This window comes from Telmatherina bonti (assembly GCF_933228915.1).
Source record: "Telmatherina bonti genome assembly, chromosome: 5".
In the NCBI taxonomy this organism is placed as follows: Eukaryota; Metazoa; Chordata; class Actinopteri; order Atheriniformes; family Telmatherinidae; genus Telmatherina; species Telmatherina bonti.
In genome coordinates this window covers 15,682,793-15,743,740 of record NC_136623.1, presented here as the reverse complement: position 1 = coordinate 15,743,740, position 60,948 = coordinate 15,682,793, and the positions used below count along the sequence as shown (strand labels likewise).

The 60,948-nt window shown below is 38.5% G+C and overlaps 4 protein-coding genes across 4 annotated transcripts; 1 reads left to right on the top strand and 3 right to left on the bottom strand.

Moving 5' to 3' along the window:
• Window positions 1-11,576: 11,576 nt before the first annotated feature.
• LOC306756216 (mitogen-activated protein kinase kinase kinase 5) lies at window positions 11,577-27,717 on the bottom strand. Its single transcript, XM_079240907.1, has 28 exons — window positions 27,372-27,717; window positions 27,122-27,261; window positions 26,650-26,837; window positions 26,308-26,476; window positions 26,107-26,213; window positions 25,793-25,963; window positions 25,475-25,587; window positions 24,190-24,349; window positions 23,887-24,037; window positions 23,636-23,740; window positions 23,254-23,303; window positions 22,724-22,819; window positions 20,611-20,695; window positions 20,226-20,359; window positions 19,561-19,688; window positions 17,659-17,795; window positions 17,473-17,578; window positions 17,215-17,372; window positions 16,717-16,918; window positions 16,352-16,520; window positions 15,863-16,028; window positions 15,509-15,694; window positions 15,305-15,410; window positions 14,235-14,466; window positions 13,960-14,072; window positions 12,443-12,540; window positions 12,259-12,335; window positions 11,577-12,071 (listed from the first exon to the last, which is right to left on the bottom strand). Exons 1-28 carry the CDS (start codon window positions 27,709-27,711, stop codon window positions 11,975-11,977), a joined length of 3,984 nt encoding a protein of 1,327 aa, XP_079097033.1. The 5' UTR covers window positions 27,712-27,717; the 3' UTR covers window positions 11,577-11,974.
• A 2,084-nt stretch (window positions 27,718-29,801) lies between these two features.
• Window positions 29,802-33,833, bottom strand: snip1 (Smad nuclear interacting protein). The gene is made up of 4 exons (XM_079240617.1): window positions 33,561-33,833; window positions 32,784-32,913; window positions 31,969-32,510; window positions 29,802-30,582 (listed from the first exon to the last, which is right to left on the bottom strand). The coding sequence occupies exons 1-4, from the start codon at window positions 33,719-33,721 to the stop codon at window positions 30,330-30,332; spliced, it is 1,086 nt and encodes a 361-aa protein (XP_079096743.1). The 5' UTR covers window positions 33,722-33,833; the 3' UTR covers window positions 29,802-30,329.
• A 374-nt stretch (window positions 33,834-34,207) lies between these two features.
• Window positions 34,208-36,455, top strand: dnali1 (dynein, axonemal, light intermediate chain 1; the record flags this gene model as incomplete). Its single annotated transcript, XM_079241030.1, has 6 exons — window positions 34,208-34,288; window positions 35,238-35,368; window positions 35,436-35,605; window positions 35,750-35,928; window positions 36,143-36,307; window positions 36,420-36,455. The coding sequence occupies 6 exons, from the start codon at window positions 34,208-34,210 to the stop codon at window positions 36,453-36,455; spliced, it is 762 nt and encodes a 253-aa protein (XP_079097156.1).
• Window positions 36,436-46,662, bottom strand: gnl2 (G protein nucleolar 2). The gene is made up of 16 exons (XM_079241221.1): window positions 46,470-46,662; window positions 45,827-45,911; window positions 45,574-45,668; window positions 43,733-43,872; window positions 42,309-42,493; window positions 42,097-42,163; window positions 41,762-41,920; window positions 41,511-41,624; window positions 40,325-40,453; window positions 39,443-39,547; window positions 38,947-39,105; window positions 38,467-38,574; window positions 37,889-38,358; window positions 37,395-37,489; window positions 37,142-37,221; window positions 36,436-37,023 (listed from the first exon to the last, which is right to left on the bottom strand). Exons 1-16 carry the CDS (start codon window positions 46,531-46,533, stop codon window positions 36,880-36,882), a joined length of 2,199 nt encoding a protein of 732 aa, XP_079097347.1. The 5' UTR covers window positions 46,534-46,662; the 3' UTR covers window positions 36,436-36,879.
• Between the last annotated feature and the right edge of the window lie 14,286 nt (window positions 46,663-60,948).

The following is a 60,948-nucleotide window of genomic DNA, read 5'->3' as shown; positions in this document are numbered from 1 at the left end:
TTGAAATTAATTATATGGAAGATTTTTTCAAAGTTTATCCTTGATTTTGTTGTTACCAATTATCAACCTCTCTGTGAATGATCCATTGTTGAAAGCTGGATGACAGAAGTTGTGCTTTTGTACAATGACTTAAAAGAAATACTTGTATTTCACCATCAGCAGGTTAAAAATCAGTCTGCCAGAACAATGGCAGATTGTTTATAGGATCAGATTAGATAATTCCCTGGAAGACTGAAAATGCAAAAGCAGTAGACATTTCACAATTACTTTTATTTTTGAGCAGTCACCATTTAATACGTTTAAACAAAGTGTTTTGAGGAAAAATAGGTTAATGTTGTTACTGATTTATTTTAATACATAATGTTTTTATATTGCAGGCTGCATTGTGGTAAGTTGGTTGACATCATCGGGCAGAAAAGAGGTTCCTGGCTCAAACATTCAATCAAAAGTTTGCACTGGACTGACTCGCAGGCTATTCAGAGTGTATCTTGTCACTTACCTTATAGCACCCCCCCACCCTACCACAAAAGTTAAGAACACATAAAATGTCATGACTCAGTTCTGCAGACCAGAGTCAACCTGATGTATCCACCAGCAATCAGATAGGAAAATTAAAGGGCTGGGAATGAAAGCATGCCTCAGTGTCCGGAGGCCTGTGTATAATTTATAACACGTGAGTGTTCTTTACTGTGTTAATGGGCCATCCAAAGTTAAAAGGATGCAAAACAGCAAATATGGCTTTGCTGTCCACTAGCTGGACTTCAGATGTGTCGAAATGTTTTATAACTTCAACAAGTTTTACTAAATTAAATTGTTTGTCCTATAGATCTGCCCTTACACAGCATAGTTTTTTTTTCTGTTGTGTCCTTTTTTGTTGTTCTCAACACATAGTCTCCAGGAAACATATCAATTGTCATTGTCTTCTGTCTCTTGAGGCTCAAGACAAGATTCTGTTTTTAGAGTTTCAGCTACATTCTTACTTACCGCCATGCCACACACACAAACACACATACATGTCATCAAACTGCCTTAGATCACCGTAAGCACTTCTTTCATTGACAGTGGACCGTTAACACTAAGGAAAATAAACAAAAATCTTCACCACAGAGGTAAGATGATTGCATCAGCATACACACTTCCTGAAATTAAAAGGAACAACTTAAGAGACATAGAAAGGAAAAAAGGTGAAAGAGATCAAAAGAACTGAAGGAGTGTTCCAGACCTACTAACAGAGGATGTAGAACAACAGACACTAAAGGAAAAGAGAGCTTCTGATGAAAGAGGAGATACAACATATCTCCTCTTTGATGGTACTGAGTACTAGGCATTTAAAATGGTATCTGAAGCAAGTCTTGCACTTGAAAAAGGGCAGATTACAGCCAAACAGAAGACCAAAATGTTTTGAGCAAATTACTCCCTGCAGAAGTTGCTGTTTTAAACACCACAATAGCAAGCTTATCTCTGTTGAAAACAGCTCAGCAGATGGACAAAGGTAGCTCTTTCCATAACTCAATTTTCAAAGATCCAGTTAGCATTTAGTCAATATGAATGTACAAATGGCATCAAGCGCCATGATTTTTAAATTGTTGTTAAAAGATGTGATCATCTTATTTTCCTTTGCTGTTTTAAACTTTGGATAAGATATGGCCCTGAGAAGATCAGTTCAAACTGTATGAAAACACTATGACTGGCAGCCATTCTGCACACAGTAACAGCACTTTTGCAGCTTGATGAGAAAGTGTCCAGGCATAGTTTATGTGCTTACAATGACAATGTTAGAGGGATATCGTGTAAGTTTTGTCCACTAGTAACTTGTAACTTTCCACTGGAAACATGACACTGTCGCAAAATTAAACAAATCCCCACTGACTATCACAATGATTTATAAAATAATTGGGAAAAAATTGTAATAACAAATAGAAATTTACTTTAAAAGGAAGCTTTTAAATTTTTCTCCTTAAAAACTGACTAAGCTCTTCTGTTTCATATTTTGGGCATAGTCATTGTGGCCATCCGTATTCTGTCTGAAGGTCAGCCACTGTGAATGGCAAGGGTAACCCTGAGTCTAATAATGAAATAACAATAGCAAGAATGTTCAGAATGTCCCCAGAGAGCACTGACTTAGCCTGTGGTAAAGACTATTGGATGCACAATTTCGGCCATTTGTAAATGTAGCAATTTAAGCATCAAGGGTAGCATAAGGAAAGGGTATCCATGACAATACTTAAGTCTGATCAATTCACTGTTTGCACTTCCTTAATGTGCAGTAGCTAAGACTGATCACTTTTTAGTGATGCCATTAGATTTAGAGCCACACAAAGAAGAGTTGTTGGGTCAGTTTTTTGTCAAAGTTTCTCTACTTTTGAAACCACACTATTGTTTCGGCTCAGCAAAAGGAAGGATCACCAGCACCTGTAAGAGGGCTGAATGATTTGCATCAGTAATGTGTTTTCATTGTTGTGCCGGGATTTAATAATATGTTGTGTTTAAAAGTATGGTAGCAATTTCCACACAAATATATCGGCTCTACATAACATGATGTTTCTTATTTAATGTCAACTCCACATAGACTATGTCATCAGGAAGTCCCATGTGTGGGCGTTTTTTTAGAGAGGAAAAAAGCAACATAAGCTCATGAGGTTAAGTCCCATAACTGGAATTTTGCCAGATCATAATTGCCATATTCCCATACTATAAAAGTCTCCTTGTGGCAGACACTAAACTGTATGTATTCTTCACTTGTAAGAGTCTTTTAAAAAGAAAAAAAAACTTCTGAATAAATGAAATGAAACAGCTCTTATTCTAGTACTCCACCCATTTAATGATACCACAATGGAAGACTTTCTGAAAGGCGTCTATGCATACCACAGAACCACCCAGTAATACCACAACTCCAGTTAAGCCGGGGGTTCCACAAAAGACAATTTTCAGTCAAAACAGCAGCAGATACTGAAAGATATTTATGTTTGGCCTTTAATCTCTGATAATGGTAAATATGTTAAAAACACAGCATTTTTTCAAACTCTAGAGAGCTTCCTTTCACCAGCTCAAAACAAGATGCTTAGATTTTTTTTTGCAGGCTCAGTTGCTTTTTGCAAATAAACACATAAAGGCCCCAAATTGAAACCACTGACTGGTGATGTGGTCTACCAGTGTTCATCTGTCTAAATGTTATGTTCAATTGGGAAAACCAGTATCTTGGAGTTCACGTGACTGATAGTTTAACACTTAAACATTTTCACCCCACAACCTCAAATGGCAAAAGCACTTTACTTACTGGTCTTCTTCAGCTGGTCAGTAGTGAGTTCCCTAAAACCTAAGCCTTTAGAAGGCCACAAAAAGCACAATAGAGTCTGAGGTTTTCACTCAGCCTCCAAATTCCACAGATGCCAATCTGACAGGATCCGGTGGCATCAGTTAAAACCAAGTCCAAACTTTTAAGAACCAGCTCCACAGCATTCAAAGGAAGTATAATAATTTTTCTTGTGCTAGGACAACTTCAGATGTGCTTTAAGAATATAATGACAAGTCAGAGATGTTGTCCTCAAAAGCAAACAAACACCTAAAATGTTAGAGATCATCATCCTAATTGGGGTAAAGTAACGAAATTTGACATTTAACAGACATTTAGGGTACATTACTTTCAAGCTGTTGTTTGTTCTGCAGCTTAGCACTGCTCAGAAATGTGTCTTGCACTGTTCTCTGAGCAGTTTTCATGGCATCAGCGACAACAGGTGGCATAACCGGGGGCTGACTCTGCTGTTTCTCTATAAGGAGTGAGATTCTATTGCAACATGTCTCAAACACCAGAGAGCCTCACAGACCATGACGTAATGGTCTAAAACGTGCTATCAGTTAGAAACGGGGCCAAAACACGTGGAGTTGGCTCCTGTCTCCGCTCACCCCTGGGGCCCCTTGCCATTCTCCTTTTACTCGTCCCTTTCTCCCCTCCACCTCCCTTCTGCTCCACCGCACTCTCTGTTTATGAGTGCATGAATCGCTCCATTTCACGACTCCCAGCCCACTACCAATCCCACAACTGCTTCAATAATAGAGGCTTTCCCCCCCTCCCTGAGCTTTCATTTCCATGACAACCCACAATGAAGAGAGAGGGGAAATAGCAGAGGCAGGAAAAAAAAATGAGAATGAGAGGGTGGGAGTGTCTTCTCTTGACCTCTCGTTGCATTTGCAAGAAGGGAAACTTTCATTACATCACGTTCAGTTTTTGAAAGGCTAAACTGACTAGTCAAGAAACAGCACCACCTGCACAAATGCCTGGTTAGCACACAAAAAGTATTTTGTGTCACTAAAAAGAAAATGTACTTAACTTTTAAGAAATAAATGAACCAACAATGCGCTGAAGCTGTGGAGAAAATAGTTACAACATATTTATAATGAATCTAGCAACTCTACAACATATGGTAGCTTAGCATATTAGCATGCTAATATTTGCTAAATAGCATCAAAACAAAACACCTGAGATTCAGTTCAGTTCACATTTACTTAAATAGCTCTGATTCACAACAAAGTAATCTCAATTTTACAATTTAATACAAATAACTGTATTCCAATTATAATACATTAGAAAAATTCATTTTTATGATTGACAGTCAGCTGATAACTAAATTTTAAAAAGGCAATTCATTAAAATGAGTTATTGTTTTATATATATTTTTTTTTTTTCACAGTTCCCTTACCCAAACATGCACAGGGTGTGATTAAAAAAAAAAAATATCACCCTTTTGACAAGAAGTAAAAACTTCCAGCAGAACCATATTCAGGAATCAAGGCCATGTGCATAAAATATGGTTAAAGGAATGTTAACTTATAGGTTCTATTCTACAGCCATTTGACAGATGCTTTTCTCCAAAGCTTACATGTGATCAATTAACTACAGCAATTAATCTAACATGCATGTCTGGTGGGTGGAAGCCACCTGGAGAGCATACACAAGGGGAACATACAAACTCCACACAGGAAGGCCACTGTTCAAACACCCCATCTGAGCCAAGGCTTAAACCAGGGACCTTATTGCTGTGAGGTCGTAGTGGTAACCACTACACCACCGTAGTGGTTACATCAAAGTAATAGAATTTGTCCATATTTAAAAAGAAGCATATTGGCACCAGTTGTGAGACTATGAAGAGTTATTTCCCAAAATTAAAGATTTTGTTTTTTTTCTAAGAATTTAGTTTTCCCCATGTTAAATTTTACCAGCAATTTAACAATGCCAGTTAACTATGTACAGGAAATGTACTTAAAATAAAACTTCTTCATACTGCAAAGGTTGTAAAGTCACTGGCTCTCCCATTGTTCTTAACTGATCATTGATTCGGTGTCATATGAGTGAGTAGCTTTCAGGATGACACAAACACAACAGAGATTAACAGAGGATGAAAGGTCTGGAGGTCAAGCCCCAGTAGAGCTTTGCATTACACACATACATGCACATGAACATGCACATTCTTACACATGCAACCTTACGTAGGATTAACTTTAAATTCAAGTCCCTAGATTAGAGACAGGATTAATTCTACACATAAGTGGGGAAGGAACACTTACATCCAGCTGCGACAATGACACTGACACATAAAAAGAGGACAGCTGTTACTCTCTTCCTTTTGTGTGTCAGTATTGTGTTTGTTTGGCTCTGTACAGTAGCTTCTCCCTACGGTCTATTCTGTTTTACTTAAAGTGGAACAAGGAAGACAAAAGCATTAACTTCTCGTTAATTGCTTGTAAAATGAGGCCTTCCTTCTTCCAAAGGATGGTGTTAGATATAAATATAGCAAAACATGTCAAATGCCCCTGAGGAATCCAAATAACGCAGCAGCACAGAACAGTTTCATGTTTGCGTGGCAAAATCTTTTGCATCTAATACAGGAATGAAAAACGAAACTATCCAAACTACTCATGAAGACGTCAGGTAGTGTCAACAGCACTGACTGTCATGTAAGCAGTGTTATAGCACTAAAAAAAAAACTGGTGACAACACCCGATCTGCTGCGATGGACTGGTGAGCTGTCCAGGGTGTATCCTGCCTTTCGCCCCGAGACTGCTGGGATAGGCTCCAGCTTCCCTGCAACCCTGAATTGGATGAAGCGGTTATGAAAACGAATGAATCAATGAATGAACACCCGATCTGCAAACTTTTGTTGTATAGGTGCATGAACACTTGCAGGTGAAGGCTTTTCATTGTGCAATGAGAGCACTGCAGTGTGCTACTGAGCTTTCTTATCAAACTTATATAACAAATGCAGTACTGTTTAAGTGTTGCTGCCCTTTCAGACACAATTTACATTTTAGGGCAGCTGCAAGAGTTGGACTTGAGCACCAACCCCCTCTGATGGTCCAACAGCTTTTATGCTGCAATATACTGATCCCAGGACAGTGGGGGTCACCTGTCCTATGGGAGCTTGGAAAACAAGAGGGTGAGTTGAATAATCCCTTGGGCTCTGGGCCTTTCTGTGTGGCGCCCTCAATCCCCCTACCAAAATCCCCCTGATAGCAGCTCTCATTATTTCCCTATCTGTGGTTTAGCTCCACCTCCAGACAGAACAGAAAAGGGAGGATTTAGGTTCGACAACGAAGAACAGAATGATGCAGTAAAAAGCCAGATCTCCTTTAATTGCTTCCAACTGATGAATAGGAAAAAAAGGATGCTTTTTTCATTCATATGCTTGCATACATAAATACATACCCATACACACATACACTCACACATACACATGTGTGCTGACAACAAAATCACACAAAAATTATCAATGAAAATTAAATGTTTCAACCCATGGAGGTCTGGATTTGGAGTTCTACTCAAAATTAAAATGGTTAAACACACTACAGGCTGATCCAACTTTGATATAATGTCCTTTAAACAAGTCCAAATGAGGCTCAGTAGTGTGTGTGGCCTCCGCGTGCCTGTATGACCTCCCTACAACACTTGGGCATGCTCCTGATGAGGCAGCAGATGTTCCCCTGTGGGATCTCCTTCCAGGCCTGGACTAAAGCATCCGCCAACTGCTGGACAGTCATTGGTGCAACTTGGCATTGGTGGATGGAGCGAGACACAATGTCCCAGATGTGCTCAATTGGATTCAGGTCTGGGGAACGGGCAGGCCAGTCCAATGCCTTCATGTTGCAGGAACTGCTGACACACTCCAGCCACATGAGGTCTAGCACTGTCTTGCATTAGGAGGAACCCAGGGCCAACCGCACCAGCATATGGTCTCACACGGGGTCTGAGGATCTCATCTCGGTACCTAACGGCAGTCAGGCAACCTCTGACGAGCACATGGAGGGCTGTGTGGCCCTCCAAAGAAATGCCACTCCACACCATCATTGACCCACTGCCAAACCAGTCATGCTGGAGGATGTTCCAGGCAGCAGAACGTTCTCCACGGCGTCTCCAGACTCTGTCACGTCTGTCACACGTGCTCAGTGTGAACCTGCTTTCATCTGTGAAGAGCACAGGGCGCCAGTAGCGAATTTGCCAATCTTGGTGTTCTCTGGCAAATGCCAAACATCCTGCATGGTGTTGGGCTGTAAGCACAACCCCCACTTGTGGACATCAGGCCCTCATACCACCCTCATGGAGTCTGTTTCTGACTGTTTAGCAGACACATGCACATTTGTGGCCAACTGGAGCTCATCTGGCAGTGCTCCTCCTGTTCCTCCTTGTACAAAAAAGGAGGTAGCAGTCCTGCTGGTGGGTTGTTGCCCTCCCACGGCCTCCTCCACATCTCCTGGTGTACTGGCTTGTCTCCTGGTAGTGCCTTCATGCTCTGGACACAACGCTGACAGACACAGCAAACCTTGCCACAGCTCGCATTGATGTGCCATCCTGGATGAGCTGCACTACCTGAGCCACTTTTGTGGGTTGTAGACTCCGTCTCATGCTACCACTAGACTGAAAGCACCATCAGCATTCAAACATGACCAAAACATCAGCCAGAAAGCATCGGAACTGAGAAGTGGTCTGTGGTCACCATCTGCAGAACCACTCCTTTATATATATATGTATGTATTAGAGAGGCTTAATACAAGCTCAAGCTGATGTTAGGTCAACAGTGAGAACAGCAAAAAACACTGCAACCTTGAATGTGCCCATGCTCCGCTGTAATTAGATCAGTACACACTCTGTGCCAGACCAATGCATGTCACCTCAGCTGACAGTTTGCATCATCCTAGCTTGACAATCTTAATGCTACTTGTAAAGCTTATTAAAATAAGCGAGACTTAGGAGGGTGCACTCATTACATGCAACTATCTGTGTTAAGAAATACATTAAAGTTGACAGTTAAGCTGTAGCAATAAGGCTCACACAGCTTAAATTGCAAATTAACATTAGCAGTCACTTCTTGTCAGTTTACCTGCTCTGAGTACAATGCATAAAATAAAAAAACACAAATGCCAATGTTTTTTATTGTGCTCTTCTTTGCAATGTAGAAGTCCTTGATTTAAAAGTATTCTCTATGGTTTGTATGTTGTTGTCAATTAAATATGTAACAAAAGTGTTTGCGCTGCTTTGACATTAAATTTATCATCCAATTATTGGGAAACAGGGGACTGGTGGGGGGGGGGGGGGGGGGGGGGGGGAATATGAGGACAGTAGTTTGAAGTTTTTTTTTTTAGTTTTTTTTTAGGGCAATTTTTTATTTGTTTTCTTCCAACATTGTGAAGTAGATAGATTTGCGTTATGTAATAAAATTTGCCATCTTGCAGGCAGATTTACAGATTCTCACCAATGTTCTAGTTAATTCTACTTTAGGGTTACTCTAGGTTGCATCTTATTACCATGAAGTATGTTCGATTTTTGAGTGCAAGAGTTGCACCGTTATCATTCCAGCTTAATTTTAATTTATCCACTCTACTCTGTCCTCCAAAATGTATTCATAGTTTACGACTTAACTATCATGAATATGGTTATTTATTTTTATATAATCTTGAAATCATTTCTTCCACCATCTACCAATATCTTATTACATCACATATGTGGTGATTTTATCGTTAACATGTGTAACAAAATGTAGGCTTTTTGTTTCCTTTAATACGTTATTTTGTTTGTGTATAAAAGGCATAAAAATGTATGCACTGGGACATACAAATAACTTTTTAATTAGAAAGTCTTGCTACACATTTTTTTGTTTTCTTAAAGTGATTTTTAAGACTAGCCATTCTTATGAGCCATTTAGTATCATAAATAATAAATTAAATAAATTCAGTAAAGAGGATTAAACAGCCATAAATGCAGTTCTTGACCCTCTTCATAAGTCCAAAATTGCTCATGGAGTAATGCTAAAAGTAGAAGGGTAACTAAACCTTTGCATATGACATCATTAGTTTTTGAATACAAAGGCAAACTAATCTTTTAATAAAGTCATGTTTCCATAACAATGTATTCTACTCATTGTTATACTCTATCGATCTATCTATATATCTATCATATATACACTATTCACAAAAAGTTAGGGATATTCAGCTTTTGGGTGAAATTTCACAACAAGCCTAAAATGCATTCAAACCTGTACAGGTGAACTTAATGTGATCTTCTCTAAGCTTTTAAATGCACATGTCCAACTGTTAAATGTTTCAATAAATTTTGCACAAGTTGCTGTTCCCTAACAAGGAGCTTAACAGCAAAAATCACGGCAGGTGTGTGATCCTTGAATTGACCAATAAATGTCCTGGTTCAATTAGAGCTGGTGTTTAAACAGTTGTCCTCATCATGCTGTTCACATTTTGACATCATGAGACCAAGACGACACCTAACAATGGAACAACAGTCCCTTGCCATTGCGATGCTTCAAACAGGACGTTCTCAGACAGAAGTGGCCACTGAGCTTGGAGTGTCACAGAGTGTCATCAGCAGGTTGCAACAGAGATATGGAGAGACTGGAAGAGTCACAGAAAGGCCTAGAAGTGGACGTCCTTTGGCCACATCCCGTGCTGATGACCGCTACATTGTGAACACTGCCCTGAGAAACCGGATGATGAATGCCACTCAACTCCAGGCACGTTTAAGAGAGGTGAGAGGCACCCAAGTGTCACGTCAGACCATTCGAAACTGTTTACATCAGCGTGGTCTGCGTACTAGACGACCTGCACGGGTACCTGACCAAACCACCAGGCACAGGCATCATCGTCTTGCATGGGCCAGGAACCAGTGGGCCTCAGTGCTGTTCTCTGATGGAAGTCGATTCACACTGAGCAGAAATGATGGCCGGCAACGATGTTGGAGACGTCAGGGAGAGCGCTATGCATCAGCCACTGTTGTCACCAGGCCAGTTTTTGGTGGTGGCGGTGTTACAGTGTGGGCAGGGGTGTCCACTTGGTACAGAACTGCCCTACACTTTGTGAATGGTACAGTGACAAGCCCATACTACCTGAATAACATCATTAATCCAGTGATTGTGCCCCTACATGAACAGCACAGGCCTAATTTCATCTTCATGGACGACAATGCTCCTGCTCATCGAGGCCGCATCATCAGGGAACGGCTGTTGGAGACTGGTGTACCTCAAATGGAATGGCCTGCACACTCTCCAGACCTGAATCCCATTGAAAACCTGTGGGATCAGCTGAGCCGTTGTGTAGAGGCTCGAGACCCTGCACCCCAGAACCTCAATGACCTGAGGGCTGCCCTTCAAGAAGAGTGGGATGCCATGCCTCAGCAGGCAATAAGTTGCCTTGTGAACAGCATGAGACGTCGTTGACAAGCTGTAATTGATGCTCAAGGGCACATGACGAGATATTGAGACGTTCAAATTTTTTGTTGTGGTGTAACTACCATTGTTGTTACCTTTTGTGTTGAATGAATTTTTTGAGATGAGGAAATCAGTAGTGCATCCTTCTACTTAAATGTCTTACTTTTATGATATATCACTGTAGCATGAACATTTCACCTGAAAGCCAAATATCCCTAACTTTTTGTGTGTATATATATATATATATATATATGCATATATGTATATATATATATATATATATATATATATACATATATATATATTTCCATATACATATACACATATATATATATATATATACATATATATATATATATACATATATATATTTCCATATACATTATATATATATATATATATATATATTTCCATATATATATATATATATATATATATATATATATATATATATAAATATATAGTAATATATATATATATTTGGAAAGAGGAACTCTTTTTCCTCTTCTTAATGTCACTGCCACCCAATATTTGAAATCCAGTGCTTAATTTTATAATTCATGTGTTGAACTGCAGGGGGATTTGAAAATGATTCATCAGAAAACACTCCCACAGACATACTGTACTCAGCCCTCACACACTTTACACACAAAAGTTCATGTCACTGTTTCTAAGGAAATGTCAACATTACGAAAACAGATGAAGAAGCTCATGTGGAATTTAAAGACTGCTCACTACCTCATCACTTCTTCCATTCGTCACTCCCTCAAAAAAAAAACCTCCCTGTTGAAAACAAATGGCCTCATACAGATCACGAATCAACCCGAGATAAAATGTTTTTTATTTAAAAGACTTTTGACATGGTGTATAGGAAGGCAAAGAAAAAACTTTTTTTTCCAGACAAACAGAAAGTTATTTATCTTAAAACATCCATAATAACTTTCTATAAAGAACAGTAAACATCATCACTGGAAGTTATTTATCAACTAATAAATACTCCTCTAGGCACATTTTTAAGAATTAAATCCCATTTTCCAAAGTCCTGAGAAAAGTGAAAAATAAAACTGCTTGTGAGACATGAAATACATGTTTAGATTACTGGATTCTACCTTAAAAGGCACATAAACTGGAAGTTGTTGTCAGTAGAAAAGAAGTTATTCACAGTTAAAACAAAAACTTATCCTGCTTAAAATCAGCTCCTCCATCCCTCCAGATCACACAGGACCAGCCTGTCAATAAACATGTCCTTTCATGCATGTTATCAGCAGTCGTTAGAGAAGAGTGTCCTCACAGTCCTCACTGTGTGTCATGAGATGCGTTTTCCTGCGAGCTGTGATGGCTGACCAGACTCGACACAGCATGCCGCCTCTGAAACAGCAGATTGTGAAAATGTTTGAACATCTAAACAAGATGTTATAAACAAATAATCTTAAAGAGCAATGGGACTTTTTGATGCAACATAGACTAAAGATGTAGACTGTCCCCTTCACAGGGTTATGCGTTCCTGCTTCTGCATGGACAGACATCGTTAAGGTGATGTGCAGCGGCAGCTCACCTTAATCCACAGTACATCAAGTCGTCCCTAGAGGCCATGGAGAGGAGGGAGTCCAAGGTGAACTCATGAGAAAGCAACTACAAATCAGGATTACACAGGTATGGGTTAACAGAAAGAACATGGCTAACTCTAAGCAACCTCAGAAGAAAAAAAAATGACAAGGTTGAGCTTAAGTTGAGTTTACTTTATCTATCGTGTCTTGATCCACAGGGATGGACTTCAGCCAGCGAACCAAAGCTCTCGTCTCCGGATTAGAGTTGTTCTTAGAGGTCAACTCGCCATCTATAATACAGATGTCAAACAACCAATAGGTTCCATCTGGCCTTGACACAAATTACAATCATGCACTATTAAATTATGCCAGTGTTGCACACAATGAAAACATCTGCCATGTTTCCGCTACCAGGCTATATAATCATTACTCAAAGACACAAAGCAAGTTTGAGCATAGAAACTGCTGAGCTCACAGCCAACGCCTCAAACCAGTCGAGCAGAAATAAGTCTGAAAGTGAGGCGTGGTAAGGGCTGATTGACTGACTTGTGTGATGAAACGCTTATCATAATCACTTGGCCCTTTGATGTAATACTGTTCTTGCTGCAGCTTGTGTTGCTTGTTGAGACTCCACACTGAGGTCTTGGAGAATGCCTTGCTCCCAAGAATACTGGAAAACATTTTCAGTTCTACTCAACAGAACTATTCTTTAATAAAAAAAAAAAAAAGCATTTGGTGGAATTGTATTATAATGACTTATATTTCCTGACATTTGACAAATCCCTGCATGGGTCGAAATTAAACAAAAATTATTTCAGGTCTGATTAGTCCAGTTTAACCAGTCATGAGATACTTGGTGGGCATTTAACAATATATTATCATCAAATGTTTTTTTTGTTTTTTTGTTACTGTATGACTACAAACAAATATATATATATATATATATATATATATATATATATATATATATATATATATATATATATATATATATATATATATATATATACATACATATATATATATACATATATATATATATATATACACACATACACACACACACACACACACACACACACACACACATTTTATTTATATTTTTTTTCCCCCAAAAAATCAACTTGGCACTAAAACTAAGGAAATTTGTATTTGGTCAAGCACTTCTTGTGGAACAATGGTTCTTAACAAATTTCATACAAAGTATTTATTTTCCTTTTAAATGGTGTGATGGGTGAACAAAATGCATTTGTAGTATGAGCAGCAGCATTAAAAATGTGGATTATGGCCATGAAAATTTGCCAAATCCTCTGTGCTAGTGCCTAACGGCTTATTTATCTATAGACTCCTGCTTTAAGGCCCTGGTATCCCAGGTGTTGAGACCTTTTTTAAGCTTCCAATTTGCCTTGTGTCTTCAGACTTTAATCATCCAATCCAATAAACAACACAAGAGTTTTTATTTTAATTTTCATAACCTAGGATGGGATATTCCCAGGCATTCCTACTGAATGCAGCTCTACTTTCCATGAAAACATTAGACAAGGATTGTCATGACTTGCCTCAGTTAATACCACAAATCCTATAATAAGACTTAAGTACAGGTGGACATTGCACAGCTTTTATTGACATAAAACAAAATAAGTTCAGCTACTAAAATCCAGATTAGACATGTTTTTGTGGTTTAAAAGAAGAAAAAAAAAGCACTTTACCTTCATCAGCAGTTGTTTTCCTCAGTGCGTCTATCTGTTCCTGTTTTCTCTGGACAGAGTTCTTCAACAGCTCCTGGTATTCTTGCTCCTTCTCACACAGCTGACTCAGCAGTCTGAGACAACAGACATCACCACTCAGCAGAAAATAAGGAAACTTATGTAGAAATACTCATTTTCTGCCAAAGAGGACTACTACTTGACAATGTCAGGTTAGATAGCTGCAAAAATAAAACTTCTTTACATGAATGGAAAGTAGACAACTAAAGACAACTTACCTCCTTGTTTCTTTTTGCAGGTCGCTCAGCTTCTCATTAAGAGGACAGCTGGTGTTATGGTTATCAGCTGGAGGGTTAAGCGTGACTGTAGGTACAATCCCATTCGTGAATGAGTCTGCTGGCGCCTCTGGCTGGCCAGGGACAAGAACTACAGGAGAGTCTGGATCCGCAGGATGCTTCTCTGGGGTGCTGTCTTCAATCTCAAAAGAGGACTGTAGCTGGAGTTTCAGCTCTGAGACAGCATGAGAGGTGACAGCGGGATCAGAGGAACACCCAATAAACAAGCAAACAACAACAAAAAAAAAGTAAATGAAAGGCTGGAGGCTGGAGAGCCTATTGGCTTCAGAACTGCTGTAATTCTTTATCGTACCAAAAACATTGAGATATTTTAGTCCATGTTGACACCATGGTAACACAATCATGTATTTCTCTTGCTCTGCCATAAATAGTTATAGTTTTCTGCTTGGTGGAGATCTCCTGGCTGGTGAAAACCACTTGAACATGGAAAACCTTTTCTGAAAATCCCCCAGTTTATGACAATTCATAACAAGACGGACAGGCAGACTGAGAAGATGTTCAGTGATGCCAAAGGGCTAAAAGTTGTGCTGAAAAATATCCAGCACATTGTTTCACCACAAGCGACCTCTGTTGTAAAGACAGTGTAAGAAGGAACCAAACTACCATGTCATTCACACAAGACTGCGCCCCTAACGTTTGAATAATACAGGAGAAGTCTGTCAGAACAACTTATTTCAGCCCATCTGAGTTTTGCTTGGTTCATATCTTGCTTGTATCAAGGGATTGTTTAAGTTTCAATCCGGCCACTAGCAAGGCATTTTTATCCAAGACTGTTGCACACTGTGTGCTTTTTCTTTTTTGAATGAAAATCCTAGATTATTTGTAGTTTCTGTAATAAACTCAAATTAGCTCATCTGTTGCCAACCTCCATGTCAGACCAAAGTCACCAAAATCATCTTTCCTCCTCATTCTGATTCCCGATGTCAACTTCATCCAATCCTGACTTTATGTGTCTAAATGTACACGTATGAATGAGTAAATGGCAGCTCCACCTGGTAGGAGGACAGTTATGGCCTCCTGTACAGCTTGTCTTAGCAGGTTATCCAGAGCAAACATCCAGTGAGGCTTCACCTGTTGTTGCCTCAGCACCTTATTCACCTACGTAGAGGAATAAATGGTTGAATGAGAATGTAAGGAAGTGGGTTCACATGCAGACGTTTAATCACAATAAAACTCCTCATTCTTAAGTGACTTACAGCATCTTGAAAGTTAAAGAGCACAGTGTGTAGGCTGGTCAAAGGTATTCTGAATGCAAAGAGGGTCGAACGAAGCTCCAGCAGGTTGTCGGTCAGCTGCTTTCTGTCTGGAGAGCGAATGTTGTCCCTCAGGCAGGTAATGAGTGTGGTGATGTGCTCTGCACTAAGCAATGACCCCTCATCATTCTTTAAAAGGAGAAGAGACATTCATTGAGATGCAATATTGTTGTTCTAATTCACAGGCTTTTGAAAAGGAATGGAAGGTCTAAAATGTGCCTTACAGGAAACTACTCAGTTAACAGTTTTCAGTTCTGTGTTGTGACCTGCTGGTGCAACTTATCCTTCCTCACCCACCTGGGGCAAAGAGGTCTGTAAATTGGAAACAACATGACTGATGTAGTCAGTGAGAACTCGGTGCAGTGTTGCCCTCCTTTCACTATCCTTTCGCAGCATAAAGAGACCCATATTCTCCTCTGTTGAAGCTGGACTGCTCATGTCTGACGCGGAGTCATCTGGTATTCTACACAGCAGGAGGTGATAAAGACACAGTTCAATCAGAAACTCCAAATTCAGATGCAAAAGCAAGCAGGAAATGTTCCGGAAAAAAAAAAAAAAGAAAAAAAAAACATATGATGAGGAAATGAACACATAAGTTATCAGTTAATGTGGGTTCTGCAGTTATTTCTAATGCAAGTTAGTTACTAATATCAGCTGTGGTATTTGGTGTAGTAACATTGCACCCTTTCTTTACAAGGACTGGTTACAACTTCACTCATCTGTCAAAGTAAAAACCGTGTGGAACGACACTGATGTGGCTCAACACTGAACACTAATCTCACTCACGACAGGAAGCTACTGGTGGTGGATGGGCTTTCTGAGATTTCATCTGCCCTCAGTGCAGACTGGCAACTTCTCAGGTCCAGAGAATAAGACAGGTCAACTGAGCTTGAGTATGAATTGGTGTCCTCCACAAGGATGGAGATAGGCACAGACATACTACGATGATAGTCAGCTGAAAAAGCGCGGAGAGACATTGTGTTTTAGAGGCATTCTTCCATTTCCGGCACGCACACAGCTGTCACAGCAAGCATGTTAACAAGTTTACACGAAATATTTATGACAACAGACTGGGTGAACAAAGCAGATGTGGTAAAGACAATGTGATCATGATGCAAAGAAGGGAGAAGCGTAAACTGAAAAATCATTACCAGAATTAGCTGAATCTCTAGGTTCTGATTCCCGTGGGGCTTTAGCCTTCTTTTTGGGGGAAGACCTGAGGAAGGCGTCCATCAGTAGCTTTGCAGCTGTGGCTCGGTCGTCTGGGTTTGGAACGAAACATTTCATGATGAAGCCCTTGGCCTCATCGGACATACACTCTGGAACCATGGGGTGGATTTTAAACATGCCCACCTTGAAGGGAAAAAAAACGTGACAGATCTTTAATAGTTTTTCCATGCAGTTGGTGATTCTGACTGTGGCTGTGCTGATGATTTATGTGAGTACTATTAAAAGATTCTAAGTTGTATATAGTATTATCTAGGTTCTAACGATAGCTACTTGTTGCATGACACTAAAAGAAATATTGTTACAGTCTAACCATGGCCAGATTTTCGGTTGTTTTCTGGTGCAATTTATCAATAACCATGAGAATTTTTTGCAATCATAGCCATATATGAACAGAGACATCATTACCAGCAACTTAGTACCTTGAACATGGCAGCCTGAGGACTTCCCAGCTCATGAAATGGTGTCTTGCCTGTTGCCATTTCTATGATAGTGCACCCCAGGGACCAGATATCTGCCGGCTTCCCATAACCTCGAGGTCCTTGGTCTATAATCTCTGGAGCCATGTACTGAAGAGTTCCTAATGGAAATGTGTTGCAACAATCACTAAATGCAACAGTTTGATCCATTTTAAATAGTAAAATGTATCCTTATAATGTAAGCACAGTAGGGAGTCTCACCGGTGAATGTCTCAGTACAGGGGTTAATCCCAGCTAACCTCTTAGATGTTCCAAAGTCAGAGATCTTCAACACTCCACTGTAGGTGTTGATCAGCACATTGTCACCCTGAAGCAGAGATGAAACACACACTACTACCATATATCACAAACGTGGTTTAAAAAAGTAGCAAAGACGGCTCTGCTCACCTTTATGTCTCTGTGAACTATTTGATTATCATGAAGGTATTTTAGCCCTTCGAGGATCTGTTTGGTGTAGAAAGTTATTGTGGCTTCATTGTCTTTCAGAGGACCCCATTTGGAGCGCAGCAACGATGACAAACTTCCTAAGAAGCAAGAATGTAGACTTTCCTAAGTTGATTCATTCCTACAAAAATAGTTTTTTTTCCCCTTCCAATAAAAACTCTTCTGGGTAGAATCCAGAAGGCAGAGACACAAATAGACTTGCTTAATGTATTTTCCTTTTCTGGAAAAGATATCATTTTCTTTGACTGTTTCATTGGAACCACCCAATGCTTAAAAGCTCATCCCTGAAGATGTTGCGTAATCACATGTGCACTAGCTCATCTGAACACATGACTTCCTCACAGCGTTATTTGAAGCTAATAATTGCATGAACTGAAACACATAGTTGAGATGGCAATTCACTTCATTATTACATGAAATCCAGTGTTATTATGCTGTAAAGAACCACAATGAGGTTTAGTCTTTTTTTTCCAGGATGACAAAAATGTTCTAAAACCCATCTTAAAAACAACAACATTACTACTAAACTAAAATACAAGCAAAATCCTCATAATCACTGAGTTAAATGATGTTAGAAATAATCAAATTATTGTGGTAGTGTGACTAAATCCAGACTTTAAAGTAATACTGCACAAGATTTTGACCTAAAAACAACATACTTCTGACTCATTTTGATCCTGCAGCCATCATTGCCCTGCAGCATTCCAAAACTAAGAAACTGTCTCTTGCTTTTTTTTTTTTTCCAACCCTGAGTCTCATGTTTCAGCTTGATTTCCCTGTACTGCACAGTATCACATGGCAACAGCCAGAACACAAGACATTAACACCCTCACAGCAACAAACATAACAATGTGACAGAGCAACATATAAGGCAAGAGTCAATGTGAGACTGACTTTTACTGGCTGGTGAGAGCTCAGAGAAGACAGAGGATGCAAGACGGATGGCAAATTAGCCTTCGTTAGAGGGCGCCAAAGTGTGAAAATCTGGCCAAGTTCAATACTGGTGCTTTAATGGAAACTTAGTGTCCAATTTAACCAGCCTACCCCGTTTCATTTACTTTAATTTTAGTCATTAAAAATGTGAAATGAACGTTTGAGTTTGAATAGGACAGACCATCTGCTTCACATATTAAATTTTCACAAACCAAAACAGATTAATCTGATCCAACATGAATGCCTTTCCCATAACATCAAGCCACTAAAACCATCATCCATTTTTCTGCCTAATGCTCATCTCAAATGCTTGAAAAAACACAATGGTGAAAAAGATTGTAATCAGTGAATGCTCTTTGAAACTAAAAATGCCAGTTGGTGTAAAAAGTCATTTTATCTCCCTGAACAAACAGTGCAAAAATGGCACAAGATAGCAGGGAGGCAAATCTGGAAGTTATTCTACTGACTACGACTCCACCACACCAACACAGAAACAGCTCTGTTGCTGGAAGCAAAACAATCAGCTTCTATGCCGTTTCTTCATGTGAACAAAAAACTATAGAATTTATCAAGAAAGCATTCCAATTAGTTTAAAGTGATCCAAATACTGCATATCAAATTCAAACACTTCTCAGTCCTTGGAGACCCTATAATAACAGTCTAATATAAATTAAGGATTTCTAGCACGCATAAGAACATTGTTCTCAAGGCTTATGAAAGCAATCATCCTGTTACAAAGCCACACAGTAAGAAAGGGAAATGTGGAGCTGAAAGCAGTGGCAGGGCTTTGTTATGCCCTGGAATTTCCAAAAAAACAAGGTGTGGCTTCTTTCTCAAGCAACAGAATTCCATATGGGACCTGCTGTTACTGCCAACAAAGAGTGTCAAAAGATGAAATTTTAGGGGTGGTACCTCCTGGCACTTCTTCCATGAAAATTTTGATGAAGCCATCTTGGCTGACGGAGCCCAGATACTGAACAATGTTCCGGTGTTTAAGTCTCTTGTGCAGCGCTATCTCCTCATGAAGCGGCTGGGAGTACCTGGGAGACGATAAGAAAAACTTCAACTACTGTAACAGTTATGTGCAACATATGAAGAGTGTTGGGGAAAAAAAAAAAAAAGAATAGACATAAAATACAGTGAATATAACAAATTACATTCAAGAGTATTTAAAATTTGATTAATCTGACATTTATTTATTTGAGTCCTTGTATGTATTTTTAACTGTTCTTTTTTTTATGTATCTCTTCATTATGTATCTCTTTATTTTACCATTTTATTATTATTTTATTTTCTTATGCTGTTTTTATTCACTGGCTGTTTCTGTACAGCACTTTGGTCAGCTGTTTGTTGTTTATACAGTGCTTTAGAAATGAAAACGGTATGGTAAAAATGTATTAGAAAACTTCAAAAACAAGTTGGGAAAAAAGAAAAAGTCACAACACCCCTCCATCTACCCTAGGATTTGTAGACAGCGATGTGTATCTGACCATACTGGTGACTGTCACTGCTGCCAAGTCCTTACCCACTAGGGATAATGCAGGTTAAAGACTTTTAATTGTGAGTGTTTCTCGTACGTGCTGTCCTTCTCGGGGATCTCCTTGATGGCAATACGAACTTGGTTGCTCAGGTCCCTTCCAGCATACACAACACCATACGTCCCTTTCCCAAGAACCACCTTGTCGCCATTCTCATTGGTCTCATAGATGTACTGCAGGATGAGATAAGGACAGCTTAAATAAAGCTGCAGTGACAAGAACATTTAAAATGAAGAGGAATTTTATATGCAATCCTGACATGAAAATGTGAGTTATGTATTTATCAAAATAGTAAATTATTTGGAAAAGGCTGCACTCTGTTTTGGGAAGGACTCTGTTTCCCAAGGGACTGGGATTTTTTCTGACTTTTAAGGCAAAAGAAGCCTAAAATTAGGGCACACAGGAATGAAGGCCCATGACTGACCTCTAGTATTCCCTCAGTTGGATGTTCTGGGTCCTGAGTGGGGCCTTCAGACTGCTGCAGCAGAGAGTTCACCAGCTCGCAGAAACTGGTGAGAAAACATTGACAGATAATTTCAAGCTGGTCAGGATTTCTCTTAATACAACCACAGAAAACATCAGCCATAAATGACAGATATTGAATTGATACCAATATTTCTTTTAAGGATGCACCAATATCAATGCCAGCGTGTGTACTGGTGTGTACTCGTACTTGGTATTAATCAAAGTGTACCAATACCACAACCGATACCACACTAGTCAAGCTAGTGTAGATGTGTTTGATGACATGCTTTGGACATGTTTTAAAAGAAATAAATGCCTTGAATGTTAAAATGTAACATTTGTTGTTTCATTAAAAGCTAGATCTTTGTTTCAAGACCACACATTTATAGTTGTATTTAGATAAAATGTGTCAAATCAAAATAAAACTTGTTGAAATTGTTAGATCTGTAATGTAAATATATTTTTATTGGTGAGGTAACTTCAGAAAGGATGGGTAATTTTTTTACAACCTAATGAAATCTTACACAGTTATAACAGCATTAATAACCATAGTCACAATAATGTTCACATAAACAGATTTGGTATTGGTAAATGTCGGTGTCTGCAGATATTCAAATGTCAGATATCTGTATTGGATCAGAACTCTCAAAAAGTGGATCGGCAGATGAGCAGGCATCTCACATACGGAGGCTATAGTACAGCTACCGGTTTGGGTTTGAATCCCAGCATGGACTCCTGTGCTGGATGTCATTGCTTTCCTGTCAAGCAGTCAGGTAAAACCCACTAGAGCCCAAAAAAATTATTCGAAAAGAGCATATATATGAAAAACAGAAAGACAAAAATAAAACTAGGAAAGGCTTCAGCTTCTGCAAAAACAAACTTGTTTGTAAAGAGTTTGAGAAAATGACCCAACTTCTGATCTAATTTATTACCTAACTACCTAACATAACTAATTTCCTAATGGCCTTATGGTTTCTGCCTTTTTTTCAGTCCTATCCAAAGATTATTCAAACATTTTCCTTTTTGTAAACAAAAAAAGCACAGTATGCCTTCTCACCTATCTGCTGGCACCGATGAGGTGCAGTTGTACAAGCACACACAGCCTACATGGTTCTTGGTATCCATCTGTTTTATACTTGTAGTCTTTAAAAGCCTCTTTTATGTTCATTTAGGGCTTTTATATTTAATTTAGGTACTGTAACTGGAGCAGGATAATGTGACTTGATGTTCCCCAGTTCACATCGAAGCCACTGTGCTCTGATCTCTGTTCTTCCAGTTTAGGAAGTGGTGCTCAGGAAACTTTTAAAATATATGAATTGGAGATTGTGCTGCTGATTTTTTTTTTTTCTTCATCTCCCCTCCTATTCTGCTCCAAATGTTTTGCCTGATAAAATAGCAGTTAAATAAAAGCAAGCAAATAAAAATAAGCATCTGTATGCATAACAGTGATGAGTTCTACTTTTCTCTTGGGGAGAATAATGCTTGGTGTATTCTTTGGACGTTGCAACTCTACAGATGTAGAAACTACATTAAAAAACCACCCACAGTACGGCCTTTTAAAAACCAGCAGATGCAACTTCCAACAATAGTTTTAGTTTCTCAGTTTGCAACTGCAAGAAATCTCAGTTTTACAGATTTTTTTAAGGAGGAAGTTCAAATTCAACTTTGCTTAGTAGATGGTATGATGTATTTATAAGAACTAAACCTTACTGTGGCGATAGACTGCTTTGAAGAAACAAAGGATCTGTTTTAAGGGGATTTTTCTGGAGGGCATGAAAGGAAGTATGACTTAAAATTTCATAACTATTCTCTTTATATCATTGACAACACTCAGTCTGAAAACTGTCTAACTTCAACCACTTGTAAACTGACAGCTTATTTTTATCCACCCAGTCAATCAGTTGATCAGCACGCAACTCATTGACCTTGCTTTACACTCAATCACACACACACACACACACACACACACACACACACACACACACACACACACACACACACACACACACACACACACACACACACACACACACGCTGCCTGTTGTATTTCTGCACATCTGTTAGTCACTTACCCCTTACAGTGGATCTCAGAGGGGAAGCAAAGCTGGAAGTCGTCCGAGTTGTAGTGGACATACAGGAAGCAGCTCCTCTCTTCAATCTTCGTAGCACTTTGGGGAAAATAAATGAAACACAGACAGATCCAGGTCATTTGTTGAAATGAAAAATATGCAAACTGATTTCTGAAGTACACAAAAGACTACAAAAAGCTAAAGTTTGATCTGAATGCTGATACTAAAAATCAGTATTTAGCGTTTCTGAGCAGCTTAGTAGGTGGCAGTTTTACTTATTTTCTACAAAAGGCCAAAATGGCAGACAAGACACGGTTAAAGTACACGGAATTGCTGATCAATAACTCCAGGGGAGTAAACAAACAAAAGAAAAAAAAGAAAAAACCTAAACTAACAAAGAAGAAAAAGCTGAAACTGTTTTGACAGAACAGAAATCCGAAGGGTTTGAAGATAACCCTCATGTTTTGGGTCTTTTGGCTTTCCTATGGGCTGAAACACACCCACAGCTGAGAGAAGTTTGCACTCCTCTTTACCTCACACCCCGAATTGCAGAAGCCGGAAAAGTCCACTGGTTTAAGCCTTTCTGCAGAATCAGATAAAAAGCAACAATCCTGAGTTTAAGACATTTAACTGCATTTAACTTTAATATGCACTGCAACACATGTAACAAACCAGTTTCTATTTGCATACGAGCACATTTGTGGCAGAGGAAAGCCATTTTTACACACACACACACACCTACTCCAAAAGAGCACGCCCACGCACTGACCTGTTCAAACATTTACTAAGCCATAAACGAGTTCCTATTGATTATGTAATATATTGCTATATATACATGGTATATCAGAAGGGTTCAAATACAATAGGAGTGCAACTCCTGCAGCGGGTGAGAAGGAAGGAAAAGGGCTGACATACCTTTAAAGGTGTGACATGTCTCAACTCAACAGTGCGACTTTCATCCTCTTCACTCACGCTCACAATAGCTGGTTGGAAGACTTTACTGGGCTCAAGAATGAGCACCTGAAACACAAATCCAAAATGTAAAGCTCCTTCACTGGCAGGATTATACATGCCAGGACAAACTACATGTCTGCAGTTTCTAGAGAAAATTAAACTCTTGCGTTTATGTTGTCATGGTTACTCTTAAGTGATCTGTGTCCTCTTACTGGGCAGTAGTCTGTTGAGACGCTGGGTTTGCAGGTCTGCAGAAGAAGCTCCATCCAGAAGTTCACCGTTTCTTGTTTAGGAGATCTCACCTCAGGCGTTTTGACAAATTGACGGTACAAGATGTACGTCTCCATGATGGATGCCAGGAACCTGAGGCAAACGCAAAAATGGTTTGTCCAAATGGAAAAAATATGAAATAAATCTGTATTTTCTCCAAATGCTTTCTCATCAACGGGATTAAAAAGCGTAAAAATCATTAAATGCACAATCTGCCTCTAACGGAGAAAAGGTTCAAGTCTCACCAAACAGGGGCTTTGAGTCTGTAGAGCTTCTCGGAGGCTTCGATTACTTTTCTGTTCTCGTTAGCGAGGATGTTTGCTCCGAGATAAAAACCGACATCCCAGTAGTCCTTCATCTTCTCCAAACTACCTTTTCTACCAAGCAGTGCATTTAAGGTCACACCTAGATATGGATGTAATAACACAGAGAAAAACAGCTCATCAAGTTACAAGCAGCTGGACCAGCGTACAGCTAAATAACCATTTAAAAATTGTGTCTGTGTGCTTGTATGACAACTGTGATGTTCAAAAACATGTGTGAAATACGATCCTGGTTCTAGTCAATAAATATACTCGAACAATGGGTACTGGGTTTTTAAAAAAAACCAAAACGCTATAACTATGCAATTTATAACAAAACATCAGTAATAACATGCAAAGATACATCAGTCAGCTAGAACATTATGACAACTGACTGGTGAAGTAAAAAAAAAAAGAAAAGAAATAAAAGCTTCAGTTTTCTCCAAACCTGAATGAGTTCAACATGCAAACTCCACATAGCAATGCCTCAGCCAAAATTAGAATCTGGAATTTTCTATCTAAATTAAGGTAAGACGTGACACCAGGATGCATCACAAGAAGAAGGCAAGTCAGCAGGGACAGTGTGATACGTCAAAGCAACATTCTGCTGGGAAACCTTTGGTCCTGCCCTTTATATTCATGTTAATATGATGCATCCCACCAACAAAAACACTGTTGCTGATTGTGGAAATAATTTCTGGTGGCAGTGCTGTCTTTCATCAGATCAATACAACCTGTAACCTTAAAAAAAAAGTGGCTCAAGAATGGAATGGTTGAAAGAATACAAAAGTTCAAGGTGTTGAGTTCTGCTCCAAATTCACTTGATCTCAATGTAACCAAGCATCTGCAGGACATACTGACAAAAAAAAAACAAGTCAGAGCCACAGAGGCCCAACCTTGAAACTTAAAAGACTTAAAAGGATCTGCTACTTATAGCTCAGAGCCAGATGCCTTGCCGTGTCAGGACTGCTCAGGGGGTCATAACAGTTTGAATAATACAAAATAAGCTCTAAAAATCCTCTAAAACCTCATCTATTCTTTCTTATGTGCTGTCCTGTTCTTAAAGAATAATCAAGAATAAAAAACAACTATTTTGCAGTGATATGCCACAGAAAATCACAAAAATCAACATGATTCACAACGATACAGTTATGTGTTTACGCCACTAAAGATGTTGAAATATTGCAACATTTCTGCTATAATAAGCTAGTTTTTAACCGTATGACACCTATTTTTCGCAGCTCAATCGAAGTCTCGAACTCATGTCCAGCTGCCATCAGCATGACCACACTGTTTATACCCGAGTGGAGAGTCGGCTCCATCTCAAAGGCTTTTCCATACCTGAAAAATAATAAAAATAAAAAATAAAAAAAAGTTGTATCAGACTGGGAGCCTGACATATATAACATAAAAGAAATAAAGCTTTAAGTCATATAAATAGGTAACTCTTTAGCAAGATCAGAGCAAAATTCAGACATGTGCTGCCTTTCACAGTTGTGGGAAAGGATTGCATGACTACATCAACAAACATACAAACTGGCTGTACCAATAAAAGGCCTGGTCTCTGCTGCGATGGTCAGTAAATCCCGAGCTCATGAACATGTCTTTGTATATCCGTCCACACAAGCAGAGCACATCTGATGCCACCTTGTCTCCCGACTCCACAATTGGGAGAATTGCATCCAGAGCCTTGGCACGATCTCCAGCTTTATTCCTCCTAATAAGGGAGGAAATTTAATAAGCTCTGCAATGATGCATGCTTTTTATACTTTGCCCCAAAAAACATGAGACTAAAACAGAAGAGATGACAATCGTTTCATTGTTGACCAAACCAAAATGAAATTGCAGACATAAACGCACCTGTTCAAAGCAAATATATAATGAAACTTGATATTCTGATGTCTTGCAACCAAACACATCGGTAGGTTGTTCAGAGTCTCCACAAAGTTGATCATGGCATCATAATCCTTAGGAAAAAAAAAACATTGCTCATAATGACTAAAGTGGTTTTAAATTTAAAAAAAAAAAAAAAAGTTTTTACGTGGACACATAAACACACACCTGAACGTCCCTGTAGGACAGTAGCAGGTTCATGACTATATCAGGGGTGAGCAGATCTACACTATCCAAGCGTTTTTGGATGTGATTCAACTCCTCACTCAGGGCTTGCCCGCTGAAGCGCTCCCGTGCCATGCGGATCTCGTGCCTGATTGACTCCCGGAAGTACTCGCTGTCATCACAGAGACAAAAGGAGACAAGCTATTCCACCATTTCACAATTTTAAATAATCCAAACAGGTGAAGTAGCACTTCACAAATGCTGGCTTTCAAAAGGATGAGCAAACGGGTGCTTAACACCGACATGATGACACTAGTGATCAGATCCCTTTAGTGTGAGACTGACCTGGACTGAATGTGCACGTTGTTCAGCAGATACACCAGCCTTTCCACCAGCGGGGTGAGAAGGGGCTCCAGCTGAAAACTGGGCTGCATCAAGTCCTTAATGCATGTCATCATTTTGGCATCACATGCAAACACTTTGCCCTGAGGCGACACCACATAAGGGATAAAGGTGTAACTCCCACACTGCTCCTGAAGGACAACAAAGCATGCATCTGTTTACACCACATCTTTTAGATCAGTTTGCAGCCAGTGCAATATTTTTATGTGGAATTGTGAAACTGCAATAACATTGAATCATTACAAATCAAGGTAAACAGATGTCTTGCAGCCTCTGCATCAAACTTTCTTTTAAGACCCTTACATGATAATTAAATTATAAATGATTCTATGATATGAGAATCACTTAAGTGACTAGACAATTTGACTTTTCAGGAGGTCTGGTTGTAACAATGTCCTTATTTCACTTGCTTTACCTTGAGAGCCAGTAGGTCACTGTCCTGCTTGTGACAATACAGGATGATGTTGTTAGTCATACTGAAACTCTCTCTCACTGCAAGGTGGAAGAAGAGGGACGGTGGACAGAAAGTGTCACTCATCGCCACCACTGCAACATCTGTAGGGAAGGTTTTTTTTTTAGAAGGGTTTCGGTGAGTATGCATAAATCAGCGCAACACTACGCCATTCAAAACTTCCCTCCGGTCTCACTGTCATGCCTGCACTTGCCTGCGTTGTAGAAACCATCCAGGATGTCTGTGGTTCCCAGCGAGATTCTCTCAGCCGAAATGGTTTTTAAAACGGCGTGCGCGTCCGCACAGGCTTCTTTCAGGCATTTCAGGGACAAGTTCTCCTCAGACTGCGGCAATGTCGCGTCTTCGTTGACGATGTAAGCTACGGACACCGCTCTCGTCCGACTTCGTGGAGAGACGATTTGTTTAGCCGAACCGCTGCTGATGCTCAGCTCCAACGCCAGAGGGTCCTGCCACAAACTTCCAGCAGACACCCACACTGGATCCTTCCTCTTCAGCTCGTGCAGGCTCATCCGCCTGCGCTCGGTCGTGTACATGTTCTGTACTTTTCCCCCCCCCAGAAGCTCAACTCAATGCATGTCCTCCGTCCGTTCGGGAAACTGGAGTTTTAGAAACGCAACAGTATTGTTGCTTGTTCTTGTAAATCCCCAGGTGCGCCGCCGCCTCCTCCTCTGCTCGCACCACGCATCCACAAACACTCCCACAACTCCTCTCCGCCTGAACCGCCCTCTCTCCCCCATAACCTCCTCCCCTTCTCCGCACCGCCTCACTCTCACATGACCTCCGCCGTGGAAAAAACATTTCCACTTTTCCGGAATGGTCGAAGTGTGACGCCATAGTGAAGTCTCTGTCTTTTTCTTCTTATTTCCAATTTCTTATTGAGTACCATATGTTGAAGATGGAATTAAATGAAAAAAAGAGATATAATAGGCATACCATAAAGGGAAATTCTGAGTGGCGAGTTGTCCACCGTGGGCAACTCGAGGACCGCAATCCAACAAGTGTTGGGAGCGGGGCAGGATTAAAAGTGCACAGGCCCCTGGGCCCAGAGTGTTCCAGGGGGCCCCCTTCTCCACCACAAAATTGTGAATTATACACTGAAACAACATTTCTAACATCTCTCAGCCAGTGGTACCTATAGACACTGTGGTGTAACTATCTGACTTATGTACATTTTGTTTAATGTCCAAATTACTGTTGTATGCCCTACGTGGCCCCAAGAGGGCATGCGTCCAGGGGCCCGTGCCCATGATGCCCATTGGATAATCCGGCCTTGGTTGGGAGTTTCCCTGCTCCAACACACCTGACTCATCAATGGTAATTAGCAAACGTGCAGTTTGATCTCTGCATCAGTCTAATAGTGTGAAAGGTGTGTTGGAGCAGAGAAACTCTTAACACTTACGAGACTACGGCCCTCGGCGATCGGAATTGCCTACCCTTGTACTGTCACATAGAGGAAGTCTGATTAGATTTTTTAAACCACCTTTCAGAGTAATTTAAAGTGTTAAAAGTTAGCAGGTGCTAAATAAATAAATAAAATGGCACATAAAACTTACCTTTTTTTCCCCATTTAGGTGACACAAAATAAGGGAAAAAAGTATAAAAGCTCAGGATAAAACAGGACAAGTGAAAAGAATATAAAAACAATACAAAAATTTAAAAAAAAAACAAAACACTCGTAAGTGCAACAATAAAAACATCATTTTGGTAGGTTTTTAGCCCCAGACAAGAATAACTTCATGCATGATGCAGTGAAGCTGAAGAAGTCTCTGACTGAACTGTTCTGTAGCTTGTGCAGCATTCTTAGCTGGAAAATTGGCTCATGGGCTCTTGGTTCAGATCTCCTGCGTGCAGATATTTTTTTGTTCAAGTTGAAAAGCACTTCAGGATTTCCTCATTTTACCTTTCCAGTAACTTTGTTTTCCTGCTTTGTGTATAGCAGTGTATAAACACACAAGTATGGGGTATGTACCTGCAGTCAGGTCTTATCTCCAATCCTGAATTTTCTGTATTTCTTCATCTCAAAACTACCTCTAAGCATATTCTTTATTTCCTCTCACATCTTTTCTAAATCCCAATAAGTAGGATTGACCTGAGTTTATTACTCTCCTGTCCGATAAAACCTTCTCCATAATTCCATTTTTAATCTATCATGCTAAAATGAGCTGCAGCGAGTGGCATCACACTCAGAAATGAAAAAGGGAATTATCAGAGGATGCAGGAAGTAGAAAGTGACAGAGCAAGAGATAAAACAACACTGGATAAGCTTTTACTAGCTTTTTTTATGTGCCAAAGTGAGAAAATCTGCAAATCTTGCTTTATAATCTGGCAATTCTTTTTCACTGCAGAGTTAACCATTAATCTGTATTCTTATATTTTTCATATCTCGTTTGTTCTATTCTTATTTATTCTTCTTTGCATAAACTCATCACTTTTAAAAAAGCTTTTACAATGATAGTTACGAAGTTTATACATTATCAGTAAAGCTTGTAATTATGCCTCCTAATGTGATAGAAAATTATAAAGACAAAAAAAATGCAACACAATTTTATGTAATTTTTGTCTTTATTTACAGTACAAAAATGAAAACTTACAATGAAAGCATCTAAGCTGACAAAAAGGGGCAACAACAGTATCAAATGTTCTCCCTGCACTACAAAGCAGAGCAAAAGACAGTCAATAACATAATCTGGATGTCTGTAATGTTTACAATGGCAACTGATTTTTTTTTTTAATAAACAATCTAGAGCTCACATTCGGATAATGTAATGTACACTGACACATATTGCATGGACACATAAGATAAACTATAGTCTGCACTCAGTGTTTTGGCCAAAAAAATATAGAATTAACTTTTAATAAGTAAGATCTCTTCATCTGATACTGAGCACTTGAGTTATGTGAGCACTTTCAGAGATCAGTCATGCATCACAAAAACCTGAGAATGAGAGGTCTACATTGAGACAGCTGTGGCAGTTAAAGCTAGAGATCATTAATTACACAATTTACACAAAAAGAATATCTTTGTCCCATTTTTCCAAGTTCCAATTTTACCTGCTCTATTTCTTATTATGCTCTTTTCTGAAACAGCTCTTTGTTTCTTTAATATTGTCTGAGCTCAATGAATTTAAGCAACAGAGCATGTGGGAATATTCTACTCATCAAGTCCCTCATCGTCCTCTTCCTGCTTGGCATCCACCTCGCTTGTGTCTGAGAACTCATGCAGCAGGACATACTCGCGGCTGCTGAAGCCAAACTTGAGGACATCTTTCTCTTTGAGCTCGTAGTAGCGTTGGGCCTCGATCCGCTGGTTGTTTAGGTAGGTGCCATTTCCAGAGCCAAGGTCAATAATATAAGGCCGTACCCTGCGGCCAGTAGTGCCATCTGCTCGTGTAAACTCCACCAGTCTGTAGAAATAAAATATGGGAGAGGATTTTTTTCATACGTCAGAATGAACTCAGTTTATTGTGTACAGGAAATGTAATAATTTCTCTTTATCTGTCTTACTGGTATCGCTCACTGAACATGGTCAGCATCATTTATCTGTGCTACACATCAGTGTCTGAGCTCTGTGGTATGCCATCTGAATTTGATCACTTTCACTGGAGCCTGTGGTCAGAACTAGGGCTGCTCGATTATGACAGAAATTCTAAACACGATTATTTTGACTGAAATTGAGATCTCGAGTATTTAACATAATTATCCAGTATTTTTAAACAACACTGCGCGTCGTGGTGTTCTCGACGCCGTGTCGTGCATCATAACTGTCTAATGCACCGTTCCGAGTTGTTTAATCCGCTTTTACCGCTTTTTTTTTTTTTATTTTACGCCGGCCTCGATGTACGTTTTATGCCAAACAAACGCTGTCAGGCTACAGCGCGTTTTTCTCATTCACCTGTCAAGACAGCTGATTTGAATCAGTTGATTAACGCGTTGCTATGGTGACAACCCATAACAGAGGGATATTACAGTGATTTAACTCGCCGAACTACGTGTGCTTTTATACGAAAATAATGCAGCCAGTTGTCACTGACCATAGTATAACCTATGTTAGTATAACATAGATTGACCTGCAGCCGGAGCCAACTGAAAATGGCCGCCTGGGAGTGCTTTATGACAGGAGGGGCTCCCGCTGCTCGTTCGTCACAGCAACTGCAGAACAATATGTGCCTTCAAGTCAGTCGCCAAAACACCAGAAAAGTCTCTAATAACTCCAGTAAAAGTTGCTAGATTTGACGCTAGTCGCTTTTAACGAAAAAAGTCACCACATTTAGCGAGAAACTCGTCAAGTTGACAACAGTGGCTGAATGAAAATAAAGCGGCTGTGGGAGGAGTTTACAGCACAGCGCTGCAATGCCAGTGATGCTCCATTGGCAGCTGAAGACAGCAGGAGAGGAAACTGCAAAGATACAAATAATTGCACCCTTTTACTTTCATGATTGTTGAAAATCAAGATCGTAATTGAGATTAAAATCTGATTAATCGCACAGCCTTAGTCAGAACCACTTCAGAACTCATTTGGACTTCTGAATAGTTTTCTCTGACTGAAACTGCAGACCTTGTTTAGCATAATCTTTTTATTTGCTTTGATTTTATCTGCTTTATTTTATACATCTTATTTTGATGACCCTTTGATAAAAGTTTTCCAACCAATCCAGACTCTTTGGTAATTTTTTCCTTTCACAACCACAAAATACTGCCTGAAAAACTGTTGATTAGTAATTAAATGCAAAATAGTGATTGGAATTGTCAATATTTAAGAAATACACCACAATTCAAGTAATTTTTCCCACCTGTATTGGAATACTGCATGTTGCTTGGAGCAGGATGGGTGGTCAATGGGAATATCAGCAATTCTCCTCTGCCTCCCCAGCAGATAGGCACTCTGTCTGTGAATGTACATGACTGGAAGGGGTTCATCATTCTTGAAAGGGTACAATCGCCATCTCCGCTTAGGAATGCGAGCCTCGGGTGGTTCGTTGTACTTGATCACCACTCCACGGAATGTGTTAGTGTCTTCCGTGAGAGCGCCAGACAGTTCGAAGTTGGGCTTCTCTTTTTCAGCAGGAGGTGCGCCGGAATCGTCGCTCCTTCCTTCAGAATGTCCGAAATCATGCTCTTCATTTTCTTCCCGCCTCTGGCGATTTTCCCTGCGCCGGTCGTCATGCTGCCGCCGTTCAGCTTGTTGAGACGCAAGCGCATTTCTTTCCCGATGCCTTTCTCCACCACGGTCTCTGTCCCGTGACCTGTCTGTTTCCCACCTGCTACGCCGCTCTTCTGGTTGATCATTCCTTCTTCTTCGCTCATCACCGCTTGCCCGAGGGTCATCCCGTTCCTGTTACATTTAAGGAAAACCAAAAAAGATACGACCAAAAAAAGAGGACAGTATTAATACTATTAATTTAATCATAATCATTAGAAAGTAATATTTTATTTAGTTTAATCTGTCAGAATTAAGAAGTGGTGACTGTGTATATGGGTACAATCACATACATAAAGCAACTGTAGTTACAGTAACTGCTACATCATGTCATGGTAAATAAGTGATTAAAAGTGCTAATTATGCCACTGCAATCACAGCTGTCCAAAATTTTTTGAACCTAATCACCCGCTTTATTTTAACATCACCACCACGATGAGGACTGCGACTTCTCCTGCTTCTGGGAGATCTGCTGCTTCGTCTTGTGGGAGATGTCTCCCTTCTACCCGGTGAACGGTCCCTTGTCCTGGCAGGTGATCTGCATGGACAGCAAAAAAATTATGCACACAGGGATTTTTAAAAGGATTCTTAATGGGTGGAACAGTGCTTCTCGGGGAAAGTCTGCTTTCTCAAAGTTCTTTTGTAGGAAAAATTATTGTCATAAATCTGCCAACTTTGATGTTTTCACATGGTATATTATATGGAGTTAAAACATTTTAAAAAATCTCGTTGTATATAACGGGCTACACTAGATGTCACTATACCTACACTATGGTACTGTATTACTAGTAACATGAATCAACAGGCCATCTTCAGAACTACCACGATAAATAAGTCATTACACTTTTATTTTACAGAATCAATAAATGGTTAGTTGAAGAGATATTACACCTGTTAACTTATAATTATTTCATTTTCGTGACAATGAAATTAACTATCAAATTCTCCTTAGCCACATATCTTGTAGTAAGGTCACTCTTAGTTACTTAAAACAATATTCATTTTATTTACACAAAAAATAGCTAAATAAGAATCTATAACACATGTACATGCCAGTTAGAAGCTTAAAAAACAACAAGAAAAAACACTACTTGAACCAAACTCGGCGCATTAGTGTAGCTTGATAAGAAGCTCAATTAGCAGAAATACAAGACAAAATCCGAGTAAATTTACAAGATTCTTTACCTACTGGCTCTTCTTCTCTGTGGACTAGAGTTGCCAGTAGATCTCGACCTCGAGCGGCGTGATCTCTGTGGCCTACCGGGGCTCAGTTTCTCTTGTTTTATCTTCACTTCGGGCTCCCGCTCCGGAGACTCCTTTCGTCTGTGTCGCTTCTCTTTGGCCATACCCAAATAAAATTATTTCAAAGAGCTGCGACTAAACACGCATAATTTAATAAGCAAAAAAACAAATAACACGAAAAAGCTTTGGTACGTAACTAAACTTCTGCTGTTATGCCAAAACCACAAACTTCCGTTTCCCGTGGTCCGTTAAGAATTTTCCTCCGCGTGCTTGATTTCCTATTTCTCTTCAGGTTCCGCAATGACTGATCAAGTCGGCGTTCTTTAAAATAATTGCGTCTTTCTAAAATAAATAAACAATATATATAAATATATATATACTCCTGGCACACAATTAAGCACAAAAAACGAAATAAAAACTTTAAAAATGTCCTTGTTTTACTATCTTAACCGTTATGACTGGACGTGAAAGGGCCTAATAGACGTTGTTACCATGACGACACGAACAACGACTATAAACTTTGACCTAACGACATTTCTGTAACTAAAACTTAAACCTGGTGTAGATTTTTCCACCTGGTGCAACAAACAATGATTTCACCAGCTGATTCTTTACTAAAATACGACAATCCGGTTTCTGTCCAGACAAACACGGAAAGAAAATCCGCTCAGGTAAGTTTACTTACTAAGCTAAAAATAAGCTAAAGGAGGGGAAAGAAATGTCTCAATAAAAGTATCTTAAAACAGCAAAACAACAAACACACACACACAAACTAAAACAACAACAATCAACAGACCTTAAATTCAGTTACTGTATTAAGGATAAAAAAGGAACCACCTGTTCTTAACTGTGGAGATGATCTGGCTTCGATGCTGATCAATTTCAGAAAAATTATGTTTAAAAATGGTTAGCTGAATACGTGAATAGTAAATACTGAATGGTGAGGTTATTGTAAAGATAACGTCTAAGTTTTAAAACTGAATTCATTATTAGGGCGAAAAAAATCTTTGCATTGCATACCAAAACAAAGTGGTTGAATTGGTTCACAAAATACATCACACAAAATGGGACCTAAACTTTGAGATAAAGTAAGGATATGTGAAAGAAAAAAAAAACTGGATTGTAGAGTGATTCATGTAGGAAAAATAGATGATCACAGAACCAAATAAATTCAAAACATACAATATGAAACAAAAGGTATTAAAAAGACGTGAAATGATGGCAGTAATACAGGATATGGACAAAAGCAACTGTTAAGCAATACTCAAAGCAGACATAAAATGACTGAGGATCGACAAAATGATAATAAAGCTAATATAACTAACTAAACCTCTTAATGAAGACACACAACTTCAAACGCTCACAATTTGAGTTATTTTTCTTTTTTTAAAATATTTTGTAGATGGATGCTCAGGATATTTCCAGTGCTGTGCTCAGAAGCCTGTTGTTTTATAAGCTCTCAATAATAACAGCAGTTTGCAAATGCATAAATGAAGGAATACAAAAGGATTTCCAGAAAGGAGTAAATTATGAATACTTTTAAACTAAACATTGATTATGGGTAAGCAATTTTAAAGCATTAAATATGCAAACACTGGCATTAAATACTTCTCATTACAGGGACCGGTTTTAAGAACGAGCTCTCAGCAGCCTGCTGACTCTGGACCCATTCCACCCAAGCCAAAAACTGCTCCTGCTGAAGACACCAAGCAAGACAGCCACGAGATACTGAATGCCATTCTTCCGCCCAGGTAAAACTCTATACTGCTATAGTAGATATCTCTGCAGGTTCAGATTTCTCAGCCTCCGATATTACAGGGAATGGACAGATGGACATGAACTGTGGATACAGCAAGTGTCCAGTGCACCTTGTACAAGAGCTGATGTCATACATTTGGAAGAACTCCTGGACACAAAACTGAGACAAAGACAAGCCAGAGAAACCGGCATCTGTCCTGTTCGCAGAGAGCTTTATTCCCAGTGTTTTGGTGAGAAAGAACCTTAGATGTTTGTAATCAAGAAATTCAGCAACAGATCATTTAAAGGACTCAAACTTATGTCTTAAAAGCAAATTATTCAATTTTAGTCATTAACCTAACAATCCTATCTTTCTATTTTTCCATTTCTTTTAGATGAGCTGATTAGACAGGTAACCATCATCTGTACTGAGAGGGGTCTACTGCTGTTGCGGGTCAGAGATGAAATTCAGATGACTATCGCTGCCTATCAGACACTGTACGAGAGCAGCATAGCTTTCGGCATAAGGAAAGCCCTGCAGACTAAGCAGGGCATAGTGGACATGGAAAAAAGAGTAAGGATATTGAGTTATCAGTGCTATTTTTCATCATTTAAAACAACCATTTGAAACAAAGGGAGATCAAATATCTTGTTACATTTGGAAAACAATACTGAAATTTCATTTTCTTGATGTAATGTAGTAAAAAATTCAGCAGAGAGCGCAATTTCTGCACTTTATGAACGCTATTAAGTTGCAGGGGGCCGTATTAATGATTTTCTCTTTGTAGATTTCAGCTCTGGAGAATGAGAAAAACGACCTGATAAAGCAACTGAACGAGCAGAAAGCTAAATGTGATGCTATTGAGAAAAGAGAAGCGGAAAAGAGACAGGTGCAGGAAAAGAACTTCATGGAGGAGATTCAGTTCCTAAAGAGGACCAATCAACAACTCAAGGTGACATTTAATATTTACAAACCCAATGCTTTTATTTTCTTTGTATTTTCACTTTCATTTAGCACATAGATTTGGCTAAATCGGTTTTCTGATCACTTGTGTTTCTTTTCAGACCCAAATTGACGGGATAATTACACCACAGAAGTAAAGCAAGCAAAACCAGTTGCACATTTCCTATAAAGTAGGTTATATTTTGTGTTGTTCTAGTTAACAAAAAAAACAAAACAAAAAACATAACTGAATGCAACTTGCAAATATTTTTTTTATTTGTCTTAAGAGCATAGGATAGCAAGTATACTCAGACAACCAAACTGCACATTTCTCTTGAACATCAAGAGCTGTACATTCAAAAATGATGAATGAAGTATCATTCAGTTTAGCATTGAAGGGAGGGAATAGGTTTAAAAGACAAGTTACCAGTTATTTTCTTGTTAAGAGATCAAGTTGCTACCCGACACAGAAGATTTAACCATCCACATTTCCACTTTTTGTCTTCTTGTCAATTCAATAAAACGTTTGCCTCTTCAGGATCAATACATATAGATTGTTGCATGTTGAGGTTTTATGTCAGTCTAGTGCTTTGATCTTTTTGTCCTCTGGCCCTCTGTGCTTGATGCTGGCATCTTTTTGTTTTTGTTCTTGTTTTTCACGTTGTGCGTTTCATAATAACGCGTACCAATTTTCTTCACCTTCTTAGCCCGCTCCATTGCTCTTCTCTGTAAATGACAAAATAAAAGGATATTAAAGACAATCCTATCCCATAACAACACTTTTACATAGACATTTTGCATTGTTTGACAATTTGCTTTGAAATCAAGATGAAATGCAGCATACCTGTTTCGATGTCAGTTTGGGCAGTTGTGTGGACTCCTCATCCTCCTCAGCTTTCCTCTTCTTGCCCCTCTGATTTGCAGCTGATTTATAAGACAAATAAATCTTTTTCAGAACTTAAATGTCAACCTGACTCAGCAAAATAATGAAAAAAATAACAAACGAGGACATCTGTTTGGTTGAGTTTTGGACATCAAACACATTTGACAGATTCTCACAAATTATTTTGAAATCCAGAACCATAAAAAAAACGTACCTGCTGACTGACTACCTTTCCTTTGAGCTTGTGTAGCAGCTGCTTGTTTAGTCTTGATGTCTGTGAATACTTTTTCAGATAGTGCTTTAGGGATCCTGTCCAAAAAGATGAGGGGACAAAAAAAAAAAACACATTAACCAACACAGCAAACTGTTTGCTCTTGCTGGCAACTTCTAAAACAAACAGTAATTGAATCAGAGTATTTTAAAATGGGATATTTGAATTTCTTATGGTGTGAATGGGCTGAAATTGAACCAGAAGAGATGCAGATTAAAGGATGCAATGGCATGCATTATGGAAATAGGTCACATATGGCAGTCAAAATGACAAGTTCTAGCCCTCAGAGGGTTTAAGGTTGGCTTGCATGAACCATCTAACATGTATGGCATTTCTTTGACTGACAACATCTTAATATTAGATTAAATTAAATAAGGACAGCTTACAGCACAAGACAGAAAATATGATAAGTGAAGCTTGAACTAAAGCAGACTGACCGAATTGCCGAGAAGCGCTTGGATTTGGCTCGGTCCAGGAACTGCTTGTACTTCAAGATTTTCTCATCCAGTTCGCGTATTTTCTCCCGTGAACTCTTGTTGGCACTCGGCTTGTCAGTCTGACAGGCTGTGGACACGGTTTCCCCATCAGCTGGTTCAGCACTCGTCTCATCTTCCTCTCCGCCCTCGCCTTCTTCCTCATCTTCCTCAGCGTCAGAGCCAGAAAACTCAGCCATGTCCAGGTCAGGCATCTCCACTGCGACCAAGTCTTCTTCACTGAACTCTGGCGCCACACTAATCTTGCCAAAGTTCTGCCGCACATTGGCAAGGATCTTTTGGACCTCCTCCTTCTGTCGCTGCTGATGCTGCTGTTCCTCCTGCTCCCCTGAGATGGCCTCCGAACTTCCTTGCTGCTCCTCCACATTCTTATCTACAGCTGTTGGTCCTTCAACTGCTAAAGTTTTTTCCCCCTGAAGAAATGACAAGAACAGAAGTTTGGATAAACTGGTGAATTAAAAGCAAAACAACCTACAGACTGTAACACCATAACCCCTTCTGAAATCCATGTCAACTCATACCTCTTCATCTCCTTCAGGTCCGGGAGGTTTCACAAAGAAAGGTATGCGTCCTCTCTGCCAATCATTCAAAACCATTTTGGAGACTGTGGAGAGATCTGGCTCACCCCCCTGCACAACAATAAATAAAACAATATTCAAGCTCAAGATGAAATTCAACTGATTCATGCACACTTCACATCTGAAGCATTAAGACCTGATTTAGGAGCCACATCTGATCTTAATATGTGAAAGTGAATTCTCCAAAGAGAGTCCAGAACAAAATGCTGAGAGCCAGAAACAAGACCAGATTCATGGACTTCAATTAAATAGTCAGTGATAACAGCAATACAATAAATGTGCCGTAAAAGTCACAGATACTTATAATGCTTGGGAGTATTAAACAGAGAAAGAGGGGAAAAACACTGCCTCCCCCATTTAAAAAAAACTACAATGACCACTTAAGGGAAAAAGAAAATTCAAGCAAGAAAATGAAAGAGTGACCTTTAAAAGCTTCCCAGAGCGCATTGCCAGCTTCTCCAGAAAGTCTTCGGCAGATTTCCATGTAGGGATACGGTACGTCTTCTGAATATACTCGGGTTTGGCTCGTTCCAGGACGGCCCCAATATGTTCTTCTGGGTTCTTGATCTTCTCTACTTGAACCTTTTACGAGGGGTGGGGAAAGAAAAACAAAAAAAACCAATATAACATGTGAACCTGCAACATGTTAGTTCCAGTGATTGCATGGCCCGCAAGTTAAACCTTTGATCCCACAAAAGTATCCTGAAGATCAGAATCTGGGCTGATAAAGATTTTATTTAACTTCCAGGTATTAAGACTATGAAGCACATCCACTTGTAAGTAAGTTTTTTACTGAAATTTGATGTGGCGTTGATATCTCACGACTGAGCTCTTGCTGCTGTGTTTTTTTAGTTGTGAGGTGCAGAAACAAATCATTTAGAAATTTTTGAGCAAAAACTTGACAAAGAAAAAGACTTACCACTCCTTTTAGGACAATATCAGATTCACTGTCCTCTGATGGGTACACAACACCGGGGCAGTCAATGAGGAAGATGCGCCTCATCAATGTGATATACTGCCACACCTACAAGAATCAGAAAATAATCTAATTTTGTTGCCCATTTTTAAAAATATGAAACAAATACATTTCCTTTAAAACATGACTTCACATTTGAATTACGACCTAATATAGTAACAAACTTCTCATTTAAAGATCGGATCACTGGATAGTGTGGCTCTAACGTAACGTTTTATGCAAACAGAAAATAAAAAGAAGATGAGAGTCAGCAATGCTACTGATCATGAGCTTATTCCTTTCACCGCAGTCGGGGTGAAAATCAAACACAAGGTGTAAAAAAGCGTGCTGGCCACAGGCCTATCAGATTTGCTGGATAGATGTAGAAAAAAAATCCCTCTTGTGTTCCAAGCTCACAACTTTTGCAAGCCAGTCAGAGTAAAAATATTTTCTGTATTTGACCCTTCTTTGGACATCAAGAGTTTGAAACCTTTGTTCAACTCCAAACAGGATAAGCAGCCCACGAGAGGAAATTAAAGATAAAAATAGTTGTTTTTTTCTCTTGGTCCACTATCCACTTTGATTTTCAGCCACATAGTGGAAAGGATGTGATGACCTCTCCTGCTGCAGCCATCAAGAAGGAGTGAAGTAAGTAACATGACATTTACCTAACGTCACCTCCCTCTTGTAACTTTTCCACAGAAAACTGAATTCAACAACACTTGCAAAACGCAATCTAATTAAAGCTATAATTTTATATATATTTTAATAAGCTGAGTGTAAATCTGTCTGGTCCATCCCCGACTCTTTGCTCACTGTTAAGTATAGATGATGTGTACTTCTTACCTTGGTTTCTCCAGCAATGGGCGCCACATTGCAGACTTTCTTGGAGCGCAGTGTGTTTATGACTGAACTCTTTCCTACATTTGGATAGCCAATGAAACCCACACTTATCTGTTTTTTATCCGTGTGGAGCTGTAAGAGAAAAACACTGAAGTGTAAACGTTGTCATACCAAAAGCTACTACATCATAGTGCATTGCAAATCTAATGTTATGATATATTAGAGATATGCTCGAGTGTGGTATAGCTTTTGGATGTCTGAGTAACTATTTTTCTGTCTTCTTTTTTCCTGGATCCAGTGACTTAATTTTAAGCAGGTCCATAAATATGCCAAAATCCTTTTCCTAAATTGGCCTCCGATCAAGTAAATATGGGGTGCTCACCTAAGGATGCTAATGATTGTATAATATAGTTGAATAACTGTTTAGAGCAAAGACATTAAATGTTCTGAGATGATTGAGTCAGTCGCCTGACCTCAATCCAACTGTTCTTGATTTTTCTTACTGAAGATAGAAATGAAAAACAGAAAGACCTATAAAAAGAAGGAACTGAGTGAGGTAGTAAAAAACTATCAAAGCAACTAACAGGGAAATAAAATGTGGACAAATCCACTGATCTAGAAATAAAAAAAAAAAAAAAAACTCATAAAAAAGTCAACATTGAGCAAAATGTAACAAATAAAGTCAAGCCACAACAGCATGAGCACGCTAACAATGTTGTTATTTTACATAGATCAGTAGAGCACACAGCCCTCTCGCCTTGCACGTTACCTACAGAGCTGCGCTGAATGTGATTTCACCGGCTGAGCAACTACATACGAGTTCACCCTGACACAGCTTAAAAATAACATTATCACTTTCCAGATGACAAAAGGGTCAAACTGTGTTTTCTCCTCTTTGCCACATTGAAAGATGGGGCAGCTGCAAGGCAGACCTACAGCCATGGCGAATAACAGGAAGGAATCTTTAAACAGTTCACAATATTTTACCATTAATATCATATTAATGTAACATAGAATTTATTTTGGAAGGAGAGTTTATAATTATATCTAAACCATACACATTAAGGAGATAATATACCTTTCTGCTACTGGAGAATGACACTAATCGGGTTTTGTTTGCTTTACCATTTATTGGTAATTATTTCTTATAAAAATGTACAGATATTTTGAATTTTTACTCTTTGCTTACCTTGCCAAACTGCCGGAGTAGCTGGATGAGGGAACCCTTACCAAAAGAGTTGGTGAGGCTGGCGTGGAATGCCAGAGTTGGATACTCTTGGGATAAAACAGCTACCCACCGTTTCTGGTTTAAAATCAAAGTGGGGAGGGGGGACGAAGACAATAAGACAAATCACACAAGCTAATTCTATGAAAACAATGTTCTAATTACTTGCAGTCAAATGCGAAAGGTGAAAACGCTGCTGACGAAAGCAATCTCACCGTGACCCAAGTTGGAATGAGGTCACACTTGTTGAGCACAAAGATCAGATGTTTCCAGGGTTTCTCTTTCTTCAGATACGCCTCTATGCTCTTTGAACGTGTTCCCATGGGATCTCGGGCATCTAGCACTTGAATAATGACATCAGATGAGTCAATCACCTATTAAAAATGAAAACAGGGTTGTAGAATAAGCATGAACACTTCAGTGCACCACTCCTACAGACTGCTGATAATGCCATCACGTTATCTGCAAATTATCTTTGTGGTCCAGGTTTTAAAAAATGGATTATTATAATTATCGTTTTTAAATTATAATGCAAAGTAAGAAGAAGTACCTTGTAGAGTTCGCCCCAGATCCTCTTGGATTGACCTTTTTTGAAGATCTCTTCTCGCACTTCCTCTCTGTTACAGTCAGAATAAAACTATTTACCCAGTTTTAAAATAAAATTTTTAAAAATGAATCACGACTGAACCTATGTGACTACGAATACACTACTAAAACATACTAGACTACTACAACTAATACAGTTTTGAGAGAGAATCTTACCGGACTCCGGTGTCCTCTGTTACCAGGTTTGTGTCTTTATCTGCATTGTAGCTCAGCGTTGAGGCTTCTGCTTTCTCTACAAGGTCCTTCACATCCCCTACGATTAGACTCGGCCTCTTCCTTTGGGCCTTAGGCCCAAATGTGGTCTCAAAACCCTCTGTGTCTAAAATGTGCACCTTCGAGTTCTGCAGAAGAAGAAATTAACTTCATAGAGAACAGACTATTTCTCTATATCACCAGCAAGAGGTTATTTAAATCTTTTATAAACCCATTTATTCTTTATGTGTTTTTTAAAAAAGAAAAAAAAAGAAATTGGCTAAACATGTGGAAATATTAATTCTGCTTTCCTTCATGCTTATCAAGTGTTTTGTGCAATGTCTGGAAAGTACAAATTATCATTATATATTTGTTGTGACTGGAGGGTTTGTTTACAGCATGAATCAAAACAGTCTGGGGAATAAGAAGTCAAACGTTACAGCTTCATTTCCAAAAATGAGAACTGCAAAGGCCCCCAACAATTTGAAATTTAACAAACAAGACAACCTAATGATTTTGTTTTTCATCCCCCGTATTAGAACCAATTATTTACTGAGTCCTCAGTGAAGGTTTAAAGCACAAACACCGCATATGACACAGAAAACAGAGCACCAAAATATGCAATGACAAAGCCAGCAAAACAGCAGAGACCGTGCCAATGCTAATTATGTGTTCCAGTGATTAAAACAAAAGCCATGCCTCTATTCCAACATGAGTATGAGGGATGGAGGTTAGGGGCAGGTTACAGTGTTAGTCAGAAGCAATGCAGATGCCAAGATTTTCTACATTACCCTATAAATCTTTCAAAACACATTTCACTAAACACAACTATTAAATCATTTAATGATTGTTTCTTTTAAAAGCGATCATTGTTAATGCTTCATAAACAATTAAAATTAAATTGCAAATGTAATATTAAAATTTTTAGGAGCAGGACAGCAAATACTATAATTTCACTTGTGTTTCTTTTTCTGCTTTGGATTCTACAATATGTCTCGTTTTCATGAGGAATGATAGCACATGGCACAAGAACAAGACAAGATCAATGTTATCTGGACTTGTGTGGGTTATGGATTGGACAAGTTTAAGCCTGGCTGATGAGAACTGTCTCAGACACAATGCCAGCATTGAATAGAGATTAAAGTAAACTATCTCATTCATTTCACCTCATAAAACCCCACAAAACAAAGGACTCCTGGTAGAAGAACCGAGACTCCATACTGATTTGGATTTTGATAAAAGCCAGGCAGGGAAGTTTATGTGCCAATAGTGTGCCAAAAATTTGTATTGAGGAAAAAAAACATCCTCCTTTAAAACTCCCTACAAAACTACATAATACACATATTTGTTTTATCCAATCGCGGCAGGTTTTTAGTCTTGATACTCACATGTGCTTTGACTCTGTCATGCAACAGAGACATTGGTACTTTGCTTTGTCGCATCACCACGCGGTATGGATCTTTCTGTATGGCTCCCATTTCTTCCTGGAACTTTTGGAGGGATGACTGCTTGATCACTCTGGTGTTTGCTGAAACATAAGGTTCATAATTGCTGTCAGTGAGCTGCAGGCTATATACCATAGTTTCTGCTTCCTGTATTCTGTTATTACAAAACACACCAGATTTGTGTAGGAACTAGAGCTGCAACTATTGAGCACTTTTGGAATCGGGTACTCTGTCGATTATTTCTACGAGTAATCGAGTACTCTTAACGATTACATTTTTTATTATAATTTGTAAAAACAAATACTAGAAACTCATCCACAGTAAATATTATTTATGAAGCTGTTGCATGTGTTGTTACTACCGAATGTGTGAGGAAAATGTTTTAAAATGTGATACTTTGGTGCAGCCAACGTGTTTGTGCACGCGCTCAATGTGTGGAGAAAAAATTCTCAACTAAATGCGAATTCCTGCCTTTTAAAAAGATTTAAAAGAAGAATTCACGTAGAAAGAAGGACTGACTTGTATACATGTCCAAAGTATCTAAGAACTAGCCTAGGACGACACGCCTGTTTAAAGTGTCTGTTTAATACGGAATAACAGTTTGCTGCAGGAACAGAGGCTACGCCTGCCGTCACACGCTGCTTATAACATGCGCTTTGACTCTGTGTGTGTGCGGGAGAGACAGATGAGGGATGGATTACAAGACTGTTAACGTGAGTGACCAGCCTACACCTTGCCATGCATCGTCACTGCTGACTAATATCACAGGTTATAACACTGTACATTTTAACAGGTGCAGCTGTTGTTGATATAAATCGGAAAGCTGAATCTACACCTGGAGTGGTGAAGTCGCGGTATTTTTGTTTCAGGTGCTGCAGCATTGAGACCTGCTTTACAGCACACACTGCACTACGTTTTCTGCCCTTTTGAGTGTGAAATGGTCCCACACTTGCAACCTTTTTGGTCTTTTCTTCCCTTCTTCTTCATTCTCTGCCATTAGACCAAAGCAACGAGAATCTTCAGACAGAAAGCAAACCGCTCGCCACTGCTGTTTGACATGTCCATCATCAGTCCGGGTGAAACAGTCATACCATACAGATGCACCGTAGGCGACAGATTTTGTTTTTATATATTTTATAAATGTTTAAATATTTTCTATGTTTAATTGAAACAATGATGTAGCCCCTCCAAACAGCGCAGTGGTCTGAGAGTGCCGCGATGATGCACAAATTAAAATATACTGCCACATGATATTAATTAAATGGAGCCTCGAGGCAAATTATTTGCCTCGATTCATTTTTGTACTCGGGTTACTCAAGTAATCGTTGCAGCCCTAGTAGTAACCACCAGGATTAAATTTAAGTGATTTGTGTGAAAATGCTGCTACATAACTATGCTTCACACAGAATGTTTGCCTTCACTTCATACCCTAAGTGCCAAGTTTGACAAACTAGCCAACTAATTTCCCAACATGCTGCTTCTTTTTTCCTTCTCTCTTTCCCAGCCCAGTCCATGGCCATCGGATCAGTGAGCGTAGCCCCGGTCTGATATTGGCGAACATCCAGTTCAGATAGATTAACTATTTTCTTTATATACAGTGTTTCTGACAAGTATGAATCCATCTTAAAAGTTTTTTTTTTTTACTGAAAAATCTTTGATTCATCATTCATAAAATTCTAAACATTATTTAAAAAAAAAAAAAAAAAAAAAAGCATCTGACACACTACATAACATCTGCAGTAGACATTCCTAGAAAACAGACAACAATAAGTAAATACACTCACCAAACCATTTGATGTTAGGTTCAACTCTTGCTACAGTTCCAGGAGCTACTGTGGATTGGTACTGCAAAGGTTTGATAACTTTTCCACGGTTATTACTAGGGACAGAAGAAAATTGTTAGCATGAAACACTATGTATACATTACACTTGAACTAAATCAAAATGTTCTAACAATCACATTACACTTGAACTAAATCAAAATGTTCTAACAATCAAAACCCAATTGTCATAATTCCAATATTTATCTTTAATTACCATCTTTGTTTTTGTCTGTACATATTCAGACGTTTGATTGTGGCTCGGTCCCTCATGTTATTTCCACCAGCACCCTTGGGTCTATCTGTAAAATAAATTTCAAATGGCATTTTAATGCTCGATTGACAAGTCAAACAATTCAAATGTCTTCTTAATTCTACTTAGTTTCACACACACACACACACACACATATATATATATATATATATATATATATATATATATATATATATATATATATATATACGTGTGTGTGTGTGTAAGACCAATTATAAGGCATTTTCCTTTTAATTTAATTTGTAAATAGTTACCCCGACATGTAATTACCAACAGGGCATGGCACAGTAATGCTTTAGTTATTACTGGGAAGTGATTAGAACATTTTCTATTTGACACTTGTCACAAAAAAAAACCTAAAAAAAAAAACATTATCGTGGGGCCTGTTGAAAAAGTTTTCAAGGAAATCGCAATGAACCGGCTACCAAGTAAAAAAAAAAAAAAAGAAAAGAAAAGAAAAAGAAAATCCTGCAACCATATCTGTCGACATACCATTTAAAACATTCAGTAAATCTTTTCTCCTTATCGACTAGCAGAATTAGCATTGGGTGTAAACAAACGTTGTGGCTAACGGGGTTTAGCTCACCAGGGTTGCTGCTGGACGATGAGGGATTTATTGAGTTTTTCCCCTTAAACCGAGACTTAACCATGTTGCCCACTTGGTCGTCAAAGCTTTATACAGAAGAAAAACAGTAGAAACCAGAGGTTGTTATCTGAGAGCTGAAGTTTCGTTGCTGTTATTCACTTCAGCTCCGCAGACCAGCAGCCTGCACGTGTCCTTACGGCGAAACAGGAAGAGCATAACCACAAGAGCGACATGAGTAAGGACCAATCAGGAAGCTGCTGGAAGTGCGCAGACGCAATCGGTAGGTTGTAAATGTAGTTGTATAAAAGTTATTGCACTCATTTTTTAAAATGTAGTTTAGGTAACAGGAAGCCGTAAGTTTTAAAAGGTAGTATTAAAATTTACTGAGAAAATGAACTGCAAATATTTAAAGTTTGCAAGCTGTGTAAAAGTTGGGGATAATATATAAAACTAAGCAAGTGCCACAATAAAATTCAGAAATGTCTAAGAAGGAAAAAAAAGAAGGAAATAAAGCAAGCAAGAAAGACCATTATAATGACCTTTTTGTCAACACTACGTTGCTATTTTCAATTTCCTCCAGAAGAGGGTGCAACACAGTTTGTAGTAGGACATTTACCCAAGCCAATATTTCCTCTGATTTTATCCCTTCAGAGCCTAAGTGGCTGCTATCTTATTTAATTAATAATGCAGATGAAAGCCAGTATGTAGATGAATGACAATATGTCAATCGTATGTAATCTAAATTTGAGAAATGCAGAAGATTTTGAATATAATCTTCTGAATTGTTTAGATTTTCAAAACAAATTTCTGTTTTAGTTTGAGAAATATTTTCTTCAGTTATACAGCCTGTTGACATGAAGATCTAATTGCTTATTTTAGTCCTATTTTACTTCATCAAGGAATGGAATTGCAGTCATTAAATAAAATACACAAGTGGTCTCCTGATATTTAAAATTCTTTGATAATATTAACCAGATATCAATTGGACAAAAACAAACAAACAAAAAAGGAAAGGAAAGAAAATCTTCAACCTGACCAATAATTTTCAATACCAGAAGACTGGTGTAAGCTTTTAGCAGGCCTGTCTATACCAGAATGCACTAAATGTAAGTTTGTCTCTGTGATAATGCTGGTTTCACAGTGTGTATGTTATACAAGTGTTACTAAAAGCCAGGGTAGGCAAGTTCATAGAGACTTGGGTCTGGAGAGGCGCCATTCAGTATTCAGTTTATACACTGGGGAGACGGAGGAATGTTCTCTGTTCATTTTCATAGAGATGAAAATGGAACTGATTTAATAAGCAATCCATAGCAATGGATAATTTTTCAAATCAGGAATTAGCTATTTATTCATTTTAACTGGAGCTGAAATCCAAGAAAAAGTACACATAAAGATATTTTAGTCCCTCCAAAATGTTTTATCTTTATCTATACATTTATTAATTTCTTTTTTCCCCTATAAATGCAAATGTTCGACATTAACAAGTCTTTCCTCAAATTAAAGTCACAAAACAATTTGTAGTCTCTTGAATGACACCAAAATTTATAGCCTTTTCTGCGTGTGGAGTAGCAGTTGTATTTTCATGGAATTTTGTGCCTCACACAATGTAATATCCAACAAATAATGAATGTGTGAAATGTCTTCAAATCCAAAATTTGAAAAAGTTTGAAACTTTCATTCAGCACTTGATCAACACAGGCGGGAAAGTCTGAAAAAATACTGATGACTTTGTTGCATCCAGGAACCTAAGTTTCTCTTCATAAAAAGTCACCCCGAGTTAACCTCTTTAATAAGACGCAGCTCTAAGCACAGTTTACATTATCTGCTCTCACTCATACTTCATCAGGAGGAACTTAGCTGACAGTGAATATTCAGTCTCTCCTCACATTTTTATTTGGTGCTTGTACATTTTACAGCTGTGAACAAAACTTGTTGAATGAACTTTGTGTGACCTTCTTTATGTGATTTACATTAAAATGTCCAGTTTGGTTAGGCAGAGCATGAGCACTGAAAAAAAAAAAAAACAAACCCCCCCCCCCCCCCAAAAAAAAAACAAAAAAAAAACTGGATTTGGATCACTCGAATATGCAGGCCGGAATTCAACAGTCTGAAGCCTGACAATCAGTCTACCATGTGACTGACTAACCGCAATCAACCAACAATCTACTCTAATGCAATAACGCCCCATGGCAAATTTTCTGGGACACCTCCCCATCCCAAACTCTTTGGTAACAACAAAAGTTATTTACAGTCTATTTAACAGATTATTCTTCTGTTCTTTATTTTAAATACTAACACATACTGTATATAAAATCAGGAGGGAGTTTTTGTCTAAATTTATTGCCTCATTTTACAGAAATAATGTTAACAGTGATGTAAAGACTTTTGTCACATGGTAAAAAAAACAAAAAAACATCATATGACTATTTACAGCAGGTAGAGCCGAAATGTTTATGTGAACCCATAAAGACATCAGCTGATTCTTCTTTAAAAAGGAGATATTCAATTTGTTCTCCCTGTGGGTTCTCTCTCTCTGGGTACTCCGGCTTCCTCACACAATCCCAACACATGCATGTTAGGTTAATTGGTTACTCAAAATTGCTCATCTGTGTGGCCCTGCGATTGGCTGGCTAGCTGTCCAGGCTATACCCTGCCTTTTGCCCCTGCCTTTCCCTGAGACCCTTCATTAGACTAAGCGGTTAGGATAATGAATAAATATTCAATAAGTCCATTGCTCTTCACAGATTTACAACTGCAGAGTAACGGCCAGGCAGCAGCAGGTATCAACATAACGTTTGTGTTTAATAAGCCTATTACAGAACCTTGCACACATAAAAACTACTTTGCCATGTGTCTTGCATTTTTTTTAAGTTAAAAACACTCTTTTCAAATTAAAACAAGATAAAATGTCCACTGAAAATAAAAATTCACATTATTTCAAATAAAATAATTGTGTTCAGAACAGCCGAAGGTGAAACACCTGCACTCTTAATCAGAAAATTTGGAATAACTTTTGACAAACATTTTGGACTGAAACCTCAAACATATTGATAATTGCCAGTTCTTTAATTATCTTAATTTGATCCTGCGGCCGAAATAAAACCAACCAGAGCACATTAGAATAAACACAAAAGAAAAAACCTCCCTCTCACACCTCTTTTACTAAAAAGAAATCTAACAATAAAGTGTTTTAAGGCAATGTGTTAAAGAGCAAACTGAAAATCTAACAAGTCACCTAGAGTGACAAAGTGCAGTGCAGCTGTCAAACCACAGCACCTACAAGTGACATTTTCATTACAAACAATACTATTAAGTCATTACTTCCTCTAATTTTGAGGAAAGGATTTTGAGAGGATAACATTGCTTTTGAGAAAAAAAAAAATCAACTTCACCTCACACCATTTCTATGTGAGAAATACAAAAAGATTTCAGTAGTTGAAGCTACAAGTTTATTTTTTTAAGCTCTACAACACAGTCAGAAAGGAATCTGTGAAAAGGGGTTGGTGTGACGGATGCTGCTTCACAAGTCAGCAACTTGCGCTGCATTGAAGCTCCCCACCATGGCCCATGTGAATGTGTGCATTTGTAGATAATATGTCAGTCTCTGCTTTGAGTCAAAACTGGCTCACCAGCTAAATGATGGAGCGCAGACGCTGGTGGGCTTGACTAAACAAAAAGAGAAAAATTGATGAAGGCCTGAAGGCCGCTCCCCTTCATAGCCCTGCTGTTGAAAATGTTTGCAGTAGAAATCCGGCATATCTGCAAAGAGTGTTTCATGGCTCAAATGGAGGGCTACTGAAGTGTTGAAAGCTGACATTGCTGCATCATGAGCTATTCTTTATGTAGACTGGCTTCAATACAGTCAAACTCACATTCTTTATCTAAGCCAAATTTAGGAAATTGGTGACTGTAGAGCATTCAGTGTGGCCCATGTGAATGCTTTATAATAGCCTGAAATGAACTTTTCTAAAAATTAAACTACATTTTTACATAAATATGGCATTAAGTAATGCAACTAGTCCCCTGGTTAGCAAGAAGCTACAAATCAAAGTAATCTAAGTTTCACTTAGCTTATTAAAAAGAAAAATAGTTGTAGTGCAACAAACAGCAGCATTTCCTTATTTTGATTAAAACAAAATGCATATAACACTAATGTTTCAGCAGCTCTGTTTTCTTTAGCTTGTGTGTAACAGCTCTTCCTTTTCCACAGAGGCTACAGGAGAGAAATTTTCTGAAAACAAAACCAAAAATCGATAATGGCAGCTCTTATTGATACTATGACCTTAATTAAAAACTGGACCGTTTGTGACTCAGGAGGAGTTTCACATATGCAAGTGTCTTTTGGCAAGACACCAATCTGAGCAGCCCCATTAATTTATATAAAAAAACCAAAAAACATAAAAAGTACTTGTTGATGTAGAACAGCAGAATGTTTTTTTTTGTGCAAATTAATAATATTTTTTTCTTTTAATAACAATTAACAACAATCACAAATACATTGCAAAATATCGACGTTTGTGATATTCTTGAGAGGGGAAGCGTTTTGCCCTGGAGCTTTTGTCGTCACATAACATTCACACTTCATTTACGCAGAGATCCTCTTGTCAGTTTTAAAAGATCCGGGTGGAAAAATTGGGAACATGTGAAAACCATGAATCATGAGACAAATGAGAGCCCAATACTGGAAAACCAAGCCAAAGATGAAGTGATGGAACATAGTTTTTGCAACAGTAAATGATTCACTAATGCGTAATATCCCCTCTGTTTATTTTTACCAAACCCAAAACCCCTAGTTATTTAGTATACAGCTCATCATGGCCACAAGTTTCACACCATATTAATAAAATAAAATCTGTTGGCAACAATCTAGGGGCGGCTTTTTGGAGTCCTCTAATGAATGATGTTTATGAATGCTAATCTATGGCATGTAAACCACCATTTTTGGTTGAGATAAGCCACAATCAGGTAAAAATGCCAGCGTGTTCACATCAAACACACTTAGTGAACTTCACTGTCAGGTCAGTCTGAACCTTTGTTCGAGTTACAATATTAATGTGATGCCAAAATATGTCAAATTTCATGTTGCTGAGAACCTGTCCATTAAAAATAAATTAGGAAACATTTACTGGATTTTCAGGACAGATAGTTTGTCATTTACACTCAGCTCTAAACTATTTTGGTTGAAAATGAAAAAGCCTCTCACTGCCAGACCTCCAGGTGAAGCTAATAATTTAGTGTGGTTCACTGAAAAATGTCTTTACAAAAAGTGTTATGGTAACTTGAAACAATTCTGAAAAAAACCCCTTCTGGTTAGTATTTTTTCTGATAAGATTGATATCTCTTGCATAACATATGGGAACAATCACAGGGAAAGAAGTTCTAAAGGTCTAAATAACCACACTTTGAAGGGATTTTAATGGAAGGACGTTAAGAACCAGTTTAATAGTAAATTATTGCACATGATTGTCCCAGACAGGCATGTGCCTTAATGTTTTTATGGTATCAACAATGACAAGCTCTCCCATATGTTAAAGACTACGCAAGAACAGTTGAAACCTGTCTGTCTTCCTGCTGCCATAAACAATTTTCTGTACTTACATGTCACATAAATGCATCAAGAAAGGCAAAAATTCAAGTTATCCCATGGTGGCTAGCAGAACAATAAGATAATTACCTTCTGATAAGAAAAACATGTGTGTCAACGGTTTCTCAGAAATCTAATACTAATCTTAGGTGAAATACAAGAATGCTAGCTCGCCTTTAATCTTGAGGTACCAAACCCCTTTAGTTGCTGCTTGTGCACTTGTTCAAAGAAGCTGGCAGCAGCTCTGTTTCTAGTTCATCCAAGTCTAACACACTCTTCTCACTCAGGGTCCAAAGATGAGTTTCTGCAGAGCCTTTGCACCATACCTCTGCATCTGGTTTGCTTGAACTTGCCTCGTTCCTCATGCAAACATGGTTTTCTATATTACAGTCAGTAATGAGACTTCAACATACTTGCTTACGATGAAGCAGACTTCAAGGGTAAGTTAAAAATAAATTTTGCATGAATAGTTTTGGGTGGGCAGTGTGCCACTGTCCTTCTTGCCAACAATTTTCCCCACTTGAATCGAAATACTATTCACTGGAGGTGGGCATCAGGATCCCGCTCTCTTGTTTTTCTGTTCACCGAGGCAGCCTGTCTCTTGTGCTTATCTGCTGCCCCTTTCAATTAGATAGGGACAACAGAGGAGCCTATTTGAACAGAGCTCTGCGTCACCTCAAGACTATGGCTGCCACTGTTGAGGTCATGCTTTGAAAGGGAAATGGAGCACTACTGTTTCCCCTGAGCACTCTGAAACACAAGTGATTACACTGACTGATCTGTCCAACGGACCCTGGTTGTTGTGGATCAAAGACAGTCTCGAGACCACCTGGAACTTCTCTTGGCAGTGGACTTGGCCTGTAGAGGAGTGATACAGTCTGGGAAATAGAGCTGAAGCACTGTTCCTCTCATTCCCATCCTGATCTTCGTGAGAACACTGGCTCTTTGGGAGAGCAACTTCCTGTACTTCTAGTGTGATTTTTTTAAGCTTTCTGTGAGACATTTAAATAGATGAAGATGAGTGATGGGGAGTAGAAGCTTCTGCTAAAAGTACCCAGCAATGATTTCCATGGTTTCACTGAGCCTACTAAGGCAAAACCTCTGTGGACTAGTGATAAAATAGGTGGATTGCCACACTTGAACAAGTAGTTTCTTTGATCTATACATAATGGTAGGTTTGCCTGGACGCCATTAAAGCTGGATAATAAAAGTAGGATAATGTACAACCAACCTACAGTATTCACACATACTGTAAGCATCATGTGCCTTTTCTGAAGAAAATATTTAAGTCTTTAGCTGAAAGCTTCTGTGATGCAGGCCCAGTTTCTTTGCACTGCCACTAGCAATTTCACCTAAATACAATGAACACAGTCAAAAAGACTAATATGAAAAATGCAGAAAATCACAAGGGGCTTTAACTAAAGTAAGTTAACTACTGTATCAAATAAGGTTCAAAATTTCTATGTATAGGCCAGTTGTTTGGTTTGGTGGACACAGCACCCCTTCGTTTTTGTTGTTTTAACCTTGCGATAAACATTCCTAAATGTAGGCTCCACACTGTATGTTTGGACACGGAATCACATAGTGGGTATTGACTTCAATGCTTTAAATATAAGTAGAATAAAAAACACAGATCCTCTTGGAAGTTGAAAATATTTCTAAACACATATTTATATTGCCTCTTCAATCATGCATCCAGTCAATATTAATATATATCGATATTTTTTTTTACATGTGGTAGTGATTTGTGTGGTTTTTACTTGTCTATGAAAAAAACATTTTTCGTGTCTTATTAAGGATATATGCAACTGTTATGCACCGTACTGACAGCATCTTATTGTGGTTAGATGCTTCTTGGTATGTGGGAAACTATTTCTGAGCAGACAGTAAAAGCGCAGCAGGAAGTTTGTTAATCTCTAAATGTTATACATTTGTATCCAGGAAAAAGTCAGTGTACCCAAACTCAATAAAAGTAAGCTTGCTCAGAGCTAATGGCTTGTTTCTGTTTCCATTGCATCTGCATGTGCCACTGTGGCACAAAGAAGACTAAATCTGTTTTACACAACCCCAGTGGAAGCTAATGCTTAATATCCTTTTGAGTTAGTTGTGGAAAAAGACACATGGAAGTTTGTATTCACCACCTCATGTCTTTATTAGTTGATGTTCCTCATCATTGTTCAGTGAGAGTTTATCAACCATGTGTCCCTGGAATACAGTGTCACTACAAACTTTACCTTTAAAGGGGAAATCTGCCTAGAATGAATATCAGGGAAAGTTTCCTCTCGACTACATTATCTAATCTGTGTTAACTACACAAGACAGGAAAAATCAGGAGTGTTTTATCACTTAAACATCCTGTCCTTTTTTTTAATTGAATGACTCTTAATAAAATAGGATCATCTGTCCAACCTGTCCAATTTTTCTTTTTTGACTAAATGCAATAGTGTGTTAACTCAGCTGATCACACAATTCACTTGGGAGGTGCTTTTACCCCACCTTCAAGACGCCCCTCAAGAACTTAGGTCTGCAACTTTATAGAATTACACAGAAAAGACCAAATCTGGATTCCACAAAGAAGTTCGAAATGTGCAATTATGATCAAACAAGCTAATCTAGAGGGCTGGTTCTGTGCCGGGGATAACTCTGGATCTGCTGGAGCTGATTGTCCAATAAAGAATGCCACACAAACTGCTCAAAATCATGGACAATTCTTTACATCCCCTAATCAACACGGTGAATCCAATCCAATCAAATCAAACTTTATTTTAATAGCATTTTGTAAACAGATGCATTTCAAAGTGCTTCCCCTGACCCTCTATACCAAAATAAAAAACAGTTTTCAGGATTTTATCTCTGTATCTTACTTTACTCTGCTGCAAAGAAACTATCTGGGGAATCCGTCCACCTCAGGAGTGACACAGTCACTGAACACATGCCTGTTGAGAAGAAACAACGGCGTGTGTTCAGTGAGAGGTTTTGTCAAACTCAGTGCAAGATCTGACCAATACTCTTTCAAATAGTAAATACCATACCTTTTAAACCTTTTAATAACCAAATAAACATCTGAACTAATGCCTCTGTAGTGGTCAGTTGGATAATTAATGATGTTAAAGTATAACGAGAATAACGAGATGATGCATCTCAAAGGGTTATTCCTCTATCAAAAAATAAATGTTAAATAAATAAATAAGTCCAAACTTGTCATGATGTGACATTTCATGTGTTTTTCTCAGTTTTGGTTTCCTGTCTTTTTGCAGGGTTCCCTGTTTAGTTCATCTTTGTGTCTTTTTCCTGTACTGATTTCCTGTTCATTAAGTTCACCTGGTTTAGTTCATTCACTCCACCTGTGACTTGTTTGGTTTCCCTGCATTTATACTCCTTGGTTTCTGTTCTCATTGCTGGTCCATTGTGTGTGCTTCTTGTGTTCCTGTGTCAAGTTTTTTTTTGGAATAAACGTTTAGATTCAGCATTCCTGCCTCCAGTCCTGCATTTGGGTCCACACCTCCACCACCTCCTCGTGACAAAAATCTAAAATGTCTGTTTAAATACTTTAGCCCAGAGCTCCTCAATTTGGTCCCACGAGGGCTACAGTCCTTCAAGTTTTTAATTTGTCCCCGCTCCAACACACTCACTAGAAAGCAGATATAAACAAAGATTTCTGATTTAGCGAAGAAAGTGAAGAACACATTATATGAGGAAGAGAGAAAAAAGAGAATGCATCTGACCAAGAGTCAATACAAGAATGATAAGACTGTCTTTACTGAATTTGTTTGGACATAAGTTGGAATTTTATATGTCCTTAATGTAGTGATGGTAGGATGAAGCCCCATGAATGTGTCAAATCTTTCTGGTCACTTGCTTTGCTAAAAGTATCATTATGTGAAGCAACATTTAACAACTCATTTGGGACCACTGACATCTGCTTGTTATTTGATGGACAGCAGTCCTGTGACATTACACATGGGGTACATACCAATGGATCTATAATCATACTGACGCAGGTATCATGTAGGAATCTCCATTTTACTGTAAAGTCAGACAAAATGAATTTCTACTTAACATGATAGTATATCAATATGTAACCTTTTTATTTATTTTGTTATATGACCCCAAAGTGCTGATATCCTTTGCTTTTTTGTGTCACAACCAGTAAAACAATAAATGCTTCAGTGAGGGCTTCATTTGGACATGACCTGTTTGCTAAATACAAACGTTGGTGCTTCACTGTCAAACGTAACATCATTACCTTCAAATCACTGGAAATAATTCATAATCATCAGCCAGTCCTGTGAGTTTTCATCCTATTGTCACTCTGTACCTGTACTGTCACCTGCCTGGAACTCTCATTCCATTGTGGAGCCATTTACCAGATGAAATGCCTGTTTCATCCCCTCCAGCAGTCACTGCCAGAATCCCCTTCCCCCTGTGTGGGCATTCACAACCCAAGTAGCTTCTTTGGTTCATTATACTTAATAAATCCATATAAAATCTTTTAGTGTCTGTCTTTGAGTCTGGCTTGAACAAACCTCAACCGTCTAGTTATTTAGTAATACAGGTAAATGGCCAACTTGATATGAACCGTGACAGAGGATTTCCATTTAACTGTAATTCACATAATTAACTAATCACTGCAATAACATTAGCTTTGCAAAGATAAAATAGTAAATTACTTTCTAATAACATGCTTATGTAAGTACCAATGTTAAAAGGCAGGAGGCCTCTGACGCTCTCCCAAGTTTAGTGTTGTTCCAACGTTCACACACTGCAGCTTTGTTTTTCTTCACTAAACAAATCAATACTGACATGCAGTTTAAAACATCAACAATTTATTGGCATGCTTGGCTCAAGGGTGGGTGGGGGCTGTCAACAAATTTGCAAAAACAGTTATTTATACAGCCAAGTTATTATGACCTGAGACCAAAAATGACTCTTTATTTAGCAAGAAGGACCATAGGAGTAAGAGAGCTTTTAACATGTGGTGAAAAAAAGATCACTTGGATTCTAATTGACTGTTTTGTGCTGAAGTGCTTTTCAGAAAGTGGTTCTAAAAAACATGAACCATTGGTCCACCGGCCTCCTGCCATGAGCTATATGAAATCTGAAATATTGGCTTCGACAGGGGAGTTAGGATAAAGAGCCAACCTGCGTCTGTCTCCAGGAGGAACTAAACCTGAGTCTGTAGGAATGTTCCAGACCATAGAGAGATTCTGTGGAGCAGATCGGAACTCAGACGCTCAGACCATTGTGAAGGGATTATTAGTTCCCATGTAGTCCCCCGTGCCCTACAGCCCCCTTTTTTTCGTCTCCACACACGTCTTTGTGTTTGACTCTACCTCCTGGGTTCACTGAACTGGGCAAATTAGGTTTTGCTCCTTAAAGATTTGTGCTCATTAACTACCTGACTCAGCATCTGGTGGTTTGGTTTATTGGTAGGATGTTAAAAAAAAAAAAAAAAAAGTTTCCATGACGCTGAACTAAAAATGCTTGAGAATGCCACATTTTTCAAGAACACTTTGAACCTTCACTCTTTTAGTGCTGTGTCCTTCCTTTCCAATGGTTTCAATTTGACCTGACTTCAGGAGAAAAGAACAATTTGCCATTGGCTGCAGTTTGGGCTCTGACGCGACCTCAGCCAACTACAACACATGGTGGGTCTGAGGACTTGTAAATTAGAGAAACTCCCCCAGACCCCCTGTGTTTTGATGAATTTACGGAATTTATTTATTTAATTTTTCCTTTTAATCTGGGCAGAAAACAGAGGTAGATTTGGCATCATTCAGTCAGTCTTGCTGTGCAGGGTCCCATAAATTTTCTGATAAGTTTTGTAATTTGGTCCATCTACCTATCCCTTTCTTCCGTCTGTCTGGTGGATGAGGACAGACACTCAATTTGCTCCTGTACTGTTTTCACTGGGATAATACTGCAAGGAACCTTTCCCAAATTCTGTGCCTGGTAGCCTATTTATGGTCTCTTTCATGCCTCGCCTACTTTCAAAAACATTCCATCATTTGTGCACCATTAAGTTTGCTGTAGATGGATGTGAGATTCCCTGGAACGCTCTTTCCAGTCTTCTAATCTTGGATGCAATGTTGACACATTTGTGACTGCATTACACCTTTGTGGTCAAACATTATGTTAGGCAATGAACACAAGATGAACAAAATCTCTGGTGAAGAAAATTGTGAATAGTATTTGCTTAATATAGCTGTATTTATCATATCTGCATGTTTGGGAATGCAAGAACATATAAGTGCTGATCTTGAAAAAAGGAAAAAAAAGGGTGCTTGACCTGCAGTTCACATAAAGTAAACATACATTCCATCAAGTCTTTCTTTTCCAAAAGATGTGTTTACTATAAACTATATCTCAATAAAGTTAAAGCACTTTTTCTGATGCAACAAGCTATGCTTTTTTGTACCTGTCAAGCCTCTCATGCAATTCATTATATAAATCCTTTCAACTCTTTTTTTTCTCTGCAAATTTAATGTGTGGAAATCACCTGAAGACAGCTGTTTTGGTTTGATACAGTGGATTGAATGTAAAACTCAAGGTTTTGAGATATGATTTAAGGCTTTGAAACGACCATGCAATGTTATTTAAATCCTCCTGCACAATCTATGAATACTCAGCGGAAAAGCAGTTTACTTTTGTCAATCTTTTTTTATTTATTAGTTTTTTGGCTTTAAAAAATACTGACTGTAATTCAGCCTAGTCAGTACAGTGTGCATATCAGCATCCAGATAAATGTTCCATTGAAATTATTGACCTTATTATATATATTTAACATATTATATTTTCTTTTCTAAAGGGAAGTCCACTTTCAGTTAAAGCCCTATATATATATATATATATATATATATATATATATATATATATATATATATATATATATATATATATATATATATATATATATATAATCTTTAACTGAAACCGAACGGAGAGAGTGCTGGAACTCGAACTTAAACTCAAACATGCGTTTAGGTGATTAAAAAAACAGTGCCGTTCACATGTCTGATGAAGATTCAACACTGTTACACTGTAGAAAGCTCAGAAAACTCAAAATACCACAATTGGACCCCTTTAAACAAATGAACACGCTGTCATTTTGATTAAATTACAAATCCTTTGACTTAGTCTAAACTTTTTCTTTTTCTTGTGCTGTCAATTTGATGGAGTTCACTCTACAGTTAAATGCTTTTCTGGAAAAACAAAAAACAAATAAAATAACTACTTACAATCTTGTGGTATGAACTTTGTTACTCATGTCAGGTTTTTATAATAAATACACACTAATTGGCTGAAAATAAGAATAATGTAAGTATGCCATTCTTCAAATATTCTGAAATTACTTAAACCAAGACGATTAAATCGATATTTTTATCTTAGTTACTTAAATAAAACAACCCTGTTAGATTGTATTGAGCTTCTCTCATTTCTTTCATTTACTTTTCATTTATTTGAAATTATGTACATAATTATGTAGAAATTATGTAGATACAGAATGAATGAGACATTTAACAACCAAGTCATCTTACTGCATACAGTATATATTTTGCAAGCATACTTGAATACATGTGTTTACCTCATAACGCCCCTTTTTTTATTAAGTATAGTTGAGTATAAGTATACAACAGTACACTCTTAAAGTACTCTCTTAAAAACAACATTCTAGACCTCTCGCGTGAGCGAGAACAGTCCCCTGCAGCCATGAGCTCTCCCACAACCCTTTGTTGGTCACGCAGTTATCCATTTGATCTTTGGCCTCCTGAAACAAAACATTTTTGAATCATGCAGCAGCAAGGTCAGAGATTTTCTGTAATTGGTCTAGATATGACATATCTGCATTGATCATGACAGTGATTTGGCTGGCAGCACAGTTTGTGGTCAGTCCATTGAGGTAGGGATCAGTTTCTTGCTTTACTCAATGTGATTTTTTAAAAACAAGGTAACTGTGCTTCCCACAGCATTTCATGAACACACATATCTTTTGCTTACATTTGTACATATGTTTGTGCTTCTGAAATGGAGAGAAATAATAAAGGATGATGGAAGAGGACTTAATGAGTGTGGAAAAAAGGTGTGTGTGTGTGTGTGTGTGTGTGTGTGTGTGTGTGTGTGTGAGGTTGCGTTTGCATCCTCACTTGCCTCTTGTCTACCACCTCTTGAATGAATGAAAATTATGAAAATCTAAGAAATGCTCAAAATTATTTAAACTGAGCCATCACATAGGATGTGTTAACACTTCTGTGTGCCATATAAAGCATACTGCTTTATGGTTTATCTTGATATGCAATCATCATGTTAATTCCATTCATTCATCCACTTTCTTAACCACTAAGTTGAATTAATAGTCGTGGGGCAGCTGGAGCCTATCCCAGCGCCTAAAGGCAGCGCACATCCTGGACAGTTCGCCAGTCCAACGCAGGGCCACCATGATGTTAAATCTCATTTGAAAAATCATGTGGTTATTGTCAGTCCCTGCTCCAATAGGATCCCATTTAAATTTTCAGTAGCCGTGGACATTTAGCAAAATGAATGTCCAGGTCCACCTATGCATCAAAAGACTAAAGATTATTCCTCTTCTAACAAGATCAGAAAGAATGAGTCCAGTCCAGAGATCTGCAAATGGAAAATATAAGAAAGCCTTTGTGATCTATCAAGTCCAGAGCGATTTTAAAGCGATTTAAAGTGATTTTAGAGAGAACTTCCTCACAGCTGTTTTCTTGTGCTTTCCTGGATGTTCACGCAGACCTTGTGTCTTTTTGGGACCATATATCTGTGTGAAAAGTTATTTTCCACTATTAACTTTAACAAGTCAAAATACAGGTCCAAACTTACTGATGAGCATCTTCAAGCTATATTGAGGGCCTCGGTCGCATTCTCATCAAGTCA

What these genes read in the sequence shown, in the direction of transcription:
- LOC306756216 (XM_079240907.1), bottom strand. Translation starts at nt 27,711, where the DNA reads ATGTACACGACCGAGCGCAGGCGGATGAGCCTGCACGAGCTGAAGAGG. An exon ending in AGAGACCAGGCCTTTTATTG is followed by an intron (nt 25,588 to 25,792) that starts GTACAGCCAGTT and finishes ATTATTTTTCAG; the next exon opens with GTATGGAAAAGCCTTTGAGA. An exon ending in TTGATGTACTGTGGATTAAG is followed by an intron (nt 12,072 to 12,258) that starts GTGAGCTGCCGC and finishes CTGCTGTTTCAG; the next exon opens with AGGCGGCATGCTGTGTCGAG.
- snip1 (XM_079240617.1), bottom strand. Translation starts at nt 33,721, where the DNA reads ATGGCCAAAGAGAAGCGACACAGACGAAAGGAGTCTCCGGAGCGGGAG. An exon ending in GTGATGTTAAAATAAAGCGG is followed by an intron (nt 32,511 to 32,783) that starts GTGATTAGGTTC and finishes TAAATGTAACAG; the next exon opens with GAACGGGATGACCCTCGGGC. An exon ending in CATGCAGTATTCCAATACAG is followed by an intron (nt 30,583 to 31,968) that starts GTGGGAAAAATT and finishes TTATTTCTACAG; the next exon opens with ACTGGTGGAGTTTACACGAG.
- gnl2 (XM_079241221.1), bottom strand. Translation starts at nt 46,533, where the DNA reads ATGGTTAAGTCTCGGTTTAAGGGGAAAAACTCAATAAATCCCTCATCG. An exon ending in CCATTGCTGGAGAAACCAAG is followed by an intron (nt 39,548 to 40,324) that starts GTAAGAAGTACA and finishes TGATTCTTGTAG; the next exon opens with GTGTGGCAGTATATCACATT. An exon ending in AAGCGCTTCTCGGCAATTCG is followed by an intron (nt 37,490 to 37,888) that starts GTCAGTCTGCTT and finishes CTTTTTGGACAG; the next exon opens with GATCCCTAAAGCACTATCTG.